The sequence below is a fragment of the Nicotiana tomentosiformis genome, chromosome 12 (genome assembly GCF_000390325.3).
Source record: "Nicotiana tomentosiformis chromosome 12, ASM39032v3, whole genome shotgun sequence".
Taxonomy (NCBI): Eukaryota; Viridiplantae; Streptophyta; class Magnoliopsida; order Solanales; family Solanaceae; genus Nicotiana; species Nicotiana tomentosiformis.
The window spans coordinates 55,379,611-55,451,699 of NC_090823.1; the positions used below are offsets into that span (position 1 = coordinate 55,379,611).

Consider the following 72,089-nt stretch of genomic DNA (forward strand, 5'->3'; position numbering starts at 1 on the left):
CACAAAAGCGACGCACCAGGTGCGGCTACTGTTCCGCAGGTGCGAAAATATCGCTTGGCAGAATCGTTTTAAGAGCGGGATTTGGCTCTTCTTTTCTCATTTTTCACTTGGTTGGGGCGACTTTGGAGAGCTTCAAGGAGGGATTTTCAACATCTATGTCAAGGTAAATGATTTCCGCGTATTGTGAGTTAAATACAATATTTATACATGGATTCAAGCATGAAAATTTGTAGAAATTTGGAATTTTGAAAAAATACCTAAAAATGGGTATTTTTTGATTTTGACCACGAATTTGGACATGGAATTGGAAATAAATTAAATATTTGAGTTCGTGAGGTCATGAGTAATAGTTATCTTCGAAAAGTTTTGGAATCCGGGCACGTGGTCCCGAGGGTTGCTTTATCGATTTTTCGAGCGGAGTTGAAAATTGTTATAAATTGATTAATTATGAGTATTAGAGTATATTTTGATTGGGTTGCATCTTATTTGACTAGTGTTGGATCGGCGGTCACCGGTTATTCGGTGTTAGGGCGGAGTTGGAGCCGGTTTTGGAACGTCGGAGTGAGGTCAGTCTCCTTTATAACCTTGTAAGAGGGAATTAACCCCATAGGTGAAATAATTCAATATGTGCTTCTAGTTGTGGGGGCTACGTACCCACGAGGTGACGAGAGTTGGTACGTAGCTACTAATATGTTTAAGTCCGGGTAGTCTAGGACCCAGATCATGTTATAATTGCAATGCTTGCATCCTACTTTTTAATTTAAATTGCTTAAATCATATCGAAACATGGTAAAGGATCTTTAAAAAGGTTGAACTTCATTTACTTGACCGTTCAATGAGAATTTGAAATTTTGGAATATTTGCCTTTTAATAAATCTTGAATTGGTTGTTTAATGAGTTTTCCCTTTTGTGGAGCGGGCCGAACGCCTCGGCAGGTTAAATAGATGCATCTATGGTTCGCGTTGTTCGACCTCGGCAGTGCACAGTTTAAATATTTATGTTGGATCGGGCCGTACGACCTCGACATGATTTGCGCATGATATATTTTATTTGGAATTGATAATAATTTATATTGCTTTCATTGGCCCGAGATATAAAAATGTAAATGACGAAAATAAATTTGAAAATTTCTTATGAACAAAAGAATTGTTTACTTATTGCATGATAATTGAGATTACAGCTATTCTATGTAATCCATGCTTAATTATATCATTTTTATTTTATTTATCGCCCACAGTAAGTGTCGGAGTCGACCCCCTGTCACTACTTCTTCGAGGTTAGGCGGGATACTTACTGGGTACGCGTTGATTTACGTATTCATACTACACTTGCTGCACATGTTTGTGCAGGTGCATATATGTCTAGTGGCCTTGTGGGCGCAGAGGAGCGGTTATTGCGAGGACTTAGGTGAGCTAAATTCCATGTTACGAGTCTGCAGCCAGCAGAGTCTCCTTCAGAATATTTATATTTCTCCTCTCCGAATTTGTATTCCGGACAGATGTTGTATTTTATTTTGCATTCCTAGTTGAGGCTCATGCACTTGTGACATCGGGTTTTGGGGTGATTTGGGTTGTCCTGTATTGAAATTGATAAAAAATATTACTATGTACTTTGTAAATTCCATCTTTTACGTTTTAATTGAAGGAAACGTGATTTTTAAAAATATTAAAATGAGAACAAAGGTAAGTATTTATTTTTGGCTTGCCTGACAGCGGTGTCCGGCGCCATCACGACCTTTAATGGATTTTGGGTTGTGACAAATTAAGATAGCAATATGAGTTCAAATAATTCAAATATTACATGATAAAGTCCTAAATCTACCTGGACATAAACATGTTTTTAGCTACGTACGAACGCTCGTTACCTCGTACGTACGTAGTACCCACAACTAGTAGCACATTACAATTTTAATAACTACGTGGGAGATTTCCCCTCACAAAAGGTGGACAGGAAACTTACCTCGCAGCGATGTTCCATAAACGGCTCCAACGCCTCTCTAACACTTCAAACCAATGCCCATCGATCTGAAACTAGCCAAACAACATTCAAACCAATAAAAATATACTCCCATACTCATAATCAATCAATTTATAATAATTTCATACTCCACTCAAAAAGTCAAACAAGTCAACCATCGGGTACACATGCCCGGTTTTTGAAAATGTTCGAAGATAAACATTACCCATAATACCACGAACTCAAATATATAATTTATTTCTAGTTCCATGTCCAATTTCGTGGTCAAAATCTAAAAATACTATTTCTAGGTTTTCTTCAAAACATTCCATAATTTGTATCAAATTTCCAAGTTAAAATCCATATATAACCTACGTATTTAACTCAAAACAAGTATAAATAACTTACCTTATGATATATGGCAAAAACGATCTTCAAGAATCACCCCAAATCACCCCACATGAGCTCCAATAACTTAAAAGTGATGAAATGAGCTCAAAATCCAAAAATTAGATGTTTAATACACCTGCCAGGCCTCCTTCTTTGCGATCGCGATTAACAAAAGTTCCAGCATCGTTTCCTTCATCGTGATCGCGGCCAAAACCTCTCGATCGCGATGTAAAATTTTTGTTTCCTCGCTATATTGGCCATAATATTTTGTAAAAAAATCCAAATGACTAACAGTTTGACTTTCTGAAACCTAGATTCAAAGGTCTACAACTTTTATTTTTGTATCAACCCCAATTTCCCTAGAGATTGCAAGATATAAGCTCCCGAAGTTAGACCACTGAAAGCAAAAATTCCTTCTACGCTATCGCGAATTTCTTTCCGCGATCGCGATTCATAAGGCCTAGAACAATACTTTGCTCTTCGCGATCGTGGCCCTTTCTTCTCGATCGCGAAGAAGGGTACACCAGATCTCAAAAACAACACCTCAAACATGGCGAAATGACCCAAAGCTCATCTGAAACACAACCGAGGCCCCCGGGACCCTGTCCAATCATACCAACCATTCCCAAAACATGATGCAAACTTGCTCGAGGCCTCAAATCACACAAAACAACATACAAACTACGAATCGATGATCAAACCCTTCTTTTAACTTTCAAACTTTAAAACTTCTCCGAACGCGTATGAATTACACTTAAACATTTCGAAATGACTCCAAATTTTCCATGCGAGTCACAAGTCATGATACGAACCTATTGCAAGGCTCGGAATCCCAAACGGACATCAATAAAATCAATGTTCACTTCAAATCAATCTTAGGAAATTCTAAAACCTTCAAAATGCCAACTTTTTACAATAAGTGCCGAAATGCTTCCTGACCACCTGATACTTAACCCGAAAATACGCCCAAGTCCTAAATAATCATACAAACCTATTGGAACCTTGAAATACCGATTTCGAGGTCGTGTACTCAAAATTCAAACCTTGGTCAAATCTTCCAACTTAAAGCTTCCGAATTGAGAATTTTATATTCGAATCAACTCCGAACTTCTCCAAATTCGATTCCAACTATGCGAACGACGTGATAGAGCTCAAAACAATCGGTTGGGTCATTACACTTTGTTAGTAATATAGGTGTTTTCTTGTTATAATTTTAACTTGTAGGTTTGGCTTACCTAGCTGGTTGTTTAGGTGCCATCACGACTTGGGGGGTTTTGGGTCATGACATCACCTTTGTTGTGGTGTGACAAATTTGTATCAGAGCAGGTCTATGTCCCAAGGAGTCTACAAAGTCGTGTTTAGTAGAGTCTAGTTTATAAGTGTGTTGTGCACCACATTTTATTAACGAGAAGCTACAAGGAATTTAGGATTCATTTCCTTTCATTCATTCCCAATTCCTGACATAGAGCCGAGTCAAAGGAAGTTGAACCTACCCTGCATTGATATATATATGGCACGGAGATGCCTAAGTCATAGAAATTTGATTCTCACAAGTGTTTTATTATGTTTTTATAGATATGCCAATAGGTGAGAAAAAGACGGAGGGTCATACCACTATAGATGACGGGCCTAGCAGTAGACCACCAGTAGATGGGAGTCAGAATGAGACCCAGCATGTGTTGACACATGACGACTTGATAGGTCATTTTGAGTACTAGCTCCTTTTATTGTGTTTCGAGATCTCTCGTAGCTTAATTGGATGATTTATGGCCCATATGCATGGCCCATGTCATTTTTCGAAAAGTTTACATGTGATGTTTTGAAGATAAAGTGATTTTTTGACTTAAAATAAGGTTTGGGTTGACCACGGTTAACGTTCATAGTAAACGACCTTGCATCGGAGTTTTGACGATTTTGGTAGGTTTGTATGATATTTTTGGCCTTTTACGCATATTTGGTTGGGGTCCCGGTTGACCCGAGCGCGTTTCGGCGCTTTATGTGAATATTAGAAAAAATGAGTTTCAAAGTTTAAATCATGGTCTTGATGATCGATTCTTGATATGTGATGTTATTTTAATGGTTTGAGTTAGCGAGAGAGATTGTATGATGTTAATACACTTGTGTGAATGTTCGATTGGAGCCGGAGGGGCTCAGATGAGTTTGGGAGGTGGCTCGAAAGGCTTTGAATTGCTGATGCATTTTCTGGTGCAGCTGGGTTGCAGGTCTAGCAAATGCGAAGACCTATTTGCAAAAGCTTTTGCGAAATCAGGCTCGCATTTGCGGAATTGGGCTGGGAACCAAAGTCTTCGCTTTTTCAAAGAAGGGTCGTATTTATGAAAAAGAGGAGACCGCATTTGTGATCCTGGTCTCGCAATTGCGACTTGAAGCTGGGTCGGGAAGTCTTCGCTTTTGCGAGTAATAAGCTTATCGCAAATGCAATTTTTTTTATCGCAAATGCGATATCTGATGGGCTGGGCAACTGTTCGCTTTTGCAAATAATGGTTTGCTTTTGCGAATATTGCAATTGCAAACTCGATACCTGCAGCTGGGTAAAAGTTGGGAAAATCAGAACTTAGCTCATGTTACACCATTTTTTAACCTAAACTCTCTAGAGGCGATTTTTAAACAGGATTTTCTTCCCAAATTCATTAGTAAGACTCTTTAGCTAGTTTCAATCAATTTCAATTACTTTTCATTGAATTTCTTCATCAAATCTATGAATTTCAAGGTAGAAATTAAGGGTTTTTGGGTAGAATTTATGAATTTTGTTAAGTTGAGATGTAGACCTTGAATTGATGTCGGATTTTGAAACAAAACACATAATCGGGTTCGGGGTTGAATGGGTATTTGGGATTTGGTCCGAATCTCGGATTTTGACCATATGGGCTGGGGGTTGACTTTTGTTGACTTTTTCAATTTAGTTAAAGATTGAACCATTTTAATTCGTGGGCAGTTTCTAAAGCTTATTTTGGATTGTTTGAATGATATTTGACTAGATTCGGTTGGTTTGGAGGCTTGTTCTAAAGGAAAAGCCATGGTTGATTGTTGATCTCTTTTCGGAAAGCGGTAAGTGTCGTGGTTAACCTTGGCTTGAGGGAATTAGGACTTGATTGTTCTATTTTGTGATTTATGTGTGAGGACGGCTATATGTAGAGTGACGAGTGTATATGCGTTGTCATGGGTTAGGCATGCGGGGCGGGCTTCTTAATTGCACATTTCCATTTATACTATGCTCTCCTTAATTCTATGTTATCATTCGTTTTGTGCCTTAATAATTGCCTTTACTTGTTAAATTCATGTTTTCGTTCGTTACATGCCTTAATTTGCTATATGTTTCCATACATCCATGTCTTCATTATTGACCACATTTTCTTTCATTATGTTTTATATGTTGTAAGATAGCCTCTTTTACTTATATCACGTCTTTAATTATTTAATTCACTTATTGCATTTCATTGTGAAATACGCTGTATTTGGATGTAGTATTTTACATACATTTTATACATATGTGATCGGGTTGCACGTCGCGACGAATATTGTTATAGATGTGGGAGCGTGTTGCACGCCCCAATGCATATTGATATGATGTTTGGGATCGGGTTGCATGCTGCAACGGTAATGATATGATATTTGGGATCGGGTTGCACACTCCAACGGATATTGATATTATATATATGTGGATCGGGTTGCGTGCCACAATACAGAAGTTATATTATGATTGTTTTTGGCTGTTGGTTTCGTATCTGTATTATGTAGTGAATTTGAGCATAGATGATTTTCTTTGGCCCTCTTTTACGTATTTCCTATTCCAATTTTCTTTTTAATCGTTGTTTCTCTATTCTGCTATTTTCTAACTTATACTCATACAGGTTTAGAGTGAGTGCCTTGTTATAGCCTCGTCACTACTTCATCGAGGTTAGGCTCGGCACTTACAGAGTACATGGGGTCGGTTATACTCATACTACACTTCTGCACTTCTTGTATAAATTATGGTAATGGTCCCAACGGTGCTTAGTGGATGTTTGCTCGGACTGTCACTATTCAGAGACTCGAGGTAGAGCTGCATGGCATTCTCAGACACTAAAATCTCCTTCTTATATTTATTATTATTTGTTTCATTCAGACAGTTGTATTTTCAGTTCAGACATTGTATGTAGTGCTTTTAGTAACTCATATACTTGTGACAACTATTTATAGGTTACACTAGACAGCATTGGTTTCAAATTTTGTTATAATGTAAGGATTTAAGACTTATATTCTTATCATTTGCTTTTAAATTGTTAAAGTTGAATAACTGACTAGCTAGTGTCGGTGTCACACCCCAAAACCAAGGAGCGCGACCGACGCTCAACCGAGTGAACCCGACCGAGCAAGCCTGTTAGATTTCATTCTACCCAAACTCATCCCTGAATTGAGATAATACATATTATCATTAATTAGACTAAAGTGTGTTCATTTCTACAATACCAATTCATTTGCAATAGTTTCATCATTTTAAAAGTCTCAAATGGACAAGTAATACGTCCACAACATAACATAGTTTGTCTTTCCCCAGCATCAATACACAACCCACATTATGTCTACGGAGCCTCTATATATAAAGAAGAGTACAATGATAATGCCGGCAACATGGCCCCAGCTATACCTCAAACAGAATACACACAGTACAAAAGATTCATGACCCCAGAATGAAGTGGGGCTCACCAAGTCAGCTGGGAAGAAGGTGCACTGCTATCACTGACCAATATCTCCTGCCGTGGAACCACCTGCATCCATTGAATGATGCAGCGCCCCCGGCAAAAGGGACGTTAGTACTGTTGAATAGCACTAGTATGTATAACTAAACACCCTCTCAATAGAATGACAAATAATACAAATAAGATTATCATAATGTCTATGAAAGCTTTAATCAACAATAAACCTCAATTTAGGATCAAGACAGTGTTCAAATTAATTTCCATATCTCACATTGGGAGATTTTGTATCAATATACCATTGTCCACAATACCATTATTCACAATACCGGTACCACCGTTTTCTTAGCACGGAGTCCGATCACGACCCGATCGGCTAGGCCATCTCATTAGAGACATCAACCACAATTTCTCTTAATATCAATACCACCGTCTTTAACACGGAGTCTGATCACGACCCGATCGACTAGGCTATCCATTAGGGACATCATCCACAATTACCATTTCAATTACAATTTCCAGCACAATCACCACCATGTGTGCGGCATGGTTCCGATCACGACCCGATCGGCTAGGCCGTCTTATTTGAGACATCAACCTTTTTATATCAATCATCGCATTTCATAATACCTTTACATCTTTTCATTTTATTTGCACTAGTGGCCATAATTATAAGATCATTCTTGGCACGTTGGCCATATTCAGTATTTCATGCTCACATTATCAATTTCAAATATCATCCTCATCATCAACAACAAACACAATTCAAATCAAAGTGTGTAGTACACATGTGAGCAATTTAGAGTCTAATGCACATAGAGATATTTCACAAAATTTGGCATAATAGCCTTCATTTGAACTTCACTTAAGGTCGAAACATTATTAATGCACAGCCCATATTTTAACACATCCTCAATTGGTAGCATAACATGAATAGAGCATTTGTAATTCTTGTTGAACATATATCGTTCAACCCAATCTTACTCGGAATACCCAATTTCATAATGAATCACTCGGGACTTACATAATTTACATGAATAGCGTGGGATTCAATTCTAAGAGAAGAGTTTAGCCAACATACATCACTTGAGCTTCCTTACACTCTAAAACGTTCTGGAATTTTTTAGCAACTTCAATCTATTTTAGAAATATAATAAATTGAATCAAAATTTGGAAGATGATCATGGTTCTAGCTCACTTAAGCATTTTATCAAACTCTAGGTGTGCATAGGGTTTCAATGTCCTTTTTATGAAGGATTCCATCATCCCACAACCCAATGTTTACCATTTTTAGCTCAACAACCTTCCTACACCCTTTGATATCACATGCATGTAAACTAATCAACTCTCATGCCCAAACATTATCTTGCTAATTACCCATTTTAAGATGATTTCGAAATTAGGGTTTAGGGTGTAGAATCTTACCTCTAGGATGAAGACCTAGTGAGTTTCCCTTCTTAATCTTCCAAAACTTGAGCAAGAATTGAAGAAAAATTATTGAAGAACACATTCTCTTTGTAGGGCACTCTCTCTCACTCTAAAATATCATATTATGTCTCAAAAATGGCCCAAAGAGTGTATTTAATGAAATAGGGTCAGTTTTTAAAAAACCAAAAATGGAGCTCCGGAACAGGTTTTGCGGTCATATATGCGACCGCATAATGGTTATGTGGACCACATATCGGTCGCATAATTAATTACAAAATAGCCAAAAGACCTGCCTGTGTATGTGGTTACTATGCGGTCCGTATAATTGTTATGCGGTCACATAATGCACCGCATAACAGTTATGTGGTCGCATAGTCGACCGCATAGCTACTTCCAAAATGGCCCTCACCTTCTCACTTATACGGCCATTATGCGGCCCGCAGAGTGATTATGTGGTCGCATAATGGACTGCATAAATGCACATTTCCGGCAAAATATTTTCCTTTACATTCCCGTGCATTGTTCAACCCAAAAAGTTCAAGCCGCGGCGAGCTTGCTCGCCGCGAAGAATTTCTATAATCCTCAAATACGTAAGCCTAGTCCGACACCATGAAACATTATTTTCTTTGCAAATTTTACCGGGCTTTACACTTAAGTACTTCAAAATTTTTCGGGGTGTTACAGTCAGCTTGCCTATCAAGCTAATGTTAGGCTCCATCACGGCCCCGTGGTTGGGATTTTGGGTCGTGAGACAACATCTCAGGTTCCCCCAACTTCATCAACCCCAGGGAGCTTCGAGAAGCTCCAGTACCTGCATTACCCCCATCACCCTCATCCGGTGCATTAGCAGGTAGGGGCAACTTCAGGTGCCGGACCTTCGAACAGTTATACTACTTCAAGGGTACAAGAGTTTCTTAGTATAAATCCCTCGAGTTCACAAGATCAGATCCACACAAGAACCCACATAATTTCATAGATGAGCTCCAAAGGACCTTTAGAGTTATGCATGTTACAGAGACTGAGGCGGTGAAGTTAGCAACATACAGGCTAAGGGATGTGGTTGTATTTTTGTGCGACACTTAGGAGTCATCTCTAGGCTAGAATGCACCTGCAGCGGTATGTGAGGAGCTTGCCAAGGCCTTCTAGATCATTACTTACCGATATAGATCCGAAACTCTAGAGGTTAGCAGTTTTAAGCCTATAGCCTTAGGTTTGACTCATTAGCGAGGTATGCTCCAACTATAGTGGCCTCCATGAGAGATATAGTTCACAATTTCGTGCAGGGTCTAGAGCCATACTTAGTGGGAGAATGTATAGTAGCAACCTTGAATCCGGAGATGGATATCTCTAGAATTTAGGCCTTTTCCTAGATTTTAGAGGAGCAAGAAGTAGCGCCAATGTGATCAGGATAAAGATATTAGTCAGAATAAGACGGTGAGGCCAAACAACGATTATAGGGGATCCCGGAGTGATAGGGTACCATAAACCTCCAGATGATTAGCCAGTCTGGCCCAGGGGACAATATATGACCAGAGATTGCTAATGGGACCGAGTCAGACTTCACGAGTGTTAGGACCCCAGCCATAGAGAGACTAGAGCTAGGTAGGGCCATCCAGAGCATACTATAGGAAATGTGGGAAAGAACACTCAGTAGTGTGTTATTAGGGTACCAATGTATGTTATTACTGCGGAATATCTGGCCAAAAGATGTGAGACTATTATTATACCGGTAATGAGTAATACTATGACATCGACATCATCAACAACCTTTCTTCGTATAGAGGATCAGTAGGGATTAGAATCACTGCATGACGAGTATATAAGTATATCATTGTTTCCTTTATTGAATATTGTAAAATTGCAACCAGTTATTGTTTTGTATATAGTAACGAAATGAGACCTTGGTTTAACGAATAAAAATTGTAAGGACCACTTAGGTCTAGTGTTAACTTAAGGAGAATCATTAAAAGTCAAACATAAGATTACGAGCGGATGATTAAGTCGAGTGTAGATTAATGTGCCCATATGTTACAAGTCATTCAAGTGAGGCAATTAAATTAGGAGTATTTTCCGTTCCTAGGTGATTATTCAAAAGTAATACCATTACATTAGCTTCGCATAGTAAGTATAAGATGAGTTATGGTCAAGAAACTTAGTGTTTCCATAATTATCTTATGGGACCGCGTAAGTATGCCTATGGTGATCGTAATATAGATGGAGTGTTAAGAAGATCTATGCACCAATAATTGAAAGTCTTAAGCTAAATTATGGTAGCATAACGGAGATTCTACATAGATAGTAGAAAGATGAAAAAAAGGAGGGAATAGGTGACGCGCCCCGTTTTTCTCGCGAAAGTGGGTTTCAACATGTGAAAACTCTTTTAATGGGTATGAAAAGCGAAGAGTCGCCATCTAAAGATTTTGAGGTTCCTTAGGACACCTATTTGCAAATAACTCTGTTTTAACTAATCTATATCACCAAAGCTCGGGTAAGGGCTCAAATTACTTCAAAGAGAAGGGGTTAGGCACTCTTCGAGGTCCACAAATGTGGTTCCTGGCCGAATCTTACACTATGTGGATTATTGAATTATAATTACCCTATGTGATCCAATAAATTAGAGCAAAGAGTCAAAATATCTAGTTACAAGATGAAACAAGCATTACAGGAGATTGCGCATATGAAAGAAGTGGGTTACATATTAATAAGTAATTGGTACAATCTTTTGAGAACTACAAGTTATCACCTAGTTTAATCTAAATTCAATAAATAAATGTGATTAGTAACCATATATGGGAGAGTCCTAAGTTTGTTAGCCTAAAGGATCACCCCGTGCAACATAAATAATACTTCGCAACCCCCATAAGTATAAGGGGTTGCACACATTATTTAGCGGGCACAAACTATCATCTCCTACTGCCCAATTACTATCTTAAAGTTGTTTACCTACAAGCGTTCTAGTTCAATTCTAAATCGCTTTCTATGCATGCTTTACCCATCCCATGCCTATGGTCCAAGAGGCTGTTGCACCTACTATTTTGGTGATTCTAGACTTCCCTTAGGATGCTTAAAATGAGAAAACTAGGCGTGTAATCAAAATAAATAGGACTGCGCATAATCAACACAAAAGGCATAAGTTCATCTCCTCATGTAGACTCAGATGCATGCAATTAATGAGGCGGACAGTTATGACTGGGTTCACAATTTGGTAGACAACAGCCATAATTGGCAGACTTAGAATTGTAACGTGCTAAGTAGTTCAAACCATATAGGCATGGTTTCTATGTGATTGAACAATTCAGCAGTTAACATAAAGTCTTATAGGCAGGATTTCTAGGCAACCCGTTTTGACGAAGTAACTGTTTTTAATATACAATTTCATTAAGGATCCTATAGTCATGCTTTCTAGGTGAGTAAAAGCATACTATAGACATGATCTGTAAATAATTCACATCTGGCAGTGAAGTCATTGAGAGCGCACATTTATTCATTTGTCCGTATAGGCATGCTTTCTAGGCGGTCTATGTAATAATAAGAGAATATTGGCAGTAACAACTTTGATCACTTGAGTTGAGATCATATAGACATGGTATCTAAATGAGTCACATAGTTAAGGAATACACCAAAGCATACTGTTTTAGTTATTGTGTTAGTATCCTATTAAATATGGTACCTAGGCGTTGTAACGAGCAATCAACAAGTGTCATTTTAATTCCTATAGGCATACTTTCTAACATTGCAGGATAAGATATTATATTAGCCTGAATCATGCTTTCTAAGTGAATAGGCAAGAAAATCAGTAAATGGTACAAATACTCCCCAAAGATGGGGCATGGCAAGCAAATAAGCAATTAGAGCCCTATAGGCAGGTTCTCTACCCCATTCATACAAAAGATAAGGTATCCAGTTCCCCCAATTTCCACTAATCCCCAATTGTTCGTGTCACACCTCGACCTTGGGGAACGCGACCGGCACTCAGCCAAGATATCCCGGTCAAGCAATCCTAGTGGATGCCTTCTACCCCATCTTACCCAATAACAATAAAAGAACCAATAAAAAGAGATAGACATGAGAAGAGTCAAGTGCTTCACATTCTATTCTAGTACTCAAAGGATATATGTTTACAATTTTTAGAATATCACAAATTCATATTTATGAGAGAAAACATAATTTCCACAGATACCAGCACTTCTGGTTCATTTCCCAACATTGAACACCACCCAAAACATTTCTACGGAGCCTCTAGGTACAACATAAGAGTAGTATGAAAGTACCGGCGACAAGGCCCCAGCTATACCTCAAAACATAAAGTACAATGTCAAGTGATATATGGCCCGGGATAGAGTAGGGCACACCAAAAACTGCTGAATAGAGAGTAACATCTAACGAAGACCAAAGATGCCGATTGACGAACCACCTGCATCCATCGAAGATGCAGCACTCCCGGCAAAAGGAACATTAGTACATATGGAATAGTACTAGTATGTGAAGGTAACTGTCCTCTTTCAAAATTTAATTGCTATATAAGAAGGGAATAATCATGAATGTAGCAACTAACGATTGATGATACCGAAATGCCACGTTAAAACATAACAATTTTCAAACCATGAAAGTAATATTATTTTTGGTTGGGAGGTCATTAGCACCGATATACCACCGTGTTTTTAGCATAGAGTCCGATCTCTGCCCGATCGGCTAAGCTGTCTCTCCAAGAACAATGTAGATTGACATGTGATGCGAAAGAAAGAAAGGTGTTACCTAGAGTAGGAACCACCATGCGAGCAATATGGCATCCGATCACCACCCGACCGGCTAGGTCATCTCCCCACATATATTGTGTGAGTCGACATCAAATCCAGGGCAACCAACAATCTCATCCCAATCAAGGGGAATAATCTCAACACATCAATCTCATCCTAAATAAGGGGAATAACCACAATGAACTCCTACACCGGCAGGTGTAGTTTCGGGTGTGGGCCTTACGACCCACCCTTCCTCGGTTCGCTAATGATACTCCCAAAAATATTTTCTTTGCACACAAGGAAAACAGAAATACAAATATATTCACCTCATAACCTTTCACACTATATAAAGCGTTATTAGTACTGTCAACCAATCACAACATCATTATTTCCTTGGCACTATTGGCCGTATGATTCTTCATTCATAGCACGTTGGCTGTATTTCATAATCCACACTTCCATTTCTTTACTTTCAAGGATCATCATCATAACATCAACGTATAGAATATTCCGGAAATCTCAACTTTAGGTTCATTAGCAATGAAAGTTTTAAATACAATAGATTCCTTCCCAAAGAATAGAGCAAAATGACTAGCAATTGAAGCACAAGTTAAAATCATAAACGACTGATACACCACTTATTCTTGAAATACTTTTTCCCAGAAGAACAATACACAATTTCAACTCATTAGTATGTAAGAAATCAAATCACATTGGAAATATTTATAAAGAAGAGCATGGCTATTTATGACTGAAACACGAATTCAACTCAAATGCACTAGTTACAACAACCTTGGCTACATTTTATATCTCGCTCTCACTTATTTCACTTCGAAATATTATCATAGGTTATCTACAATTAAGGGCATTTGGAATTATGACCTCAAACATGTATATGAGTAATATGAGTCTTAAGCAGAATGGGTTTTCTTTCAAAGTTAAGCATAATAGACTTTCATTTGAAACACTAGTTGAAGTGATAACGTTTTAATACATAACCCTTGCTTCAACTCATTTTTGAAAGAGATCATGATAAGATAGGAGCAATTGGAACATGTTTTGAGTACATATATCTTTCAACAGAACATTTGCTTAGAATAATCAAATTTATTAGGAACAACCCGTAACATGGGATTTAGGAACTTGGGTCAACCATACTTGAAACTTACAGGATCATCATGGAATTCGACTCTAGAGAGATGTTTAGCTAACATACCTTGATATGAAGATAGCGAATATCTGATAGTAATTAGAAGGATTCTCATGGTGTAACTCTCTTAGGAATTTGGTCAAACACCTATTATGCAAAAATCCTCTACAATGCTCTAATATGGTAATCCCTTCCTCCCTAAACTAATTTCTACAAGAAACTACCCAAAATAGTTCAACAACCCCACATACTACCACCTAATGTCACATGCGTGGCTTATTTCCATGTCCACAATCTACTTAGACACTAAACAAACTTGCATGGATGATGTAGGACAAGAACTTACCCAAATAGATGGTGCTCGTGTGAGTGGCTTCCATGATTCTTGAATATTCGTGCAAGAATGGGTTATTAGAATGCTTGGTCTTCTCCTTCTCTCTCTAAAAAACTCTTACTTCTCTCTAAAAACATAAGACATTGCTTCAAAATGAGCCCCAAAGGCTGTTTATAAAAATAGGGTCGGATTATAAAAATAGAAAAATGGACCCTCCGAACTCAAGTCTGCAGTCGCACAATGGACCACAGAACATATATGCGGCCCGCAAAATCGACAGCGAAAGTGATGCCAAAAACTGGCCTGGTCTGGACAGGTCTGTGGTCCGTAGACCACTTATGCGGTCGTGAAATGGACCGCAAAATCACCCTTCAAAATTCTTCACACTAAATCTGCGACGGAAGTGCGGAAACAGGCATGCGATCGAATAATGGACCGCAGAACAACCTTCAAAATTCAAACAAAATTCTGCTCAACTCTGTGATGGGTATGCGGCCCGCAGAACAGATCTGTGGTCGCTAATCTGACCGTATAATTGGCCCTTCAGCAAAACTTTTCCACCAATATCTCGATGCATTCTTCAAGCCAGAAAGTCCGTACGGCGAGCTTGCTCGCCGCATAGATTAACTACTACCTTTGTATACACTACCCTACCTTGGTGCCACAAAACTTCAAATCATTGGCAAAATTTTACGTGGCCTTACAGTTGGTTATTACAATAATATAAGCTCAAAGATGGAAAAATACACACTGAAATAAATACAAGCGCATTAAAGCAGTTACGAGCCCAATCCAAAAGTAACACAGGGATATCCCCATGCCTTCAGTAGTCTTACTCCTCGCACTACCTCCGTACACATTACCCTACCTCAGCGCCACAAAACATGAATTCCTTGGCAAAATTTTATGGGGCCTTACATCCTCCCCCACTTAGGATCATTCATCCTTGAATGAGGAGTAGAGCCCGCCCAAAATATACAAATTTGACTAACCCCCAAATATTTCAGAAATTTTGGCAGAGTCTCCCCTGTAATTGGGCTAATCCACCTACTAGATTAACACTAAAACCACCCTAACAACTCCTCAATAACTCAACGAGGCATTACATTATATATCAACAACACTAATCTCAACATTACGGGCATTACATTAACAAAAGTGGTACCTGGACATGAACTGTACTGATTTAAATCATAACACATAGAATGTACCGTTCGAACCCCAACTATTTTCTATACAAATAAGTGAAAATATTTTCTTTCCACAATACCCTCGGCCTTCGAGGTGACCTCCTTGACTCATAGACTTCGCCAAAGCACTTGATGCAGGCAATCTCAACTCCCGGACTTATCTAACAAGGATGGCAATTAGGTACCTCTCATGAGCCAATTATCCATTAACATCACCTCCAATAGCTTCCACCAGATCGACGGACAAAGGATTTCCAACTGCCTTCTTTGACATAGACACATGAAGCACCGGATGCATGGAGAACAACGATGGGGAAACATCATACTCATAGTTTGACATATTTCCTTCAAGACTACATAAGGCCCAATGTGAACTACACCTACTTTACTCTTATTAACAATTCACATAATAACTTCATGGAGAAATCTTGAGAATAACCCGTTCACTTTCTTCAACTCTAAATCTCTATGCCAAACACCCGAATTGGACCCTTGGTGACCTTTAACCCCCTCCGTCTCCTTATACTATGATGTGACTGAATGAATATGACCATGGAATTTCCTACCCGAATATGTTTGATCATCAAATGATGCTTCTTATTTGACATGTGTGAAACTACAACTCTCTAGAGATCTACTACAAATAGGAAAAACGAGGTTCGAGTTTGAGCTAGAGTTTTTCAAGAATCCATCCATGTGCTAAGCAGGGCATTTCTTGAGGTTATATCCTAAGAGATATGAAGATTACTACCTACAACGCTGACATGGTTAATCATTGTAATGACATCATTGATTTGACAAATAGGGCATAGAGTTAACTAGTACACATTGATATTGTAGGAAGCATGTACGTGATCCTATGATGTAAAAGAAGTGAGTCATTTTAGACAAGTGGTACATAGGAGGCATTATCGGGAGGATAAAGATGTTAGCATCATTTATTCTTGGAAGACAAACGAGTTATGAAAGGGATAGTAATAATTGTGTCATTCAACATGTGCCTTGTTCGAAAATAGTAAGCCTTGAGGTGAAATAGCCAAGTACGGGACACCAGTTGCCTCGTTGAGTGTAGGGAAAATCAGTTTAACTCAAAATGAGAAGATTCTTGCACCATGATTGTGATAGAGATTACAAAAATACATGAATCCGCGTTACGCTCTTGACAGTATTTGACACAAGGAAACTATACTCCAAGCCTACTGGGTTGGAAAAGAGGTTGAACACTTGTGAGATTATTATCATTGTAACAGCTTAACCCTTCCCGATAGTTGATCCTATATGAGAGGACTAGAGATACGAAAAACTTGTCTTTCAAATCAATATGCTTATGATATGTGCCAGAATCTGCAACATCCACCTGAAGTTGGGAGGGAAAGGTTGCGGTAAGGCTACCTAACTCCAACCATACATGAGTGAAACCATGTAGCTAGAACATCTTAATATTGGGATTAAATCATGTATTATTTAGAGAAGTTCTAATGGTTAATATGATTCTCCGGGGAGAAAGGCAAATAAAACCCCTATCCACCCAGGGATGTGTAATATTAAGGATAGTAACTCTCCACACATGACAATGGCATAGCAAATGATTCTAGAATTCGAGTGTTAAAGATAACGAAACCCAAGAAAGCACTATAAAATAATTATGGAAGGGTTGCGAATGTTCAAAATGAGTTCGCCATGGATTTTATGACTTAAAAAGTACCCATATGCTACCAAATTATGGGAAAAACATAAGAAGTAGACATGATGCTATGATAACCCGAAAGGCGCATTCGGTCTCGACGGAGGGCCTATCAAGGACCCTATGAGAAAGGAAGTGTTACAATGACATACAGAAGGATGTGATATCTCATGGTTATCGAATAAGCATCGGGAAACTAGCATAATTAATTTACTAACTAAGGAACGTAGACAGAACACATTGTAGAGGTGTAAAGAGAAAATGAACATTTGTTATGAGCAGGACATATTTCTGCTATAATAACTCCCAAACTGCAATACCAGGCCACGTCATGGGCAACTACAATATTAGGAACAAAGTGAGCTACTTACTGCGGAATATCCTAAGTGGACATGAAAGTTATACTAAGATAGGCAAACACAAGATCTTCTTATGATGGATGTGTGAGGACCTCAAATTTCAGAGAGACTTTATGCAGACAAGTAACCATTTCAATTGAAATGTACACATATGATAGGTGCTGAGACATGCTATTATGTTGCTAGACTGTAAAAAGGGTTTATGATAATGCTCACAAAGGGAGTAAAGTGACTGTTCAAACCATATGAGCTACATAAATCAGAGAGAGAGAGAGAGAGTGGCTCAAGAAAGATCTCGACACTAGGCTGCTTTGCATTAGATTCGATGACATGTAGGTAAATATTATGATGGTGCGTGCATAGGCACAAGTGAGTAGATGTTATCCTCTTGGATCAGAAGAATATATAAGAAATTCATCAGGTGTAGTCCTTTGTGGAGAATTTAGGGAAGCAAGTAGGAAGTATTAGCCTAGGGTTATAACTTATTTCAAGGAAATCATTATAGAACTCAATTCCTCAAGAGGTTGTAAGTAAGAGAATTGTAATTTAGAGGCTTCACGAATAATGCATCTCGTTCAAAGAGTAGATACATGCAATGTTTTGTGATTCAGATTCTTGTTAAGACCATATCTATGCATGCTCTCAATATAGATGTACATATACAATAAGGAAAATTATGCGGTGTTCATTATGATATACTAAGGAGTGACTTACTTGGTGACTTTAGGTTGACCGGGCAATGCCTTAACTGATTCCCCTCAACTCTACATCCATAACATACATTGGTACCATAGTGGCATACCCCTGAATGACATCTCCTACACTTCACGCCACGGGGACAAGGTCCACTAAATTGACTCACCCCACTGACCTGATAATTACCCTTTTTGCAAAAATTATAAAGCATTCCCCTTATCATTCCTCCAAGCCTTTATGGGGTGGGAGTAACAATCTATGCACTGGCTTCGTGTGTGGACCTTTGGAATTGCCCAAGCTTGCCACCCCTAACATGCTTCTGAACATACTTGCAACATGATGCCAAATGTTCCATCCCGTATATCGGGCAGACCGGGATAGGTGTACCCAACCTAGGGCATTTGTCCTTCTTGTGCCCCCTCTTTCCATAACCATAACATATTTCAAGAGTCAACCAACATAAACCCGAGTGGCACTTCTTACATATCAAACATTCTGGCTTGTTGGGGCCAACAATCGTCTTTCATCTCTTAGGTGCTCCCAACACATGGTCCGGTGGCGCTATAACATTAATAGGAACAAGGACACCTCCCCTAGAAACTAATTCTTCCAATCCCCCCATGGCTCGATCCGATCTCCCAAAGAACTCTTGTGCAATCTCCCCCAGATTCAATGGCGGGGTTATTCCCTCTTTGCTGCTTCGAACTAGTGGATTACCCATCATGAAAATGAGACATGACAAAGAAATTAGCTTCCTATCATGAGCTTGATAGCATGATCTGGAGTATCAAAGAAGTATGCGACATTTGTATTGCATGTAAAGAGACCAAGAGAAGAGTAACAATAACAGGAAGAGATGGAAGTAGCCAACCACAACAATAATGACAACGGTTGCACCAATGAGTCTCCTTATATCTCTTTTGTTCTTCCTGGATGGTTCTCTGAGATTAGCCTCTTTGGCCTGGGGAAACACACTCATTGAAGGTTGAGAAAATATTGTTTCAAGGTAAGTCTGATTACCAGAATGTCATGGTTTTTCAGTCATAAACTTATGGAAAGGTGATTGTTTTGGATGGTTTGATCCAACTCACAGAGAGGGATGAATGTGCTTACCAAGAGATAATTGCTCATCTTCCTCTTTGTTCAATTCCAAATCCCAAAAAGGTGTTAGTTATTGGAGGAGGAGATGGTGGTGTCATGTGTGAGGTGTCGTGTCATTCTTCTATCGAGCAGATTGACATATGTGAGATTGACAAGATGGTAGTTCAGGTTTCTAAACATATTTTCCCAGATGTAGCTATATGATACAAGGATCCATGTGTTAATATCCACACTGGTGATGGAGTTGCATTTTTGAAAAATGTTGATGCAAGAACTTATGATGTTGTCATAGTGGATTCATCTGACCCTATAGGTCCAGCACAAGAGTTGTTCAAAAAGCCTTTCTTAGAACCTATAGCAAGAACTCTATGTCTAGGAGGGGTTGTATCTACACAGGCTGAGAGTATATGTCTTCACATGCACATAATTGATGAAATCATTGCCAATTGTCGCCAAATCATCCAAGTGGTATGATTGGTTTTATGCACTGCTCTACTGAGGGACCTGCAGTTAATTTCAAGAACCCAATTAACCCCATCGATGATGACAATGACAACCATACCAAAACTCTTGGACCTTTGATGTTTTATAAATCTGAGCTTCACAAAGCATCATTCTGTTGCCATCATTTGCAAGAGGGTGATTGAATCCAATGGAAAATGATGGGGCGCATTTTGAAGTACTTTACTGGAGCAGGATTAGTTGTTGTACAATGCCTATAACTGTCGCAGGTTTTTTTGTTTAAGTCAATGTTTTTAGGTTATTTAGGCCAAAAGAGTTGGTAAGTGGGAAAATACTATATCAATGAACCATCTTTCTTAAAACATTAATACATGTGGGCCCTCAGGGCCTCTGACATACTGTACAAAATGAACCTCTGTCTACAAAGCCTCTAAGATTATTCGACATCAAATGGGATAGGGTATCGGCCTACCCATAAGTCTGTAGAAAAACTCTGACACGATGACTTATAGACTCGGCTGCACTCCGAATGAGATGGAGTCTTACCGATCCTTCATTCAATGCTGACCTCGTCTACTATGAGGGTTTGTCAAACTTATTATCTATACATGCAGGGATGAATGCAGCGTCCCAAACAAAAGGACGTTAGTATGAATAATGTACCGAGTATGTATGGCAGAACTGAAACATAATAATAAGTCAACATTAATTAAAAACATATAAGAATCTACCTGAATCTCTAAAGTGCCACCGTATATGCATACTTAGTATACTTATATATATGATACTTCTCTTTGAAACTATTATCCTTATCGTATGATGCATGACTACCCAACTGATAAGTGGTAACTGCCCGACCGGCCGTAGCGCGGTGGTAAATGCATGACTGCCCGACCGGCCGTAGCTTAGTGGTAAATGTATAACTGCCCAACCGACCATAGCTCGGTGGTAAATGCATGACTGCCTGACCGGCCGTAGCTCAGTGGTAAATGTGTAACAGCCCGACCGGCCGTAGCTCGATGGTAAATGCATGATGCATATAATACCATTTTGAACATTAATATCTTTATCATATACCGCAATAAAGACTTAGGAACGTACTTAGACATACTTGAATATAACTTTAAATGGATGAATAACATAGACATCCTTAACTGGTAAGAGTAGAACCACTTATGGAATAGCATTACGTTTACGTATCGTTACTTGGATCATGCCAAAAGAAAATACGGGATAGCCTTAACAGAACTTGACCGATTCCCTTGACAATCCTTCTAACACATGCCAATAGCGACGAAACACGTAATGGCGGATCGGAGTAGGGAAAAATTCCGTATGATATTCTTGAGAAAGATTATACAGGGCTCCCTTAGTATTGCAAATCCCGTTGCTATTGCGTAGTATAACTTCGTATGAAATTTTGTTGTAGAAAATCAAGTTGCTATTGTCTAATCTTGTATGAGTTTCGTGGCTTCTTATTGTTTGTGTTGGACATACTTTTGTATTAGTTTTCTGAAGAAAATCACGTTGCCATCTAAGCCAAGTAAAGGATTCGCATGAATTCCTTCTTTGATAAATCTCATACGTTAATTTGTAGTAGGCATCTCAATGTTTGTAGTTTAGAGAAGCTTTGTATATTAGTGGGTGTGGGCCCCACTTGTGGGGATTATTTTATCCAAAACTTCTCCTAACATGCCACCAATTTATAAAGACTAATGAGTCATTTGGTTGAATAGCCCATGCTTCCACATTAATGCACTTAAACTTATCCAAATTTTCACCCCTTTTCCTTAATTAATTTATTAATCCCCCACTAATTCTATAATTAACCAATTACCCACATAATTAAGAATTATCTCAAATTATTTAAAATACTACTTACTTTTAACACACTTTGTACACCTTACTATTATGGCCGTGTGATACCATATAAAATCAATGCATACACTATTATTTCATTAAAACATCCATGTAAAAATACATATATTTTCTCAACTTCTAAGTTTCTTAATCTCATATAAAGAGTACAAATTTTTGTACGCTTAATTCTTAAAATGGTAAAAGATAATTTTCTTTTCTTGTGAGAAAATAATTTCTATCTTTACAATAAAGAAAATCTCATAAACTTTCTCATATTATGCGTATAATTTAAAGCATATTCGAAAGTAGTAATATTAATAACTATATAAAATCATATTTTTCAAACTTTTTTTTACTAAAATGTTCCATTCAAAATACCATATCAAATGTATCTAACATCATCAGGGTTGTTAAACTTACGGGGTCTTACAATAACATAATCACAAATCCTTTATAGCCTTGTGAATGGTCTTAATCCCTTCAAGCTCATATGGATTACTACGACTCATCCTATTATTAAAGTACGTGATATAACATCCTTCCCCCCTTTAGAAACATTCGTCCTCGAATGTTAACTCTTAGAGATTTACAAAATTTTTGCTAGGGTCTCCTCTGTAAACTAATCTAAAACCCAACCTCTATCTGAAGTCTGGAGTATTCACAACCTTTCTTTTTACAAAATTGTTCCATTCAAAATACCATATCAAATGTATATAACGACATTAAGGTTGTTAAACTTACGGGATCTTACAATAACATAATCACAAATCCCTTATAACCTCGTGAATAGTCTTAATCCCTTCAAGCTCATATGGATTACTACGACTCATCCTAGTATTAAAGTATGTGATGTAACACGAATCACCTGCATCCATTGAAGATGCAGACCCCTTGTAAAGGGGACGTTAGTACATATAGAATAGTGCTAGTATGTAAAGCTAACTGTCCTCTTTCGAAATATAATGCTAATATAAGAAGGGAATAATAATGAAAGCAACAAGTAACGATTGATGCTACCCAAATGCCACGTTACAACATGACACTTTTCAAACCACAAAAGTAATATTATTTTTGGTTGAAAGATCATTAGCACCGATATACAACCGTGTTTTTAGCACGGAGTCCGATCTCGGCCCGATCGGCTAAGCCGTCTCTCCACAAAAAATGTGGATTGACATATGATGAAAAAGAAAGAAAGGTGTTACCAAGAGTAGGAACTACCATGTGCGCAACATGGCGTCCGATCACCATCCGACCGGCTAGGTCGTTTCCCCACTTATGTCGTGTGAGTCGACATCAAATCTAGGGCTACCAACAATCTCATCCCAATCAAGGGGAATAATCTCAACACATCAATCTCATCCCTAATAAGGGGAATAACCACAATGAGCTCCTACATCGGCAGGTGTAGTTTCGGGTGTGGGCCTTACGACCCACCCTTCCTCGGTTCGCTAATGATACTCCCAAAAACATTTTCTTTGCACACAAGGGAAACAGAAGTACAAATATATTCACCTCATAACCTTCCACACTATATAAAGCTTCATTAATACTTTCAACCATTCACAACATCATTGTTTCCTTGGCTCTATTGGCCATACGTATGATTCTTTATTCATGGCACGTTGGCCGTATTTCATATTCCACACTTTTATTTTTTTTACTTTCAAGGAACATCATCATATCATCAACGTATAGAATATTCCAGAAATCACAACTTTAGGTTCATTTGTAATGAAGGTTTTAAACACAATAGATTCCTTTCCAAAGAATGGAGCAATGTAATTGAAGCACAAGTTAAAATCATAAACGAGTGATACACAACTTATTCTTGAAATACTTTTACCCAAAAGGGCAATACACAATTTCAACTCATTAGTATGTAAGAACTCAAATAACATTGGAAATATTTATAAAGGAGAGCATGGTGATTTACGATTGAAACACGAATTCAACTCAAATGCACTAGTTACAACAACCATGGCTACATTTTATATCTTACTATCACTTCTTTCACTTCCAAATATTATCATAGGTTATCAAAAGTTAAGGGCATTTGGAATCATGACCTCAAACATATATATGAGCAATATGAGTCTTAAGCACAATGGGTTTTCTGTCCAAGTTAAGCATAATAGACTTTCATTTGAAACACTAGTTGAAGTGATAATGATTTAATACATCACCCTTACTTGAACTCATTTCTGAAAGATATCATGATAAGATAGGAGCAATTGGAACATGTTTTGAGTACATATATCTTTTAATACAACACTTGTTTAGAATAATCAAATTTATTAGGAACAACCCATAACATGGGATTTAGGATCATCATGGAATTCGACTCTAGACAGAAATTTAGCCAACTTACCTTGATTGAGCTTTTTTTTAAGTTACTACAATGTCCCAACACCTCTTGCAATATCAATCTATAGGGAGATAGTGAAAATCATATAGTAATTAGAAGGATTCTCATGGTGTAACTCTCTTAGGAATTTGGTCAAACACCTATTATGCAAACATCGACTCCAAGGCTCTACAATGATAATCCCATCCTCCCTCAACCAATTTCAACAAGAAACTACCTAAAATAGTTCAACAACCCCACATACTACACCTAATATCACATGCATGGCCTATCTCCAACTCTAGAATCTACTTAGACACTAAACAAACTTGCATGGATGATGTAAGACAAGAACTTACCCGGATAGATGGTGGTCTAGTGAGTGGCTTCCATGATTCTTGAAGATTGGTGCAAGAATTAGTGATTAAAATGCTAGGTCTTCCCCTTCTCTCTCTAAAATAATCTTACTTCTCTCTAAAAGCATCAGACATTCGCTTCAAAATGAGCCCCAAAGGTTATTTATCAAAATGGGGTCGGGTTATAAAAATAGAAAAATAGACACTCCGAACTCAAGTCTGTGGTCGCGCAATGGACAACAGAACAGATATGCGGCCCGCAAAATGGACCGTGAAAGTGATGCAAAATACTGGGCTGGTCTGGGCAGGTCTGCGGTCTGCAGTCCACTTATGCGGCTGCGAAATAGACCGCAGAATTACCCTTCGAAATTCGGCACACTAAATCTGCTACAGAAGTGCGGAAACAGGTATGTGATCGCATAATGGACTACAGAACAATCTTCAAAATGCGAAAAATTTTCTGCTCAACTCCACGATGGGTATGCGGCTCGCACAACGGATCTACAGTCGTTAATCTTACCGCATAATTGGCCCTTCAGCAAAACTTTTCCACCAATATCTCGATGCATTCTTCAACCCAGCTCACCGCAAAGATTAACTACTACCTCTGTACACATTACCCTACCACGGCGCCACAAAACTTGAATTCCTTGGCAAAATTTTACGGGGCCTTACAGTTCGTTATTACAAGTTATTACAAGCCCGTAATGAAATAATACAAGCTCAACGATGGAAAAATACAAACTGGAACAAATACAAGCCCACTAAAATAGTTACAGACCCAATCCAAAAGTAACATAGGGATATCCCCAGGCCTTCAATAGTCTTACTCCTCGCACAACAACAGACCCAAAATCCTCGCTGACCAAGGAATTAAAGTGTGTTAGTTACAATGTTCATATCCAACCACATATAAGGCCCTAACAAGTGACATACTTACCCAAATGATGCCAAACTTATCCATACAAGTGTCAGACTACTCGTTGAATTAATTAAACAACCTTTGAAGCCTATGTTCTTAGTTCTTAAGGCTGTGACTAACAGCAGTTCTAAACCAAAGGCACGTAGACAGGATTACATGAACTATTGGCAAGTTTCACAAGGCATACATAAGGCAGGTTCATGTTTGTATCTCCAAAAACAAAGTTTTAAGTGATAGGATTGAACATCATAAAATAGCAAACTACTCCAAGTAAAGTTTCAAAGCAAAGCATAGTCCAGAATTAGCCTAAAGAACTTTAAACATGAGATTTTTAAATATAAGAATCTAGTAGAGTTATAGACAAGAACAAGTGGGATACAGTCTTCACATGGAGTGTCTAACATAACATAACTGGTTCATGATCGAGAAATCACTTAACATGTTGAGTATCAGTCACAGTACCAGAAGAACTTATGGTAAACAAGAAACATGTCAATTTTCAGATCAACATGACAGGAACGCATCAAACCTTGTACTAGTTGGCCACATATAAGAGAAAAGGCTGGATATGAGATTCACCCTAAAGGTCTCAAGTAATACTAAAGGGCACAGGATTGAACAAGTCAAAAAAGCACACACTAGAGTTACAAATAGCATGGAAATAGGTCATAGCTAATAGTATAACCCCGGAAAGATAGCAGGTCAGGCATGAATGGCTCAACAGGAATTAGAACACATTTTGGGCATGAGTTGGTTATCATAATAATCCAGAAAAAAGTAGAGAGACAAACTCAGGACAAGCATCAGGTATGAGCATAGACACAGTAGGCTAAACAGGGTTAAGAGAGCCAGAACTCATTTATGCTAAACACATGTGATAGGCGTACATCATATTTAGAATCTAGGAAATTTCAGATGCTAAAAGTAAAGAGTCACAAGAATACTTCAGAGCAAGTAAGGCTACAAACAAGATGGCATAGTAGGACATTGATTCATAGAAGTTTCAGTGGCATGAGTACATAAATACAAACGAAAGAGAATGAAATTGCTAAGGCCAAAGAAAATTACCAGTTGCAAATTAACAAACAAGCAAATACGAAGAACAATCTCAGTGGTACTGCAATCGTCAATAGCAAAGAGAGCAGTAGAACCCCAAACCCAAAGTGCTAGAGTTCACAAAGGTTTCAGATGAATCCCGAGCAGTGCTCTCAGTAGAAAGGTTAATTAAAATGAATTCCGGTGGGCTTGGCTTTCAGCCGGCCAAGAACCAAGAGTTTCATAACAAAGTGAGTGAGTAAGTGAGGGAGTGCTAATGATGAAAAAATCCGTTTAAGGGGAATTAGGGAGGGGTATATATAGTGTTCAATTTACCAAAATCAAAAGGAAAACATCAATCGAATCACAGAAATAAGGAAAGAATCTCATGCAAAACTAATTTTGAATTAGATTAGCCAAAGATCTCAGTGAATCGGACCCATACGACCTTGTTGGGAGTGTATACAGACGGATTACTATCTGAATCTTGAAGACTGAGATCGATTTGACTTGATTCAGAGAAGTGGTACTTGCCAAAATCAGGCAAGTACTACGTAACACCACAGACGTGCATATAATAGCGAAGCCTCACGAATAAGGTAAGTAAATCAAGGAAAGGATCCATGATTTGATCGGATTCGGAGAAAATTAGGGGTGACGCGGCTGCTAGGGTTTCTCAGGAGAGCACGAGAGGATTAGAGAATTTAGGGGCGCCTAGGCGGAGAGAAATGGGGATTAGAGTTTGGGATTGGGTAATTAAAAGTGGAGGGGTGATCGTGGGTCGTTGATCTTGAGAGATCAACATCAATGATTTTAAAGAAAGTGGAGCAGGTAGTTTTATTGGTTCCCGACCGGGTTGGGCATAAGGGTTGTTTTGTTTGGGCCCAACTTTGGTTTGGTTTTGGCTCAATTTCAGCCTAGTTTTGGGCTGGGTTTAAAAATACACGAAATTTATAAAAAAAAATTATACAAGTGACCTAAAATAATAAAAATATTATTTAAGACATTAAATATTTTAAAATAATAACTCAGTTTAATAAAAATATAAAAAATAATATTTTGACATAAAAACTATAATAAATATAATTATTATGAGAATATAGGCTATTGTTGCAATTGTTGTAAATAATAATAAAAGTGAAATATAATTATGTAAAATGGAGTAAAATATTATAGAATGTGAATATGGGTATAAATAATCAATTTAATTCACTCAAAATAATTTTGAAGGAGTAATTAGTAAATATGCAACAATTACAAATACAAGAAATCAATTTTAAAAGCTTTAAAAATTATAAAAACTACTTATATGATACCTATAAATTGGGTAATAATGTAAAATAATATTTTAAAGTATATGGAATACTTTAAGAAATATGAGGGCAAATTTGACTATCAACAGCTGCCTCTCTTTACCTGAGAATGATGAAAGAATTGTCGGATAAAGAAAAATAATAATTAATTTTTTCTGAATAAAAGAGGATGGGGTATGAGGTGTTTTAAAAATGGGGGTCGAACCCTGGTTTGTGAGTTGCCTACATATCCCTGGTATTACGGGAATCAGGCCACGTGTAGTTCTGGATCCAACAGTGGACGAGATTGATGTAGTCGTTATATAAAAAGTCATGTGTTTCAAAAAAATGATTTTATTTGGGTTGAGCAGTGTCATAAGTAGTTTATAGTTTCAGACGGAGCTATGAATGCAGAATTGAATGTTATGGATGTACGAGACGAACGTTTGAGCGGCTATAGGGGAAAGAATAATCAATTGTTGGATATTGGTAATCTTTGGGACAATCGAAGGATGTGAACGTTGTGAATGGAAACTAAAGTGATAATTGCTCCTGTTTGTAGAACGATTACCTCCCCAGTTACCTGCAAAACTTAAAACACGATGCACATGAATATATATAGTCATTGCGGAAATTTAACATGATACAAATTCCCTTCGAACAATGAGAATTGTCTTTCGGACTATGAGGATGATGTCCTCAGACCATGACGTCCTGGGCCATGAGTCATATGATAAAGTATTCTTACGTCATGAAATGATGTCCTCGGGCCATGAGGATGGTGCCTTCGGACTATGACGCCCTTGGACAATATGGCGATATTTCAGCCGATTAAATGCAAAGATGCGGCAATATCAATCGTTTGATATAGGGAACATGTAATGCTTAGTCACATGCGAGAACGAGACAAGGCAGTACTTAGCCTTGTATGAGATGAGGGCAGTGCTTAGCCTTATGCAAAAATGAAGACAATGCTTAGCCTCACGCAATGTAATGAGGGCAGTGCTTAGCCCTATGCAGAGAAATGTAGATTTTAGATTTATGCAATGTCAGAGGCAGTTCTTTGCCTCGTGAAATGTTGTGAGGGCATTGCTTAGCCCTTGTGCAAATAAAGGCAGTGTTTAGCCTTATACAATGATGGAGGCAGTTCTTAGCCTCATGCAATGTAATGAGGGAAGTGTTTATCCCTATGCAAAGAAAGGCAGTGTTTTAGACTTATGCAATAATGGAGATAGTGCTTAGTCTCATACAGGATAATGAGGACAGTGTTTAGCCCTATGTAGATAAAGGCAGCGTTTTAGCCTTATGCAATAATAGAGACAGTGCCTAGTCTCGTGCAATAAAAAGAGGGTAGTGTTTAGCCCTATGTAGAGAAAGGTAGTGTTTATCCTTATGCAATGATGAAGGTTGTGCTTAGCCTCATACAATGTAATAAGGGCAGTGCTTATCCCTATGCAGCGGAAGGCATATTTTAGCCTTATGCAATATCGGAGGCAGTGCTTAGCTTCGTGCAATATAGTGAGAGAAGTGCTTAAAGAGAAAGGCAACATTTAGCCTTATGCAATAACAGAGGCAGTGCTTAGCCTCATGCAATATAATGAGTGCAGCGCTTAGCCCTATGCAGAGAAAGGCAATGTTTAGCCTTATGCAATAATGGAGATAGAGCTTAGTCTTATGCAATGTAATGAGGGAAGTGCTTAGCCATATGCAGAGAAAGGCAGCGTTTAGCTTTATCAAATAATGGAGACAATGCTTAGCCTCATGCGATGTAATGAGGACAATGCTTAGCCCTATGAAGCGAAAGTAATGATTAAATATGAGGAAGGAAAGTGATTCTTAGCTTGATGCATTTGGGCTTGGCAACATCTATTTGTGTGAAGATAGTGGTCTTATTGTATATACTTTGCAGATATGCTTGTCAATGTTATATTTGTTGTACTCTCATCCAAAGAAATATTGAAAATTTGGGGGAAGGTTGGTTCATGATTTCGATTCCTCATTGCGCCTTTGTCCCTGACTTGTCGCCTTGTGCTTGTGTTACTATGGGTTGCATTTGACTATTACAGAAAATGAAGTTTTCAAAAATATGTATTTGCGATAAAATATTTGTAAGAAATGCAGTTGTTTAAAAGATAATGCACAAAATTAATAATATGGCCGAATTATAGGTTGTGACATGCTTTGAGACATTGCGACATCCTTATCTTGGAATTTTGAGGACTCCCTCAAAATTTTGCTCGCGTTTGACATATTCTTCTGGCGATTCTCTTTTGGCGATCCTTGAGGTAATGAGATTGACGAAACTCAAAATATTGCTCCAGTTTCCTACCACAAGGGGGAAATAAAGATTATATTATAATGTGGCCGAACCCACAGGGCGTATCCCCTCTTAAACGGGAATCAGGTCAAGCGTAGTTCATGCTACATCAAAAGGAAGTGCAAATACAATCTTAAACGTAATATTTTTTTTCCGCATCCAAATTGATAGGTTTTGGACATATCTCTCCATCCATACCTGCAAGACCCGCTTCAGCACCAATTGCACCGGTACGAATTGCCTCGGTCTAACTTTGTTGTTTAAAGCCTTTGCTGTTCTATTATGATAGAGTTGATCGTGACATAACGCATTCATACTTTAACCGTCAATGACAGCCAATTGTTCATACCGGCTCTGTACCCATTCTGCGTCGCTGAGTTCGGCTTCCTGTATGATCCTCAAAGAAGGAATTTCTACCTTGGTGGGTATAACAGCCTCACTACTAGAGACTAGCAAGTAAGGAGTTTCCTTGGTTGACGTTCGGACCATGGTGCGGTATCCGAGAAGATAAAATGGTAGCTTCTCGTGCCATTGCTTGTAATTGTTAACCATCTTCCTCAATATCTTCTTAATGTTCTTGTTGGCAGATTCTACGGCTCCATTTATTTATGGCCTATATGTTGTAGAGTTTCGGTGCTCGATTTTGAATGTTTCACACATGGCTTTCATCAGATCAATGTTGAAATTGGCGGCATTGTTGGTGATGATTGATTCAGGCAACCTGAACCGGAAAACAATACGGTGCTGGACAAAATCTGCTACAACCTTCTTAGTCACAACTTTGTAAGAGGCGGCTTCGACCCATTTCATAAAATAGTCTATAGCCACCCAAATGAATCTATGTCCATTGGAAGCAGCAAGCTCGATCGGTCTGATGACATCCATGCCCCAAGTAGAGAAAGGCCAGGGCGAACTCGTCACATTGAGTTCATTGGGCGGTACTCGTATCATATCAGCATGTACGTGACACTGGTGACATTTCTACATGTACTTGATGCAGTCATGTCCTTAATATCTTCTTTGCTAGAACAAACCCATTCATGTGATGTCCGCAGGTTCCGGCATGTATCTCTTCGAGCAACGTAGATGCTTCCTTCGCATCGACACATCATAACAAACCCAAGTCGGGAGTTCTTCTATACAGAATTCCTCCACTTTGAAAGAAATGGTTAGCCAACCTTCGTAATGTGTGCTTTTGAGTATGTGTTGCACCTCCTGGGTACTCTTCTCTTTTTAGATATTCTTTGATGTCGTGAAACCATGGGTTCCCATCAGCATCCTCTTCAACATGAGCACAGTAGGCAGGCTGCTTTTGGATCTCTATTTGGATGGGGTTGACATAGTTCTTGTCTGGATATTGTATCATGGAAGATAGGGTGTCCAATGCATCTGCAAAATCATTCTAAATTCTTGGAACATGTTTGAACTCTATTTTTGTGAACCTCTTGATCAAATCCTACACACAGTGTAGGTATGGTAGTACTTTGGTATTCTTGGTGGTCCATTCTACGCGTACCTTATGTATCAGCAAGTCTGAATCTCCGATTACCAGTAATTACTTGATGTTCATGTCGACGGCCAATCTGAGTCCCAAAATGTAAGCCTCGTATTCAGCCATATTGTTGGTGCATGAGAATATGAGCTTTGCGGATACCGGATAGTGCTGGCCAGTTTCTGATACTAGGACAGCTCTGATGCCCACTACCTTGAAGTTTGTGGCTCCGTCGAAGAACATCATCCAACCGTCATATGCCTCGCCAATATCTTCTCCGATGAAAGATACCTCCTCGTTAGGAAATATGTCTTCAATTATTTGTATTCTCCGCCCACTGGGTTCTCTTCCAAGTAATCAGTCAACATTTTTCCCTATACAGCCTTCTGAGTAACACAGATGATGTCGAACTCACTTAGTAGTATTTGCCATTTTGCCAGTTTGTCCGTAGGAATAGGTTTCTGCAAAATGTATTTCATAGGATCCAATCTCGATATGAGGTATATAGTGTATGCATATGTATAATACCTCAACTTATGGTCTATCAATGTTAGGGATCAAGAGGTACGTTCCAACAAAGAATATCGAGCTTCATAAGCCGTGAACTTCTTACTCAAATAGTATATTGCTTGCTCTTTCCTTCAGGTCTCATCATGTTGTCCCAAGACACATCGAAACACTCCTTCTAACATGAACAGGTACAACATCAAAGGTCTCCTAGGTTCTGGTGGGACCAACACGGGCAGTTTGGACAAATACTTTTTGATCTTGTCGAAGGCATTTTGACACTCCTCAGTCCAACTTGTTACAACATCCTTCCTCAGCATCTTGAAGATCGGTTCACATATTACCGTCACCTGTGCTATAAAATGGCTGATGTAGTTGAGACGGCCCAAGAAACTCATTACATCCTTTTTGCTCCTTGGTGGTGGCAAATCCTGAATGGACTTGGTCTTTGATGGGTCTAACTCAATGTCGTGGCAACTAATGATGAAACCTAGTAGCTTCCCGGCAGGGACTCTGAAAGTACATTTTGCAGGATTCAACTTTAGATTGTACTTTCGTAGTCGGCCAAAAATTTTCTCAAGTCTGCTATATGATCCAAGCTCTTTTTAGACTTGATGATGAGATCATCCACGTACACCTCTACTTCCTTATGTATCATATCATGAAAAAGAGTATTCATGTCCCACATGTAGGTTGCCCCGACATTCTTTAAACCAAAAGGCATCATCTTGTAGCAGTATACTCCCCATGGCGTAATGACGTCTATCTTTTCCGCATCCTTTTCCTCTATTCAAATCTGGTGGTACCCCGCGAAGCAACCAATGAAGGATTGTACTTCATGCTTGGTGAAATTATCGATCAATATGTGTATGTTGGGCAGCGAGAAATCATCCTTAGGATTTGCTCTGTTCAGATCTCGATAGTCAATGCACACCTTGGATTTTCTGTATTTCTTTGGTACCGGTACAATGTTGGCTAGCCAGGATCGATACTCGACCACTCGAAGGACCTTGGCTTTGATTTTCTTGGTAACTTCCTCTTTTATCTTCAAACTCATGTCTGTCTTGAATTTTTTACGTTTCTGCTTCACCGGTAGACACATAGGGTTGGTAGGTAGCTTGTTGGATACTATGGATGTGCTCAACCCTGTCATGTCGTCATAGGACCATGAAAATATGTCCTTATATTCCTGCAAAAATCTAATGTACACTTCCTTGTCTGATGGTGATAGGTGAATGCTAATGCGAGTTTCTTTGACTGTTTCAGAATCCCCTAGGTTAACTGTCTCAGTTTCTTCCAAATTGGAAATTGGTTTGTTCTCAAAATCATCTACTTCCCTAAATATTTCCTCGGGTGTTGTATCATTTTCCCAATCTTTTGAATCACTTGAACTTTGTTGCATTGTCTCATTACATTTCACAGTCATAGATTCAATAGGATAGGTAATAATTACGCTAAAAAGAATGTACAAAGATAATAATATAAAAAACAAAAAGTAATGATGCATTAATTTAAACTTAAAACTGTCAGACAAATACGACTCGATGTCTCGAGTAATTATCTCAAAAAAAAATACTGAAATGTCCTAAATGCCAGAAAAACAGTTTAAAAGAAATCATGCTAGTTCTGCCTAAGCTACCCAGGTGATCAGCGAGCCCGGGATAGTGCAGCTGTCCAGTTCTTGAAAACAATTCCATCTCCAACTGTCTAGATGGTGAGGTCTTCCTCCGCCTCCTCCAAAATTGCCCTACAGTCCATATCTTCCTTGTTCAGAAATATTTTCCTCATGCCAGCTAAAATCTCATCCTCCTCAGAACCCTAAATCACATCGGCCTGGCGGAAGGTCTGGTGTAGCGGTGGTAAAGGTTAAGGAAATGGGTAAGGAAAATATTTCCATGGTGGTGACCAATCGTAATATCTTGCACAGTGTATTCATTCCCGAGACCAAAGGTTGTTCCCTGAGTGCGTGGTCGTATTGGCTATGTTATCCCTTGAAGCATAGGACCAAAACCGTTGTCTGGTTCATACCCTAACCACAGTAGCATTCTTAGCACCTTGTTGCTCCACCATCATCCTTTCTAGACCGTATTCACTCGATCAATGTTGTAGAGTGTTTCTCCTACCAATTTCCTTAAATTCTCAATTGCTGGTACGGCCTTGTTAGCGTAGATGGGATTTCTTCCATCCCCATGGATGACTACCTCCTGATGATTACACTCAAACTTTACAGCTTGATGCAGTATGGAGACTAGCAATCCTAGATTGTAAAGTGAAGTTTGACTACCTCATTGTGCCCTTGTCCCTGTCTTGACGCCTTGTGCTTGAGTTACCATGGGTTGCATTTGATTATTACAGAAAATGAAATTTTGAAAATATGTATTTGCAATAAAATATTTGTAAGAAATGAAGTTGTTTAAAAGATAATGTGCAAAATAAATAATATGGCCGAATTATAGGCTGTGACATGCTTTGAGACATTGCAACATCCTTATCTTGCCATTTTGCCAGTTTGCCCATAGGAATAGGTTTCTGCAAAATGTATTTCAGAGGATCCAATTTTGATATGAGGTATGTAGTGTATGCACAGAAATAATACCTCAACTTTTGGTCTATCAATGTTAGGGCGCAAGAGGTACGTACCAACAAAGAATATCGAGCTTCATAAGTCGTGAACTTCTTACTCAAATAGTATATTTCTTGCTCTTTCCTTCCGGTCTCATCATGTTGTCCCAAGATGCATCGAAACACTCCTTCTACCATGAAAAGGTACAACATTAAAGGTCTCCCAGGTTCTGGTGGGACCAACACGGGCAGTTTGGACAAATACTTTTTGATCTTGTCGAAGGCTTTTTGACACTCCTCAGTCCAACTTTTTGCAGCATCCTTCCTTAGCATCTTGAAGATCGGTTCACATATTACCGTCGACTGTGCTATGAAATGGCTGATGTAGTTGAGACGGCCCGAGAAACTCATTACATCCTTTTTGCTCCTTAGTGGTGGCAGATCCTAAACGAGCTTGATCTTTGATGGGTCTAACTCAATGTCGTGGCGACTAATGATGAAACCTAGCAGTTTCCCGGAAGGGACTTCGAAAGCACATTTTGCAGGATTCAACTTTAGATAGTACTTTCGTAGTCGGTTGAAAAATTTTCTCAGGTCTGCTATATGATCCAAGATCTTTTTAGACTTGATGATGACATCATCCACGTACACCTCTATTTCTTTCTGTATCATATCATGAAAAAGAGTAGTCATGTCCCTCATTTAGGTTGCCCCGACATTCTTTAAACCAAACGACATCATTTTGTAGCAGTATACTCCCCATGGCATAATGAAGTCTATCTTTTTCGCATCCTCTTCGTCCATCCAAATCTGGTGGTACCCAGCAAAGCAACCAATGAAGTATTGTACTTCATGCTTGGTGCAATTATCGATCAATATGTGTATGTTGGGCAGCGACAAATCATCCTTAGGATTTGCTCAGTTCAGATCTCGATAGTCAACGCACACCTTGTCTTTTCAGACTTTCATCGGTAACGGTACAATGTTGGCTAGCCAGGATCGATACTCGAGCACTCGAAGGACCTTGGCATTGATTTTCTTGGTAACTTCCTCTTTTATCTTCAAACTCATGTCTGGCTTAAATTTTCTAAGTTTCCGCTTCACCGGTAGACACATAGGGTTGGTAGGTAGCTTGTGGGATACTATGGATGTGCTCAACCCTGTCATATCGTCATAGGACCATGAAAATATGTCCTCATATTCCTGCAGAAATATGATGTACTCTTCCATGTCTGATGGTGATAGGTTAATGCTAATGCTAGTTTCTTTGACTGTTTCAGAATCGCCTAGGTTAACTGCCTTAGTTTCTTCCAAATTGGACATTCATTTGTTCTCAAAATCATCTACTTCCCTGAAAATTTCCTCGGGTATTGTATCATTTTCCCAATCTTCCAAATCACTTGCACTGTGTTGCATTGTCTCATTACATTTCATAGTCGTAGATTCAACAAGATAGGTAATAATTGCGATAAAAAGGATGTAGAAAGATAATAATATAAAAAACGAAAAGTAATGATACATTAATTTAAACTTAAAACTATTAGACAAATGCGACTCTATGTCTCGTGTAATTATTTCAAAACAAAATACTGAAATGTCCTAAATGCCAGGAAAACAATTTAAAGGAAATCATGCTAGTTCTGCCTAAGCTACCCAGGTGATCGGTGAGCCCTGGATAGTATAGCAGTCCAGTTCCTGAGAACAACTCTGTCTCCAACTGTCTAGATGGTGAGATCTCCCTCCCCCCCCAATCCAAAATTGCCGTACAGTCCATATCTTCCTTGTTCAAAAATATGTTCCTCATGCCAGCTAAAATCTCGTCCTCCTCAGAACCCTAAATCACATCGGCCTGGCGAAAGGTCTGGTGTAGCGGTGGTAAGGGTTGAGGTAATGGGTAACGAAAATATTTCTATGGTGGTGACCAATCGTAATATCTTGCACAATTATTCATTCTCGAGACTAAAGATTGTGCACTGAGTGCGTGTTAGTATTGGCTATGTTATCCATTGAAGCATAGGACCAAGACCGTTGTCTGGTTCACATCCTAACCACAGTAGCATTCTTAGCACCTTGTTGCTCCACCATCATCCTTTCTCGACCGTATTCACCCGATCAATGTTGTAGAGTGTTTTTCCTACCAATTTCCTTAAATTCTCAATTGCTGGTACGACCTTGTTGGTATAGATAGGATTGCTTCCATCCCCATGGATGACTACCTCCTGATGATTCCACTCAAACTTTACAGCTTGATGCCATATGTATCCATGGTCGTCCCAACAACAAATTATAGGGAGCAAAGATGTCCAGTACCTGGAACACGACATCGAACATGGTCGGGCCTATCTTCAAATCCAATTTAATTTCTCCAATGGTAGCTCTTTGGGATCCATCGAATGATTTTACATTCATGCTTCCCATCCGTATCTCTGGTACACCTATGCCCAATCTTTTTCAGAGTAGTGAAAGGGCATATGTTCAAACTTGAGCCCCCATCAATGAAAACTCGAGCAATGAACTTATCTTCATATTGCATGGTGATCTGCAATGCTTTGTTATGACTCAACCCTTCCGGCGGCAACTCATCTTCATGGAAAGTGATCTTGTGACTCTCCAGTACCTGTCCAGTGATGCCAACAGGTACATAGGCTACACTTAACACCTTCATGAATGCATTCTTGTGTGCGCCCAAATTTTGTAACAATGAAAAGATAGATATTTGAGTGGAATTTTGTTTAGGTGATAAAAAACAGAGTGCTCCCTTGCATGTACCTGATGGTATGCTATAATTATATGTTTTAGTCACTTATTGCACTCTAGATCACTGCACTTTATTCATGTTTGAGCTTTAATTGATAGTATTTTGCACGTATTATGTATTTTATGCCTTGTGGGAGTGATTCTGAGCTATGTAGATGTTATGGAATGAATTCAAGCTATTTGGAGCTTCGAAGTCTGAGTAAAAGCAGAAGAGATTAATCCGGGATCATGTTCGGGGGTCGAGGACCAAGTCTGGACGTCAAAAAGTAAGATTCAATCCGTACTCTGAGAAAAATAGCTTGCCGTAGCATGTGGGGCAGCCCATGGGGTGCCACGCTTGTGCAATCCTATGCTGCCTGACAGAAATTAGCTCTCTGGATTTCCCCACTAAAACCCTGCATGACGCGTCGCTCCATATGGCGTGCCTGTGTATTTTTTATAGAGTAAATTTCATATTTTGGCTAGGAAAAGGTGATTTCGTCTGGGCCCTACCTTACTTGGTATAAAAACATGGAAAACGTTATTTTCTGAACTTTTGACATACTTTAAACCTAAGGAAGCAAAGGAGGAGTTTGAGGAGCAAAAGCACAAGGATTTCATTATTCCTTCCTCACTCAAGACCCGAGATTGGATCGAATCTATATTTTACTTTACTTTAATTATATTTGTGATGAATTGCTCCATATCTATGGATTAGTTTTCTTTAGGGTTTGATGGATTTGGTGTAGTGATGATTGTTTGTAGATTATAACTCTAGTTTTATGTATTGAAGCATTTTTGGATGATTTAATTGTTGCATCTATATTCACTTATTCATGTAATAGAGAGATGCATAACTTGTGATATCTTTGCATTATATTGTTGGTTGATATCATTAATTCTTCTAAGTAATCTAAAGAGGTTAGTTGAATCATTGATTACACCTAGTTAGTAGGATCATCGAGAGAGGTTCTCCTAAAGACCAATCCACTACGCATTCTTGCTTATCTTTACATGCTTAAATTGGTTCATCTTGTGAGGTTAAGACTTAATTGATAGAGGAGTCTTTGCTGAACGTTTCAACTAATAATTGAGTTAATTCGAGAGACTCGCTTAAAAATTAGAAGTAAATTATCTAGAGTTAGATCCTAAACAATTATCTTGCACCTATCCTATCAAAACCCTATCTTCTCCCATTAATAACCTTCTTTGCTTGTTTCTTGCTTCGATTGCCATTAGTCAATAGCTTTAGACTCTTAGTTAATTTTAGTTAGAATTCATATAAATATCAATTTTTGATCATCTTGGATAGCAACCAAGCTATAAACTACGAGAATACTATTTAAATCCAATCCATGTGGATACGATATTATACTATACTATATTTGATTAGCGAGCATAATTTAAGTGTGTATTTCGAGCTCGTCAAATTTTGGCGCTATTTCCGGGGATTGGCAATCAATAGTGTTTGAAATAGTTTGTTGTAAGGCCTCGTAAATATTTCACCCAAACCCAGGGGTTTGGTGAGACAACGGTTGGCATTGTTTTAATGTTATATCGCGTCGTTAGTTCCTATATATGTTGTTAGGACTGGTTTAGGGATTCTCGGGTAGGTGAATAGGCCCAATTATAGGGGAGACTCTAGCGAATGTTTTGGAAATTTAGGGAGTTAGTAAAAAATAATGGAACTGCTGATGTATGATGTTGCAACTGAGTCATATTAGGCGCTAATGGTGAATTTTGACCCTCATTCGAGGAAGAATGATCCTAAGTGGGGGAGGGTGTAAGGCCCCATGAATATTTCACCTAAAACTCAGGGTTTCGTAATGCGGTTCGGACTTTTTGGGCTGAACAGTGCGTTGGGGAGTTAAAGAAATGTTTTAGAAATATAGGGCATTTATGTCACCCATTCTGCGGTCGCAGAACTGGTCTGCGGATCGCATATCGGTCGCAAGCTGAAGCAAAGAACTGGGTAAAAATTTCGGACCATTATGCGGCCGCATAATCGTTTTACGGGCCGCATAACCCATCGCAGACCCAACATGAAAATTTCTGAAGGGAAGTTCTGCGGCGTATTATACGACCGCAGACTGGTCGTAGAGTGGGGAAGACTTGCCCAGTTCCAGAGGGCCATTATGCGGCCAATTTTGCGGATCGCAGAATCATTTTGCGGTCGCATATGCAACCACATATCTATGACAGGGCTTCATTTTTCTAATTTTTTTTGCCCGACCCTATTTTAATTAAAAGCCCTTTGGGCTCAAAAGAAGAGAGAGTGTTCTAGAGAGAGAGAAGGAGATCCTAGGCTAATTCTTCAACAATTCTTTCTTAAGACTTGGAGAATTCACAAGGAAAACTCACAAGGTCTTCTTCCAAGAGGTAAGGTTCTAACCTTAGTCTTCAATTTCGAGTTTAGGTAGAAGATGGGTAATTGGGATTGTGATTCTTGAGTATGAGAGTTATTTGTTTTACATGCATGTACCACCAAGGGTAGAGGGATGAAAGAATGCACCATAGGAGGACCTTGAAGCCTTAATGCACACCTAGTGTTTGACTATAAACCCTCTCACATTTTGTGTTCAATTTTGCTATATTTCTAAATAGATTGACGAGGCTAAGAATTCCGGAATATTTTAGTAATTTTAAAAGCTCGAGGTGAGGTATGTTGGCTAAACTCTTCTCTTAGAATTGAACCCCACAATACCATTGCAAGTACCGTGATGCTTATTATAAATTGAATTATTCCTAATAAGTCTTATGTTAAAACAAATTTGCGTTCCATATGTATTCCAAAGACTCTTGTTATGTTGAGTTACCATTTGAGAATGTGGTTTAAGCATTGGTCGTGTGTTATTGTGTTATGATTTACAAGTGTGTTCCTAACGAAAGTTACCATGTCAAATTGTGTAAAAGAAATCACATGTGCCTAAGACCCTAAATTGCTCAAGTATGTGTTAAAGTCTTAATTTGAAGGGCCTTGTTGTTGATTACCTATGATGATGTTTGAAAGTGAAATAGTGAGCATGAATTATGAAGTACGGCCAACGTGCCAAGAATGATATTGCGTTATGGCCAATGGTGCTAACAAAATGAATGACATGTAAAAGAATGTGAAATAAGTGGTAAATTCATTTTATAATAAATGCTTTGGGAATATCGTTTATCCACCGATGAAGGGTAGGTCGGAACAACCTAGCCCCGAAACTACACATGCCAGTGTAGGAATGATTGAGGGGTAAATCCCCGTGTTAATATGATGAGACTATTTCCCCTTATATGGGATGAGATTGGTGTGTTGAGATGTTTCCCCTTAAATGGGATGAGATTATTGCTAGTGAGATGTGATGTGATGTCGACCCATACGACATTGTGGTGAGACGGCTTAGCCGATTGGGCTGAGATCGGATGCCATGTCATGCATATGGTGGAATTATGAGTGTATGTCTCTGGGCGAGGCGGCTTAGCCGGTCGGGCTGAGATCGGACTCCATGCTAAAACACGGTGGTGTATCGGTGCTAAAGATCTCCCAACTTAAATTAGCAAAACGTTCTTGAAATTTACCTTGTCCCTAACTTCACACCTTGTTACTAATTGATCCTCTTATTGATGCCATGTTTCCTTCTCTATTTACTGTCATTCATTCTATTGAGAGGGTGCTTAGTTTCACATACTAGTACTATTCCATATGTACTAACATCCATTTTGCCGGGGGCGCTGCATCTTTAATGGATGCAGGTGGTTCCATAGCAGGTAGAATTGATCAGTGATAGCACGCACCCTCTCCTCAGCTAACTTGGTGAGCCCCATTTCATTTTGGGGTTTTGTATTTCTTATCCTTTGTACATAACATTTTGAGGTATAGTCGGGGCCTTGTTGCCGACACTGTCGTAGCACTCTTTTGATCCCGTTAGAGGCTCCTTAGACATAGTGTGGGTTGTATCTATTTTTGGGAAGGTTAAACTAAAAATGATGTAATCGTATCATCTGTTCCACTTTAACTATGATTGTACAATGTACTGTTTTGAAGACTTGTTAAGGGCGTAACTAATGGAAATGAACTGGTGTTGTTCTCATGAATTCTTACTAACTAATTAATGAAATGTATTCTTTTCTTTATTTATGGGTGAGTTGGGTAGACGACACTGTGTAGGCTTGCTCGACCAGGGTAACTTTGTTGAGCACTGGTCGCGCTCCCTGAGGTCGAGGCGTGACATTTGTAGTGCTAATTCATGAATTTTTTTTTTCCCTTTTTATGTTTGGTGTTTTTTGGTTGTGCGTAGGCTATAGGTTAAGCTTGGTGCATGACTCGAGCTTCTGCGAAAGTAGTGCTGCCATATGAGCAAGAGTTAGAAACAAAATTGAGATAACTGAGGAAGGAAAAAGATCTCACCAAGAAGCTAGAAAAGGTTGGGCAATTCTCAAACCAAGAAACTATGGCCGGAAATGGTGATGACAATGTAGATTTGGCTGGAAGAGAGGCAGCCCAATAATGAGAAAATAATCAAGGATTATACAGCGTTAGACCACCTCCAATTGCAGCAAAACTTTTGAGTTGAAGCAAGGGTTTCTTCAAACCTTTTAGAATTGTTGTGTCTTCAGAGGGAAGCCAAACGAAAATCCAAACACACATCTAATGGACTTCGAGGTGATTATAAACACTTTTCAATACAGTGGGGTGTCACAAGATGCAGTATACTTACGGGCATTCCTCTTTTCAATTAAAGATTATTCTAATGAGTGGCTTCGCAGTTTGCTCAGTGAATCGATCAGAACTTGGGAGGAGATGACCAGAAAATTCCTTGATAATTATTTCTCCTCAGCTAAGACGGGCAAGATTAGAAGAGAAATCCATAACTTTTGCTAGAAAGAGACTGAAAGTATTTTTAAAGCAAGGGAGAGGTTTAAAGAGATTGTTAGAAAGTGTCAACATAGCGGAATAGAACTTTTGATACAACTCCAAGATTTATGGGAAGGATTGACACCGGCCTCGCGTAGAACATTGAGAAATATAGTTGGAGGCCCTTTAATGAAGAAGACTCCAGAGGAGATAGTTACAATTATTGATGAGTTATCTGAAGATGCTAATCAGTGGCCCTCTAAGAGTGCTGAATGAAGAAGATCAACTAGTGTTTACCAAGTTGATGCTACTACATATGTGCAGGTACATCTTGATGCTATGGATAAATAAATACGAAAGCTAACCTTAGCCTCGATACAAAATGTGCCTCACACTATTTGTGATATATGTTGAGGAGGACACCCTACTCATTAGTGTCAAGCCTCAACTGAGGACGTGAATGTTGTGGGAAATTATTATTTAATTGGTAAGAGGAACCCCGATTTTTCATGGACTTCACCTGGGGGTGCTGCGAATGCATGGAAACAAAATAACCCCAGACCCCAGGAACAAGGAGCTCCTGGCTTTATGAATCAGCAGAGGCAGCAATTGCAGCCTCAACAACCCATTCAGTCTGGCATAGAATATCTCATGAAGACCTTTATTCTGAAAGCTGATGAGAGGGTTGAAACTCATAGCACAGCTATACGGGAACATGGAGCAGCTATCAAAGTACTGGGCACTTATTTTCGAAACCTGGAAAGACAGGTTGGGCAGCTAGCCACTCTATTGTCTGAGAGGATTCCTGGAACTCTCCTCGCTGATACTGAAGGAAATCCCAAAGAAACAGTGAATGTTGTAACACTGGAAAGTGGTCAAGTGTTGAAAGATCTTACCCCAACCCAAAATGATGTGAGACTTGAAAAAGAAAGTGGGGAGCAGCTGGAAAAAATGAAGTTTATAAGAAGAAGAAAGGCCAAATGAAAGCTGAGAAGAAAAAGAAGGATGAAAACTCAATAAGGGACGAACCTGAGGAGAGCAAGTATATGCTTGCTCTCTATTTTCCTCAAAAGCAAAGTAGAGGAAAGCTGGACAAGTAGTTTGGGAGATTTCTGGATGTGCTGAAATAGGTTCACGTAAACTTAGCATTCACAGAAGTGCTCTCACAGATGCCTGCTTATTCCAAATTCTTGGAGATATACTTACAAAGAAGAGGAAGATAGAGGAAACCTTAGTGGTCAAGCTCATAGAGTATTGCAGCGCGATATTGCAAAACAAACTCCCACAAAAGTGTGGAGATCCAGGGAGTTTTACTATACTTTACTCATTAGGAACTATTAATTTTGATAAGTCTTTATGTGATTATGGTGCCTCAATTAATTTAATGCCTCTAACTATTTATAGAAAACTAGAGTAGGAGATCAGATAGATAAGGTCTGCACTAATATCATTGCAGCTGGAAGACCAAACGACTATAATACCCGAAGGGATAGTGGAAGATGTGTTAGTTTAGGTAGATAAGTTCGTATTTCCTGTGGATTTTATAGTGGTGAATATGTAGGAAAACAAGGACGTCCCCCTCGTCCTAAGAAGACCATTCATAGCGACGGGCAGAGCGATATTAGATATACATGACAGAAAACTCATGCTTAGAGTGGGTGAGGAGACTGTGACATTCAATATGGATATAGCAAAGGGGGCACAACAAGATAAACCAGCTACAAGTGTTGAGTGAAAAGTGAAGGGCTTAAAAGAAAAGGCTGCAGTGAGCGAGAAAGATAAGTGTGGGGTGTATCCCGAGAAGGCTGAGAAGAAGTTGTCTACATGGATGTGCGTATTAGTTCGAAGGCGAGGAATGGAGCTCGACTTTGACTCAGGCCCCGACTAGATGTTCAGGGAAGTTTCCTTTACCTTATGCTTTTTAATTATGTGTCATGGGGATATGCCAAGACCTAAAGTGTTGGGTGAGGGATATGTTGTATTTATGTATTTATATTAGTTTTAGTTTTTGTTGTTTTAGTAGTTAGAGATAGAAGAAAATTAAAAAAAAACATAAAAAGTGAAACAATTTCGATTTTTCCCGACGATGGATATCATGGACAGGTTTCTTGAGGGATTAAAGTCGGAAAGAAAAAGACAAAAAGATTTTGTTTTCTTAGGTAGTGTAACAATTTCCCTTGGTATTTTTTTGTGCCGCGGTTCTGTTCAAAGGGTTTCATTTGAACCGGGTGTAGTTAGTTTTTGTTTTGTAGAGTAGTAGGAAACCTTATGCTATGGTTTGAATAGGAGGCAATATCTCTTGACTTTATTATACCTTGAGAATAGTAAGTATTTTAGTTGTGACGCTTAGGCTCAGTTTTTGACTCTTATAGAAGTACCTTAAATTGTATGATCTTAACTTTGCTTAACTGCTTTGACTAGAGTGTCTTGATAGTCCGATCCTGAGTGAGTTATGTGCCATGTGCGTCTAATGTTTTGTGTTATTCTGTGCATTGCATTTGATGTCTAGAACTTGCACCGTATGTTTGCAAAGAGGAATAGTAGTTTTATTCAGTCTTGGATGTGATATAGGCGATTCTTTGTTAGGCCAGATATATGCTTTTACCCACCTAGTTGTTATGTATCTTAGTTAACCCCTTTGAGCATGTAATCTTGTTTCTTTGGCAACCACATTTCAAGACTTACCCATTTGTTTGAAGTGGCCGTCTATTTGAACCTTTTACCTTTGTTAAGCACTTGAATTCTTTATGATCTTTGTAAAAGTTAAAGTGTTTTGGTGTTGGGTTGGCTTTCGAGTGGAACTATTCAACTAAGGTTAAACGTGCACTGTTTTGAAAAAGTAAGAGCCACTTGAATTGAAAAATAAAGAAAAAACTAAATGTATGATTGTGAAAAATGTTCCTTGATAATGGTAACTTGATGTAATTTTGCTTAAAGAAGTAGGGAGTTAATGTATATTGATGTGAAGGTGGAGTTATGGTTTGACATAAGTGTGAGGTTTTGAACAATGAAATATATGTATTAAAGTGCTTAGGGAGGTGTAATTACTCTTTAATCCAAATGTAAAATGAAGTCCTACTTGATCCTTGACTGAATGAGCTTAATTAGTAGAGTATTACACTACGGGCAAGCCTATGGTATGTCTTTTATGGCATATGAATGTTACTTCTGAGATTGAGTAAATTCTTTCTATCTTGAAATCCTAATTGTTCTTAAATTTTATTGTGTGTGGAACTACTCTCTATTGTTGTGCGAGGGCACTTGATTCATAAAGGAAAGGTAATGTTGTTGACCTCTGTGTCTTAGTAAGTGAGTGGGTTATAAATAATGTGTGGTGCTTTTGAGTCAAATCTTGAGGCGAGGATGTTACGAAATTGTGTTTATTCTATTTTAAATATTCTTGGTGTGATGAGTTATGAGAGTTGTTGAAAAACGTCATGTCTATATAAAGTGTAGTTTGATTGCTCGAGGACGAAAGTGCTGATAGTAGGCTATAATTACGTGTTTTAGTCACTTATTGCACTCTAGTTCACTGCACTTTATTCATGTTTGAGCTTTAATTGATAGTTTTTTGCTCTTAGTGTATTTTATGTCTTATAGGAGTGATTCCAGGCTATGTAGATGTTATGGAATGAATTCGAGATATTTGGAGCTTTGAAGTCTGAGTAAAAGCCCAAGGGATTAAGCCGGTATCGTGTTCGGGGGTCGAGGACCAAGTCTGGATGTCAAAAAGCAAGATTCAATCCATACTTTAAGAAAAATGGCTAGTCGTTATGGTGCGGTGCCGCACATCTGTAATCCTCTACTGCCTGTCAGAAATTATCTCTCTGGATTTCCCAACTAATGCCCTGCATGGCGCGTCGCCCCAAGCGGCGCGCTTGTGTATTTTTTAACAGAGTACATATCTTATTTCGGCTAGGAAAAGGTGATTTCATCTGGGCCCGACCCTACTTGGTATAAATACATGTAAAAATGTTATTTTCTGAACATTTGACATACTTTAGACCTAAGGAAGCTAAGGAGTGTTTGGAGGAGCAAAAGCACAAGGATTTCATTAGTCATTCCTCACTCAAGACCCGAGTTTAGATTGAATTTATGTTTTCCTATACTTTAATTATATTTGTGATGAATTGCTCCATATCTATGGAGTAGTTCTCTTTAGGGTTTGATGGATTTGGTGTATTGATGATTATTTGTGGATTATAACTCTAGTTTTATGTATTAAAGCGTTTTTGGATGATTTAATTGTTGCATCGATATTCACTTGTTCATGTAATCAAGAGATGCGTAACTTGTGATATCTTTGCATGATATTGTTGGTTGAGTTCATTAATTCTTCTTAGTAATCAAAAGAGGCTAGTTGAATCAATGATTAAACCTAGTTAGGAGGCTAATCTAGAGAGGTTCTCCTAAAGACCAATCCACTATGCATTCTTGCATATCTTCACGTGCTTAAATTGGTTCATCTCGCGAGGTGGAGATTTAATCGAGAGATGAGTTTTTCCTGAACGTGTGAACTCATAATTGAGTGAATTTGAGAGACTCACTTAAACAATAGAAGTGAATTATCTCGAGTTAGATCCCAAACAAGTATCTTGCACCTATCCTATCAAAACCCTATCTTCTCCCATTGATAACCTTCCTTGCTTATTCCTTGCTTCGATTGTCATTTGTCAATAGCTTTAGACTCTTAGTTAATTTTAGTTAGAATTCATATAAATCTCAATTTTTTATCATCTTGGATAGCAACCAAGCTAGAAACTACGAGAATACTGTTTAAATCCAATCCATGTGGATACTATATAATACTATACTATAGTTAATTAGCGAGCATAATTTAAGTGTATGTTTCGAGTTCGTCAATACCTTCCTCCAAAGATTGTCAATACCTACTTCCTTGACAGGTGAATTTTATGTGGTCTCTTTACTTGTTTCCCCGAGATGTTTGGGTGAATAGACCCTGCCTGTTCTAGTCATTCCCTGGGCGGCGCCCATTTCTTACATCTTAGCTTTCCCTTTCCTTCTCGCCTCTGCCATATAATCCCAAGGAACATCTTCAGGTTTGTAGGATGGCTATGAAGCTACCATCACACTGAATGACAACCTGGGTGTAGCTACCTCTACCTCGAATGGCGCATTGGTTTGCACCACAATGGGCGAGAGTAGGACAGGAGATGTCTTGGAAGTGTTTCTCTCTCGGATAAGACCGATGGATCCTTCATGGTCCCATTATTCATCAATATCGATCATATTTAATCCCTCACCCCTGTGATCAAGATAGGGGTTGCTCCAGACGTTTGGTGCAGATTCTTTTGCCTATATAACTTTGGTGTCAATCAATGTCTGAATCTTGTCTTTCAACATGCGGCATTCCTCGATAGTGTGTCCCTTCATGCCTGGGTGATAGGCACGAGTCTTGTTGGGGTTGACCCACTGAGAAGGATTTTCAATAGCAGCTGCAGGAATGGGAGTGACATAACTGACGGCCTTCAGTCCTTTGTATAATTGGGCTATGGGTTTTAGATAGGGGTCATTGGCTATTAGTTCTATGGTCGAAGTTTGGTCGGGGTTTTGGATAGTTTTGACGGGCAGGTGGAGGTTAGTGGTAGTATGTTGGTTGGGTATTGTAGGTGTGGTAGGTGGTAGTTGGTTAATTGTATTTTGGAGGTGAGGGTTGATATTCTGGCGAAGGTGTTTGATAGGTGAGGGAAAACTTAGGACCTTGGGCTACCATCACAACACCCACTTCCTTCTTCTTCTAAATGCCTCCATACTGTAAGGTTTTGTTGGTAGCTTGCAGCACTTAAAAGTTGCTAATCATACAATTCTTGATGCCCTCCTCTATTCTTTCTCTCAACTTGATGATGCCGGAGAACTTGTGATTCTCTATAACCATCAATCTCTCATAGTACTGTGGATCCTGGGCTCTGGCGAAAAACTTATTCATTTGTTCTTCTTCTAGCGGTGGTCTCAACTTGGCGGCCTCAGGTCTCTAACGGGTGGCATACTCACGGAATGTCTCTGTTGGTTTCTTCTTGAGGTTCTGGATATAGAAAAAGTTTGGCACATTTTCTGTGTTGAACCTGAACCTGTCCATAAAGTCAGACGCCATACTTACCCAATTAGGCCACTTCTTTGGGTTCTAACTGATGTACTAGGATAAAGCATCCCCAGTGAGACTTCGCATGAATAGCTTCATGCGGATTTGCTGGTTTTTGCCTACTCCCACGATTTTATCACAGTAAGTCCTCAAATGCACCTTGGGATCACCGGTTCCATCAAACATCTCAAACTTTGGAGGTTTGTAACCCTCCGGTAGCTGCACGTCAAGCTAAATATACAAATCTTCATAATTCAAATCTTCGACACCTTCCCCCCCTCGATGCTCTAGACCCTTCCAGTCAACTTCTTTAACTCTTCAGCCATATTTCGGATGAGCAGGTCCTTCTCGGTTGGCTCGGATTGGAATAGCGTTTGCTAGGGGTGTGTGGTAAAGTTTCCACGTATATGGGGTTGCCTTGGTGTGTTCCTCGGACTTAAGTGTATGGATGATCACTAATTGAGCCCTACAAACAGGTTCACAACCCCATTCATGCAAAAGATAAGGTATCCCAGTTCCCCCAATTTCCACTAATCCACAATTGTTCGTTATTACAAGTTATTACAGTCCCATAATGAAATAATACAAGCTCAAAGATGGCAAAATACAGACTAAAATAATTACAATCCCACTAAAGCATTTACAGGCCCAATCCAAAAGTAAACCAGGGATATCCCTAGGCCTTCAATAGTCTTACTCCACGCACAACAGCATACCCAAAACCCCGGCTCAACAAGGCATTAGTGTGTGTTAGTTGCAATTTCAAATCAAACCACATATAAGGCCCAACACCAGGCTCAAACGAATGACTTACTTACCCAAATAATGCCATACTTATCCATACAAGTGTCCAACTACTCGTTGAATTAATTAAATAGCCTTTAAAGCCTATATTTTTAGTTCTTAAGGTTATGGCTAATAGCAGGCCTAAACCAAAGGCACGTAGATAGGATTACATGAAGTATTGGCAAGTTTCACAAGGCATACATAAGGCAGGTTCATGTTTGTATTTCCAGAAACAAAGTTTAAACTGACAAGATTGAATATCATAAACTAGCAAACTACTCAGTGTAAAGTTTTGAAGTAAAGCATAGTCCAGAACAAAATAGTGGGATATAACAAAACAGATTCATGATCGACCAATCACTTAACATGCTGAGTATCGGTCATAATACTAGAAGAACTTATGGTAAACAAGAAACGTGTCAATTTTCATATCAACAGGACAAGGACGCATCAAACCTTGTACTAATTGTCCACATATATGAGAAAAGGTTGGTTATGAGATTTATCCTAAAGGTCTCAAGTAATACTAAAGGACACAGGATTGAGCAAGTCAAAAAAAAGCACACACTAGAGTAACAAATAGCATGGAAACATGTCACAATATTACCCCGGAAATATAGCAGGTTAGGCATGAATGTCTTAATGGGAATTATAATACATTTTAAGCATGAATTGGTTATCATAATAATCCAGAACAAAGCATAGAGAAAAACTCAGGATAAGCATCAGGTATCATCATAGACACATGAGGCTAAATAGGTTTAATACAGCTAGAAATCGTTTATGCTAAACACATGTGATAGGCGTACATCATAATTAGAATCTAGGCAAGTTCAGATGCTAAAAGTATAGAGTCACAAGAATACTTCAGAGCAAGTAAGGCTACAAACAAGATGGCATAGTAGGACATTGATTCATAGAAGTTTTAGTGGCATGAGTACATAAATACAAACGAAAGAGAATAAAATTTCTAAGGCCAAAGAGACTTATCAGTTGCAAATTAACAAACAAGCAAATAAGAAGAACAATCCTAGTAGTACACCAATCGTCAATGGGAAAGAGAATAGTAGAACCCCAAAGCTAGTGCGTCAGAGTTCACAAGGATTTCAAATGAACCCTGAGCAATGATCGCACTGGAAAGGTCAATTAAAACGAATTTCGGTGGCCTTGGCTTTCATCCGGCCAAGAACCAAGAGTTTCAGAACAAAGTGAGTGAGTAAGTGGGGGAGTGATAATGATGAAAAAGTCCATTTTAGGGGAATTGGGGAAGGGGTTTATATAGTGTTGAATTAACAAAAATCATAAAAGGAAAACATTAATCAAATCACAAAAATAAGGAAAGAATCTCAAGCAAAACCGATTTTGAATTAGATTAGGAGAAAATCGAACAAACCCTAGTTCGACAAAAGTCAAAAATTAGCCAAAGATCTCGGTGATCCGGACCCATATGACCTTTCTGGGAGTGTATACAGACAGATTACCGTATGAATCGTTAAGATTGAGGTTGATTTCACTTGATTCAGAGAAGTGGTACTTACTAAAATCGGGCAAGTACTAAGTAACATCAGAGACGTGCATATAATAGTGAAGCCTCACGAATAAGGTAAGTAAATCATGAAATGATGCATGATTTGATCGGAATCGAAGAAGATTAGAGGTGAGGCAGCAGCTGTGGTTTCTCAGTGTGACCAGGAGAGGATTATAGAATTTAGGGGCGGCTGTAGAGAGAAATAGGGATTACGGTGTGGGATTGGGTGTTTAAAAGTAAATGGGTGATCATGGGCCGCTGATCTTGAGAGATCAACAATCAGGATTTTAAAGAAAGCAGAGCGGAGCATTTTATTGGGTCCTGACCTAGTTAGGCATAAGGGTTGTTTGGTTTGGGCTATGGGCATTGGGCCAATGGTTTATGGCAGCTTGGGTCTGGTTTTGTCTCAATTTCAGCCTAGTTTTGGGATGGGTTTAAAAATACACGAAATCTATAAAAAATAAATTATAAGAATGACCAATAAATATTAAAAATATTATTTAAGACATAAAATACTTAAAACAATAAATCAGAGTTATAAAAATATAAAAATACTATTTTGACATAAATAATATAATAAATATAATTATTATGAGAATATAGGCTATTATTGCAAGTGCTGTAAATAATAATAAAAGTGCAAATATAATTATGTAAAATCGAGTAAAATATTATAGAATGTACATATGGGTATAAATAATTAATTTAAATCACTCAAAATAATTTTGAAGGAGTAATTAGTAATTATGCAACAATTAAAAATGCAAGAAATCAATTTTAAAAGCTTTAGATATTGTAGAAACTACTTATATGACCCCTATAAATTGGGTAATAATGCAAAATATTATTTTGAAAGTATATGGAATACTTTAAGAAATATGATGACAAAATTGAGTATCAACAATAGGGAAGCGACGAGAGTAAATAGACATAGAGATTAAGCCAAAAATCAAGTTGATGGATTTTAGTAAATTAGATGAGTTCAAGGTTAGGATAATAAGGAGAAGATACATCATTGGAATAATAGTAGAATCAATGTAATGGGAATAAGAGGATAAGAGATGAGAGGATAGGGATTTCAAGTACCAGCAATTTTCGCGTAAGATGAATTATTAGTGGATGGTAAGAGCCTATAGTAAATTGGCTAGGTTGAGTAGAAAAAGACTATACATCCCCTAATTCAAGAGTACATGATAAGCCGATCGGAAGAATAGAGAACACAAGTAGAGTATGTAACAATTAAGACAGTGAAAGAGACAATATGAGAAAAACGGGAAAAAGAGGAAAAACAGATAAATTGGCGGCGCATAAGTACTCGTCTCCTCACATATACGCCGCTTACATGAATTTCACATAGCAAATAGTCCGAGGGTTCCTAATTCCCTCAAGTGAATGTTAGACATAATACTTACCTCTCTCCAAAGGCCAATCACTGCTCAATTACCGTTTTTCCTCTAGAATCCATCTCCAAACCACTCGTATCTATCCACAAACAACTCAATAATATCAAATATTGCTAAAAAAATTAATTACAATGCATAAATTTAGATTCCCCAAACTTTCTCCCAAAAAGTCAAAAATTAACCCTGGGCTCGCTTGGTCAAAACTCGAGGTTCAGACCAAAATCCATTCGCCCATTCACCCCCGAGCCCGATTATATAATTTATTTCAAAATCCGACCTTAATTCGAGGTCTAAATTCTAATTATGCAAAAATCCCTAATTATACCCAAACCCCCAATTTTCACCATGAAAACCCTAAATTTTAGGTTGAAAACTCATGAAATGTAATGGGTAATTGAAAGAAAGTAGGTTAGAATCACTTACCAACAAATTGGGGAAGAAAATCTCTTCGGAAAATCGCCTCTAAGTCTTTTAGTTTTGAAATTTTGAAAGAATGGCAAAAATCCCATTTTGGTTCTATTTTTAATAACTGGGCATCAGGTATTCATCGCGTTCGTGTGAATCCTGACGCATTTGCAAACAACAGTGCCTGTTAGGCTTACGCGATCGCGAGTCCCTCATAGCGTTCGCGAAGGCTGCTGCCCACTGGCCTTCGCATTCGTGAACCCGTGCTCGCGTTCGCAATGACCTGGACGCGTTCGCGAAGGGCAAGGCCCCCATCGCTCCGCATTAGCGACCCATCATTCGCATTCACGAAGAAGAAAACCTTCCCCAACCAAGTTCACTCTTCGCTATCATGAGAATGGCTTCGCGATCGCGAAGCACAATGCACCAGAACACCAGCTGCAACAAAACACCAGATTTTTCTCTAATTCACCCTGTAGCCTATCCGAAACTCACCTGAGTCCTCGGGGCTCCAAACGAAACATGCGCACAAGTCCTAAAACATCATACGAACTTGCTCGCGTTATCAAAACACCAAAATAACGGCTAGAACTACGAATCAGACACCAAATGAAAAGAAATTTTCAAGAAGACTTTAAAACTTTTATTTTCACAACCGAACGTCTGAATCACGTCAAATCAACTCCTTTTCTCACCAAATTCGACATACAAGTCATAAATATTATAGTGGACCTATACCGGGCTCTGGAGCCAAAATACGGATCCGGTATCAATAAAACCAAACATCAGTTAATTCTTAAAAATCATTAAACTTCCAGATTTTCAATATTCAACAAAAATTCATAACTAGAGTTAGGGACCTCCGAATTCGATTCTGGGTATATGCCCAGGTCCAATATTTCGATACGGACCCACCGGGACGGTCAAACTACAAATTCGGGTTCGTTTACTCAAAATGTTGACCGAAGTCAACTCAAATTAATTTATTCAGGCAAAAATTCTTATTTTTATCAGTTTTTAACATATAAGCCTTCCGAAAGAACACTCGGATTGTGCACGCAAATCGTAAAAGGCTAAAATAAGGTTTTGAAACCTCAAAATACAAAATTAGGTTCTAAAATATAAGATGACCTATTGGGTCATCACATTTATCCTTTAGAATAGTGTCCAATGCCTTATGGATTATAGGAAGGGACATGTAACTCAAATTAAGAAGCAATTTAGAGTCATCTAGTGTGCTTTAGGTAACAACTTGAAGATTGTAACGAGGGTAGTTGGAGATAATGCAAATATTGCCCGAATAGCCATTACACTTTAGCTATAAAAGTCTTAGTAGACTTTGCACGATAGTTGATCCATTAGTCTTAAAAACCTAGGTCCCACTATTAATATAATTAGGTAATACTTTATGTTATAATAATTTTGTTATAATTAATACTTATGTATTTGGGATATCTAGGTGACTATTTGTTTTAATTCATTTGCATACTTCACTACCTACAGTTAATTAAATTATTATTGATAATCCAATAATTCCACATAGTTTAGAATTCAGTCTGGACTGATAATTATAGACCTTGAAGAGTATCTAAACCCTTCTCTTCAAGGTAATTGGAATCCTTACCTAATATTTGATAACATAGACTAGTTAAACTAGAGTTATTTGCAAATCGTTGCCCTAACGCACCTTAAAATATTTAGGTGCCAACTCCTCTCTTTTAATACCCTTTAAAAGGTTGTCACATGTCGAAATCCGCTTTTGCGAGAAAATGGGGCATGACAGCCTGGCGACTTCTTTGGGATACATAGGTTCTTACCAAAATGAAGTTTTACTTATGTTGAGTTTCTACATTATTAGGTTGCTTTATTTATTTTTTTCATATACCTCTATTTGCCCGTCCACCTACTTATTTACTTTTAAGCTGTGATCACGGTGTATCTCCATTTTCTGTTCCTATTAATTGCTTCCATACATAATTATATTTTGGTATTGCGTATTTCATTTATGAACTATGAAAACTATCTTTCTTTTCCTTTCTCTTTTTCTTTCTTACTTATTTTTATTGCTTTGGTAAATTCTGTCCTTATTTACTTTCTTATCATGCAAAATTATTAGACTATGTGTTATCGCTTTCATAAACATGCTTTCAATATCATATTTCACTCGTGCCAATTATCAACATAGCGAAACTTGATAAGTGACCGCGCTTTTCAAAAGAATACCCTTTAAATTGGTATAGTCTTATTTGCGAAGACTATTTGCGAAAACTTTCTGGGGGAAAAGTCATTCACTTACTTATTTGAGAGTATCTGTTAGACCGTTAGAAAACTGCTTTGTTGGGACTATGCATGCATCATGTTTAACCTATGATGGATGAATACCTTTGATATATTAGTACAATCCCAAGTGACAACTTTCATACTTTATGGGCATTATTTCAAGAAATATGTGCCAATATGTCGTCTGTTATCACTTCATTAATAAAATTAGGAGGGGGGGGGGAGGTAAGGCTAACTCTTTTGTAATTCAGGAAAATATGGCACGATATTCCCAGATACGGTATAGTCCAAAACACTCCATCCAAATTGATTGATTGGTGGAATGACTTCCTAGAGTGTGTCGAAACCATATTAGGCATGTGTTGGGTAATTTTCCATCCTTAATGAGGGTCAAACCATATCAGAAATTTATTGAGGTTGCAACCATGTTTTGGGATGATAAAGGGTCGTGTTCCGATTCAGAAATCTAAAGATGACACCATTGTTAGAAGAAATTGAGGGTTTTGCCAAGCTTCCTTGTTCCTGGGCTATTGGTACCAGAAAATTTCACACCTCGTGGTTTCCTTAAAATTTTTGAAATCCAGAAGAACGATGAACTTACTCGTTTAGAGAATTCCTAGATCTCTTTTGCATTTTTGTACGAATGGTACCGGAATAGTAAATCACACCGAGAATTTAATGATGAGTTTATTATCACATCTGCGGGTTGGATTCATCGAAGGGTCTTCGCTTTTATTCTATTTTTTTCTGTGACTTGTAATTTTCCCAAAACACGAAGAGAGGATTCACACTCGGTTGGGCATGGTGGACAAAACTATGATGGAGGGGATTGAAGGGCAAGATTATACCACTATCCCTATGATGTTAGCAGAAATGTGTCAAGCTTTAGACTGTTGCAAGCATGGAGCAGGTTAATTCGAAGGGTGTGACCTCTTGCCACAAATATGGCCGATAGAACATCTTCAAAGGGGCGATTACCGCCAAGAGCTCTTCTCCAGACCAATGGGTGATCATATCGCTAGTCATCATTAGAAGCGAATGACTTTTTCCCAAGAAAGTTTTGCAAAGCCTACCGATGCTAGGGGTGGGCACATATTTTCAACAATATATAAATGAGGAAGTGCAATGGATGTTTGAGTGGTTTCCAAGCAAGGTCTTCGTAGTGCGATCCAAGAAGGCTACTTACCTAGTTTTGATAGGGTTGTGAGGCATTTACCCGTATGTTCCATTGAGGGTTATGAGGCAAGTTGAGAGGAAACAAGTCATAGAAAAAACAACCAATATGACACAACACAAAGAAAGCTTCAAAGGGGATGATATACCGTTGAAGAAACGATGGTGTCTACTATGAGATTACCGAGCCCTTGTGAGGGCGGGTATGATTGAGTCCTCTACAAGGCCGGGTACAAAGTGATGTGATATGAATTATTAATGAGTCCTTATGAGACCGGGTATACCGAGTTATGTGAAGCCGTGTACGACCGAATAAGGCCGGGTAAGACTGAGTCCCCTATGAGGCCGGGTACGAAATGATGTAATTGAAGTATGTCCCAAAGAGTGGCTGAAGATATGTATATATGAATATTATAATAATGCATGGCCCCAATGAGTAGCCCAGATTAACAAAAGCTTGCATACATTCTTATAGTTCTCATACATTACGCCCCCGATGGCTTGTTTTCGGTATTCATGTTGAAATCGCGTACTCATATCACTTTATATTATGACTCTAATTTAAATACTTTCTTAGTATTACATACTCAATACATTATCCATACAGACGTCCTTTTCTTGGGACACTGTGTTCATGCCTACAGGCACAGATAGACCCAGTAATGTCCCTCACACTAGGGTGTTGTTCCAGCTGATTGGCCATTGCGCTTCACTCCTTCGGAGTAGCTGTTAAAAGTCAATAATTACTGAAGCATATGTTCTAAACATTGTTTTTAGGTATGGTGGGGCCCTATCTCAACCAAGTTGTGTATATATATGTTTTTTTTTCACTCTTAGAGCCTCGCAGACTAGAGTTTAGTTGTATGTAAAAAGGTGGATTATGCCTCTGTTACAACATGAATATGTATAAAATGTCAATGTTTCTTTTTCAAATCAGTTGCACATATTTTAGACTTCCAGTATTACCACTTGGAGGTCTCGTTGGCCTAGTCTTTATGATTAAGGAAAGACAGGATGGACGTCGGTTCACATAGGCTTTCAGGCATCGTGTTTCCGTCGCACCTCTTAAGGTTGGGGTGTGACAAACTTGGTAACAGAGCATGGTAATATCCTAGGAAATCTGCAAGCCGTATCTAGTATAGTCTTGCTTAGAGGCATGTTGTGCACCATACTTATAAATAGGAGGCTACAGGATATCTAAGATGAATACCGTTCATTCTGAAATAGATCGTTCGATAGAGCTGAGTCGTAAGTATTCACTTCTAATTCTCATCTTGTTATATTTATAACAATGCCTACCACGAGACGTCAGGAAATTTTTCATGGATTGAATGAAGAAGTAGGAGAGGGCACCAGTCAGGTGCCACCTGCCCCTATGGGTCCACATAGACCACATGACGAGATTGGTACATAGCTTTCAAGGACAACACCTTCACTTTCGGAATAGCATAGAGAGACTAATGTACCCCCCATTCCTCCTACGGTAGTTTCTAAGTATGAATTATATAGGAGGAGTGCAGTACATTTGTTGACACAGTTAATGGCCTCTCAAGCCCAACGTCAGGCCCCTATCACCTCAGATCGACCAGGCAGTACGAGAATTTGGGATTTCATTAATATGGACCCTCCAATATTCACATGAACAGATCTAAATGAAGACCCCTAGAATTTCCTAGTTCAAATTTAGTGGACATTACGAGTAATGCATGCTGATAATACTGAGTCCGTAGAGCTTGCCTCTTACACTTTGATGGGTATAGCCATTTTATGGTATGAGGATTGGGAGCAGTCTAGGGGATCTCTTTCCCCATAGGCATTCTTGCAGCAGTATTTACCAATTGAGCTTCGCCAACCATTACAAGATAGATTCTTATGGTTTGAGCAAGGTAATATGAGCGTCTTGACGTATAGTATGCAGTTTAAATCCTTAGATAGGTATGCTCCTTCGGTGGTGGCCGAGATGAGTGACCGGGTACATTGATTTGTGAGCGGATTGGGACCACATCTGATAAATGAATGTATCACCGCTTCTTTGAATCTAATTATAGATATTGCTTGTATTCAAGCTTATGCTCAGAACTTGGAGGATCAAAAGAAGCGACAACGAGCCGCTAGAAAGCATGACCGGGGCCAACAAAAGAGAGCACGGTCTACAGGTGATGTGGGGAAGTCACAAGGTCAGTTAAATTTTAGCTTCCTTGACATCCATCTCATCCAGTGGCTAGTGCGACATCATAGTTCTAGGGGCAGCATCATGATCAGACCACCCACTCCGGTCAAGGTCAAAATCCCCAAGGACAAAGCTCACAGTATAGTGGAGACCCTAGTAAGATGAGGCCCCCAACGCCGCATTGTGGCCGATGTGGTAGAAATCATTTTGGGCATTGCCACCAGGGTTCAAACTTGTTATTATTGTGGGAAGCACGGTCACTCATGCACTTTTGCCCAATAAAAAATGCGGGCAACATGATACCGCCAATGGGATCAGCAGCAGTTTCGTCATCGACAACACATCCTCGCAAAGTATGGAACCGGCGATGGGAAGAGGTAGAGGTAGAGGTGGAGTCACTAGCTCAAGCAAATAACAAAATCGTATTTATGCATTGTCAGGCCGACAAATCCTAAAGTAGTCTTCAGATGTGGTCACAGGTACACTATTTGTATCTTCCATTAACGCGTATGCTTTGATAGATCCAGGATCTACCTTGTCATATAATACTTCATTTGTCGCGGGTAAATGTGATAAAGTTCATGAATTGTTACAATGATTGTTTGAAGTATCCACGCCCGTGTGTGAGTCTGTGGTAGTTAGGCGGGTATATCAAAGTTGTGACGTGATGATTCATAATCACCATAACTTTGCTGATGTGAATGAATTGGAAATTATGGAGTTTGATTTAATTATGGGAATGGATTGGCTGGCCTATTGTTATGCTACAGTGGATTGTCAGAAGAAATTTGTTCGTTTTAACTTTCCGGGAGAGCCCGTTATCGAATGGAAGGGCGATGTCCCAGCGTCAAAATGGAAGTTGTCTTACAATAAGGCTCCAAAGATGATCACAAAAGGATGGTTTTACCATTTTGTGCAAGTGCAAGATGCAATGGCGAAGCCTCCCACCCTTCAGTCGATTTCTGTTGTTAGAGAATTTCCCGGTGTGTTCCTTGATGAGCTCGCGGGTATCCCACCCGAGAGAGAGAGAATTGAGTTTGCCAGTGACATGCCACCCGATACACAACCGATATCTATTCCTCCATATAGGATGGCTCTAGTCGAGTTGAAGGAATTGAAAGTTCAATTGAAGGATCTTTTAGATAAGGGCTTCATTCGACCTAGTACTTCCCCGTGTGGAGTCCCAGTGCTATTTGTTTTATTGAGGATGTGTATTGATTATCGACAACTGAATAAGGTGACCATTAAGAATAATTACCAGCTCCCAGGGATCGACGATTTGTTTTATAATTGTAAGGCGCTTGGTGTTTTTTGAAGATCGGTCTCAGATACGGATACCACCAGTTGAGGATCAAGGAAGAAGATATTCCAAAGACAACTTTTCGGACAAGATATGGCCCATTATGGATTTCTCATTATGTGCTTTGTCTTGAACAACATGCCAATAGATTTTACGGATTTGATGAATCGAGTATTCAGGCCAACAACATCCCAAAGGATTACGATGTTGATATCCTATACCACCTCGGGAAGGTAAACGTTGTGGCCGATGCATTAAGTCGGAAATCTATGGGCAATTTACGACACATGGAAAAGCATAAATTGGAGATGGCCAAGGACTTGTACCAGTTAGCCAACTTATGCGTACAATTGATCATTACTGGTAGCAGAGGAGTCGTAGTCCAAAATGCTATCGAATGCCCATTAGTAGTTGGAGTGAAGGAACAAGAATTTGAAGATCCAACTTTGGTGAAAATAAGAAAAAGCATTCCCTCTCAAAAGAAGCAAGCGTTCGGGTTATCAGAGAATGGACTCCTCACACACAAGGACCATTTATGTGTACCCGATGTCGGGGGACTCCGATAGAATATCATGGAAGAGATTCATCGATCCCGGTATTTTGTTCATCAGGGGTCAACCAAGATGTATCACGATCTTCAACAACTATACTGGTGGAACGGCATAAAGAGGGATGTTGTTGAATACATCGCTCGATGTCCCAATTGTCAACAAGTTAAGTTTGAATATTAGAAACTAGGAGGATTGTTGAAAAATATGGAAATTCTAACCTGGAAATGGGATATGATCAATATGGATTTTGTTACCGGATTACCACGATCACGCTGAAGGTTCGATTCTATATGGGTTATTGCGGATCGACTAACCATGTCAGCTCACTTTCTACCAGTTAAGACCACATTCTCGGCTGAAGATTATGCTAAGTTATATATTAAGAAAATTGTTTGACTTCATGGGGTTCCGATTTCTATCATATTGAATAGAGGTGCCCAGTTTACTGTTAAATTTTGGAGGTCATTTCAAAAAGGATTGGGTACAAGGTTGAACCATAGCACAACTTTTCATCCCCAAACAGGCGGCTTGGCTGAACGCACTATTCAAACACTTGAAGATATGTTACGAGCCTGTGTTTTAGAATTCAAGGGAAATTGGGAGGATCATCTACCATTCATCGAATTTGCATACAACAATAGCTACCATGCAAGTATTCAAATGACACCATGTGAGGCCTTAATGGACTGAAATGCAGATCCCCTATCGGCTGGTTCGAAGTTGGTGAAACAAAGTTGTTAGATCCTCAATTTGTACTGCAGGCCGTAGAAAATGTGAAAATAATTCAAAGTTGACTGTTGGCCGCCCAAAGTAGACAAAAGTCCTGCTTAGATAACCGGTGATTAGACTTGGCTTCGCGATAGGAGATTGAGTATTCCTAAAGGTGTCACCCATGAAAGGCGTAATGAGATTTTTGGAAAAAGAGGCAAACTCAGTCCCCGGTATATCGGACCATGTCAAATAATTTAGAAAGTCGACCAAGGGGCTTATAAGCTTAAACTACCCGCGGAATTGGATTCAGTGCATCCGGTATTCCATGCCCATGCTTCGGAAGTACTTTAGCGATCCATCTCGCATTACCCCTATTGTAGACGTCCAAGTCACGAAGGATCTATCGTACGAAGAAATTCGGTGTCCATCTTAGATCATCAAGTTCGTAAGTTGCCAACTAAAGAGGTAGCTTCAGTTAAAGTACTGCGGAGGAACAATGGTAAAGAAGAAATGACCTGGGAAGCGGAAGAGGATATGAAATCAGAGTACCCCCATATATTCAACACTGCGGGCAGAACAATGGAACTACTGCGTCAGGCTCCACTCCAAATGACTACAAAGGTTTGCAAGGAGTGACTATGAATCAACATTCAAGGATGAATGTTTCGAGGGGAGGGGGGGTGATGTTACACCCCACATACGAAGGTTTGCAGTGAGGCCCTTTCTCTTTCATTCTTGGAGTATCAAGCACCATAACTCACCCAAAAATACTCTCATATCTCATTTTGAAGTTTCTAAGTAGATTAAACTGAATTAGAAGGCGAGTCTTGTATGATTTAGCATGAAAAAGCTTTGAAGAATCATTGTAACATCTATTATCAGGTTTTATTGATTCTAGAGACTCGTCAGAGGCGGGGGTTAACCATCCTAGAAGTATAGCTAATTCTTCAACAGGGTATGTAAGGAAACTTTCTTTCTTGACATGAGTTAGTGTAAGTCTAACCTTCCTTCTAAATGATTCATGCACAGTAAGGTTTGCTAGTTCTAAGAACCTCTCAATTACATTGTTATGTCCTTGTACATTCTTGCTGGTAGCATTTCTTTCAAAGTCTAAAATGTTCCCAGTTGGTATCCTAAGGTCAGGGTGCATGATTAATTCTGAGTTCCAACTTATTGTCCCTTGAAATTGACATTGCATTGCACTTATGTATATGTATCTATTTTACTTTACTGAGCCGCACTATAGTCGGCCGTGTATGGTACCTATGGTGCAACCAATGATCAGTTTGGTATGATAAAACGTGATATGAGATGCAACTGAGCCCTTGTGTGGCTGGGTACGATAGTGTATACTATGAGATTATCGAGCCCTTGTGCGGCCAGGTACCACTGAGTCCTTTATGAGGCCCGGTACAGAGTGATGGTATATGAATTATTACTGAGTCCTTCTGAGACTGGGTACGCCCAGTTCTGTGGGATCGGGTACGACCGAGATCTCCTAAGGTCGGGTATGGCAGAGTCCTCTATGAGGTCGAGTATGGAATGATGTAATTGAAGTATGCCCTAAAGTTTGGCTGAATATTTGTATATATGAACATTATAATTAATGCATGGCCATAGTGAGTGGCCTGGCTTTGCCGAAGCTTTCATACATTCATGATTCATGGTTAATAGTTCCCAAAGATTATGCCCCCGTGGCTTGTTTTCGGTATTTAGGTTGAAATCACGTACTCATATCCCTTTATGTTATGACTTTGGTTTACATGCTTTCTTAGACTTACATACTCAGTACATTATTCGTACTGACGCCCTTTTCTTGGGGTGTTGTATTCATGCCCACAGTCACAGATAGACCTGGTGACGTCCCCTCCCCAATAGGGCGTTGTTCCAGCTGATTAATCATTTCACTCCATTCCTTTGGAGTAGCTGTTCAAAGTCAATAGGTACTGAAGCATATGTTCTAAACCTTTTTTAGGTACGGTGGGGCCTGGTCTCAACCAAGTTGTGTATATGTATGTTCTTTTGGCACCCTTAGAGGCTCGCAGACTAGAGTTTGGTTGTATGTAAAATGGTGGATTATGACTCTGTTACAGTATGAATATGTATAAAATGTCAATCTTTCCTTTCAAAAATAAGTTACAGATATTTTAGATTTCCACTAGGGGGTCTTGTTGGCCCAGGCTTTATGATTAAGGAAAGACAGGATGGACGTCGGTTCGCACGGGCCTTCGGGGGTCGTGTGCCGGTCTCACCTTCAAGGTTAGGGTGTGACATATAAAAACTTAAAAATTAAATAGAAACTGAGAAATATCTTAACACAGTAAAATAGAGATACAGCAGTCATCATCCCAATACCCGATAATACTGTGTCATAAGCTCTACATGGAATACATAAGAAGTCTCAAAAATACATTATTGTTCGAGCTACATAAACAGTAGAAAATAAATTAATAGGGTGACTCTTAAGCTTGCGAATTGAACAACAGGGATACCTTGAAGTCTCCAAAAGCTCTGGCTCAACTCTCTAACGATCAGCTCAATCCGAAGTACCTGGATCAACATAATGAATGTTCAAAAGCGTAGTATGAGCACACAGCAGTCGCTACCCAATATGTATCAAGACTAATCTCGGTGGAGTAGTAACGAGGTTCAAGTCATTACACCCACTAGTCAATAACTTGAGCAAAATATCAACAGAAAACTGACAACGGAAGGCATAACATGACAATTATCAATAACTTCAAAGAACGTGTCACAACAACTCAACGTAGAATAATCCATTTTTACCAACAAAAATCAATGGGAATGGGGCATGTGATAATGTATAAAATTCAACCAACAACTCATAAAGCACAAGACGAAAACATATAAGACACACGTTCGTGATAAAAATATCAACCCCCGGTTCCAACACATGAACAATAACAAAGGAACATAATGATATATCTCATAACATCCTCAACAAAGCCACCCTTATTTCGCCATATGCACACTCAATGGAATGCCTCCCTTATGTCGCCTCATGCATATAAATAGCCACACTTATCTCGCCACATGCACATCACAATAAAATGCCTACCTTATATTGCCTCATTCACATCTCACCACCCTTATACTCCACACAACAACAATCAACCTGCACAACATATTCACATGTGCCACAATATCATAAAACAAGAATACCCTATGTCACATCAAGATATATCCCATGACTCAACAACAATGTCCACAAGAATCATAACAATAACATAAGAGAAGTATTCAACAACAAAGCATATTTCATATAACAAACAACACCAATTTCAAGGCATATTAACATCCTAAGGTCTTATCCGGTCATGTACCATACATACACCTGTGTATACACTCTTCACCTTGAATACACGTCGTTCCACATAACACAGATATGCAAATTGACCAAATCCTAAGAGGTAATTTTTCACACAATGTTAGGCAAGATACTTACATCAAATAGCCCCAATCAATACTCTAAAAATATTTTTCCTTAAAAATTTACCTCCGCTCAGCTCAAATCTAGCCAAAAATGACTTAATAGTATCAAACAATACAAAAGAAATCAATTTCGATCAATAAAGTTGAATTCTTTACCAATTTCTAAAAAGTCAATAAAAAGCCAACACTGGGCCCGCCATATCAAAACCCGAGTCAAGGGGTAGATCTCAAATCTCAAATTTTTATTTTTAAAAAAGTTCTGTCAAAAACCTCAAGTTTCATTCATGGATTCATCAATTAAATGCTAAATCAAAGTCGAGATTAATGAAAAAAATCAAATCCGAGTCAAAAACACTTATCGAATCCATGTAGGTAAAAATTACCTCAATAATCGCCTCAAACCGAGCACCCAATCCCAAAATATAAAATAATGAGGTTCACAAATGTGAAGTCTACCACCCCCAACACACATTTGTAATTGCGACATGTCCATCACAAATGCGGCTACCACAAAACACTCCGAAACATGTCTAAAACTCACCCGAGCCCCTGGGCCTCCACACCAAACATCCACACAAGTCTAGAGATATCATACGAACTCACTCATGAGCTCAAAATACCAAAAGAACATCCGGAACCATGAATCAAACACCAAAACGCATAGGAATCACAATGAAACTCAAGAACTTCTAAAATCACAACAAAGTATCTGATTCCTATTAAACCAACCCGGAATAACTCTAAACTTTGCACACAAGTTTCAAATGATAAAATAGACCTGTTCGAAGTATCAAAACCAATATCTGTTCCCGATCGCTACAAAATCAATCAATCATCCAATTTAGGAATTTTCTAACCCTTCAAATTGCCAACTTCCGGTAAAAAGAGCCAATTCATCTTAGGAACCTCCGAATTCAATTCCGGGCATGCGCCTAAGTCCAAAATCACCGTACGAACCTATTAGGACCATTAAAATACCGTTCCGGGATCACTTTTACAAAACTCAAATCTCGGTCTACTCTTCTAACCTAAGTTTTCAAGCTAAAAATCAAGCGTTCCAAATCAACCCAAAACCTTCCCGAAAAAAACCAATCATCCCCACAAGTCAAATAGCCACAAATACATATACGGGGATCTTCAAAATGGGAAACGGGCTCAAATACACAAAATAAATTGTCGGAACATTACACCATCATACCCAAATAAAACGACAATAGTCTAGACATAATCTCTAGCATGCATAATAATGCTCAAGTAGTCATATAAACAAGTAAAGTATGTCACAAGTAGAACATGTATCAAAGTAAGGTATAGAGAAGTCTAAGATCAACCCAAACATGGTTCAACCTTGGTATCACGTATTTACGTTTATCACCTTGCACATACATAACCCCCGAATATGTAGCATGTAGCACATAAGTCTACTTTAAAAAATAATTCCTCAAGTCGAGGTTAAGAAAGATACTTAGCTTATTTCCGGCTAGCTTTATTCTTCAAAATCCGCCTTTTCTAGATCCAAATCCCGATCTAGCTCAAAGAATTCTCAAACGAGACAAATAAAGCTATAAAAATTAATTTCAAATGATAAAGCTTCAATGTTCAATAAATCTTAAAAGTCAATGAAAAGTTAACCCATGGACAAAATTCGAATCTAAGGTCAAATTATGATGACCCATAACCTCCTGATTCCAAATATGTAATTTAATTTCCAAATTCGAGTCCAAATTGGTGTTCAAAGCCCTAAAATACACTTTCTTAATTTTCAAGTCAAAAATCCTCTTTTCCTCTTTTGAATCCTTGAATCTAAGACAAAAACTAATGATTAGATTTATGTTATATTCGTATATTTGAGTGAGAATCACTAACCCCATCGTCGTAGGTAAATATCTCCTTACAAATCACCTCAATCTGCGCTTCCTAGCTTCCAAAATAATAAAATGAGGTCCAATTATGTCACGACCCAATTCCTATCATAGGCCGTGATGGCGCCCGATGATGTCGTCATGCAAGCCAACAATAACTCAACACTACGATAAGTAGTTCATAACACCTTTTGAAAACAATTAGCAAGATAAATAAGCAAAAATATTTCCATAATCATGGTAAGATACTAGCATCATCATCAAGATTCTAAACATCATCAAAATATGAAGCTAAATATCATAACAATGATACAATCATGAATAACAGTCTAAAATCTCCAAAACCTGGTTTCACAAGTACATGAGCATCTACATGCTTCCCGAGTATATCAATATGTCATCAATGTATACAATCACAAAAGAGTCAAGATATGGCTGAACACACGATGTATTAAATCCTTAAATGCCGTCAGAGAAGTAGTCAGGCCAAAAGGCATCACTAGAAACTAGTAGTGCCCATATCTAGTTCGAAAAGACATTATTGGAACATCCAAAGCGTGAATACTCAACTAAAGATACCCAGATATCAAGTCGATCTTCGAGAATACCCTAGCATCCTAGAGCTGATCAAATAAGTCATCAATATGAAGCAAAGGATACTTGTTCTTAATGGTGACCTTATTCAGTTGGCGGTAGTCAATGTACATTTGCATACTCCCATCCTTATTCTTCACAAATAAACTGGTGTGCCTCTAGGCGACCCGCTCTGCCTGATGAACCCCTTCTCGATCAACTCATGAAGTTGCCTTTAGATCTCTCAACTCTACAAGAGCCATACGATAAGCCAGAATAGAGACATGCTAGGTTCGTATCACCAAATCAATGTCGAAGTCAATTTCACGATTTAATGGCGTGCATGGTAAGTCAGTAGGAAATACATTGGCAAACTCCCTCCTGACAAAGCGAGTTTTGACATTTGACAACTCTCTTAATGGACATTAAAAGAGAAGAGTCTCCACCTAAAGATTTTTAATGTGCGTTAGGGCACCTATTTGCAACTAACTCCGAATTGACTAGTTTACATCACTAAAGATCGGGTAAGGGTCCAAATTACCTCGAAGATAAACTTTTAGGTACTCTTCGAGGTCCACAACTGTAGTTCTCCGACCGAATTTTAAACTATTGTCATGACTTAACTCCCACCGGAACCGCGGTGGCACCTAATACTACTTGCAAGGGAAGCCAACAATCATATAATAGCTTAACATAATAAACATGTTTTAATGAACCTAACAGCGGAAATATCATAATTTTCTAATAAGGACAATAATAATACTTGCTACAACCATCCCTAAAATCTAGTGTCAACGAGTACATGAGAACTACTAAGTGTCAAAGTACAAGAAAAATCCTTCATACAACTGTCTGGATAATAGAACAGAATAAGGAAAAATAAAGGAAAGAGATTCAAGGTCTGCGGACGTCATAGCAGCTACCTCAAAGTCTCCAGGTACTGATACTAGCACGACTCTAGCAATCACCATGTCCATATGCACCTAGATATGCACACGAAGCAGAGTATAGTATGAGTACAACCGACCCCATGTACTTAACAAGTAACAAAACTAACCTTAGGCTGAAAGCAGTGACGAGCTCATAAGAAGACAGTCATAATCTAATATAATGACAACACATATATAATGATGGCAATAGCAATAAGTAACTCAAGGAATTATTATAATCGGCTCGTTCATATTACAGAAAGTTAGACATGCTTTCAAGTTTAAATATTAAAGTCCAACACTGATAAGAACATGTCAATTGCAGCTAGCATGATGAATGGTACATCTCTATGCCTACATGTCAAGTATTCATATCAAATGAATGATTTCACGTGAATATCCCCAAGTACTCTCACTCTCAACATAATTTGTCGTCCTCAATGCCCACTCATCACACACATACAATCACTTAACATTGTACGGGTGCCTGGCATTAATTCCCCTCACCAAAGCACGTGTATATATCACTATGCATGCGCTCACTGCTGGTATGTCAAACTCCAGAGTGGCGGATCCTGCCCAAGCACTAATAAAAAGCAAATAAGGCCTGATGTGGTTTGCAGCCCGATCCACAACAATACTCCCAACACGGCTCTAAGGCCCACCGCAGTCATCAACATCTCAAGTCTCAAGGGCTCACAATCTCATACAACTCAGCCCAACAATGATAACATATGATGTAACAATGAATGATTAACAGAGACTGAGATATGATATGCAAATGAAGAACCCTGACTGACTGTATAATTACAGTTAGAGCAGATAACTCAAAACAAAAGAAATAGCCTCATTAGTTCTCAACCGATTAAGCACATATCCTAAACATGATTTTTTACATGAATCCAACTCAATTACACTGACAAGTAGCAATTACACGGATAAAAAAACACCTGATAGCAACACAATATAAAAGTCAACCCAGATCATGATTATCACGGTGCACGCCCATACACCCATCACCTAGCATGTGCGTCACTCCAACACAACACAAATAACATGTTTTCCATGGATAATAACCCTCAATTACAAGCTTACTAATGTTACTTAGCTCAAAACACACAAAACAATACTCTAACAAGCCCTTGCCTCGTGAATCAGCCTCTGAACGACTCGAATCTAGTCATAGCAACTTCATACCATCAATAAGAACCATAGTAAAAAATCTCAAAAGATAAAGCTAAAGTCTTTAAACAAAATCAGAAAGTCAACCCAAAAAGTCAACCGCCGGCTCGCACCCCGAAACTTGACAAAATTTACAAATAACGAACATCCATTCAATTATGAGTCTAACCCTACTAATTTCATCCAATTCCATCCATAAGTCGACCCCCAGATCACCAAATCTCACTCTCCAACCACATGGTCTAAAATCCCTAAATTTAACTTCAAAAACACATAAACTAGGTGTAAAAATCAATGGGTAATGAATATCTAATATAAAAAATAATTAAACTTCACTTACCTCTTCGACTGTAGCCAAACCCCTCTCAAATATCGCCTTTAGCCAAGTCCCAAAACTCCCCAAATGAGAAAAACCACGAAACCCTACTATTTATGCCCAACTATACCGCATATGCGGTCAAAAAAGTCACATTTGCGATATCGCATCTATGGAAAATCATTGCAGATGAAAAAATTCATTATACGCACCTGTGGGACCGCTTCTGCAGTCACAACCTCACTTTTGCGAACGCACACATGCGGAGCCCTTCCGCTTCTGCGACTCCAGCCCATTTGGTCCATCTCCGCTTTAGCAGAACATTCCTCGCATCTGCAGGCTCGCATATGCAGAAAATACCTCGCATCTGCGACCATCTCCAACTCTTGCCAAATTGCGCTTCTGCGACCACAGGGCCGCTTCTGCAGCCTCGCACATGCGGCCTAAACCTCGTAGGTGCAGTGACAATAGACCTGAAGCCATCAGCCTTTACCCAAGTCCAAACATGAATCCAATTTCTATCTTAATCACACCCGAGGTCCTTAGGACCCCATCCAAATACACAAACCCATCCTAAAACACATTACGCACTTTCTCGAAATCTCAAATCACATCAAAATCACGCATCGCACCCTAATTCAAGCCTAATGAAACAAATGAACTTCTAACTCCGAAAACTAATGTCGAACTATATCATATCAACTTCGAATGACATCAAATTTAGCACACGAGTCCCAAATGAAACAACTGACCTATTCCAACTACCAGAATCAAAATCCGAACCCGCTATCAACAAAGTCAACTCCCGATCGAACCTCTTAACCTTCTAAACCTTTAACTTTCCAATTTTTTCCAAAAAGCAGCAAACCAACCTACAAACTTCCAAATCAATATCCGGACATACGCCTAAGTTCAAAATCACCATACAAAGATATTAAAATCATCAAAATACTATTCTGGAGTCATCTACACAAAAGTCAAACTCCGGTTAACTCTTTGAACTTATGCTTCCAACCTTGGGACTAAGTGTCCCAATTCACTCTGAAACTTTCCCAAAACCAATCCAAACCATCCCGGAAGGTCACATAACTATAAATGAACACAGAAGAAGCAATAAGTATTATAACCGGCCAGATCGTTACAACTATGTGGGGGAATAATGAGTTATTAACTAGATTATTTTAAGTGAACATATAAATTGATTATTAAGCTAAGTGAGTGAATGATTAAATAGGTCACTAATTATTCTAAATGGAACGAGTTGACTGGATATAAATCAATTACTAATAATATACTAGATTTGAAGAAAATATCATAAAGACAACACAACGATGAATTTTATTAACTAACATCAATTTACAAAGTCTTGTAATTACAATAATTCCAATCTTAGAGTCACTTTACAAATCCTAACTGCTAGAAGGGAACATACATGAATAATTTAGAGGAAAATTGCGGGGGAGGGGGGGGGGGTCCGATCTCCAGCTACTCGATTACTATATTAAGTTGTTTACCTATAGCGCACTTATTCATTTCTAAATCGCGCCATATGGGTGCCTACCCCCATTTTATTGTCCAGGAGGTGTTGGAAAGCTATAGGGGTGCTTCTGTATTTAACCTAAGGCTGCTCAAAAATTAAAACTAGGCGCCAAACAATTGAAACACATAGGACTCAAAGAAATACAATTAGCATGTTAAGGGATGACATTTACCTCCCACATAGGTGCAAAGGCTGTTACTGATGAAATTTGATTTTTTAAAAAGGTGGCAAAATTAAATTTGTTAACATGGTAGACTGGTTTAACAAATTGTCCTATGGACATGATTTTTAATCGTGAGCATGTCAGACAACTTCCTATATTATCAAATCATTTGATTTAGGCCAGATATGACAGCGAAGGGTGCAAACTATCTCAATGTTAATCTTATAGGCATGGTCTTTACGTGGATATTACCATGAAATAAAAAGACTTCATTATCAAGTTCTATGGGCATGATTTCTATGTGACATAGACCTTAGGTTATTTAAGTTATCAAATGGCCGAGTGACATGGGTCATTGTTTATAATCCTATATGCATAACTTATAGGTGTAACTCCCTAAGAACATGATCTCTAAGTGCAGTGGTACAAATAGTCAAGTAAATTAGCATAGCGTAGGTCATATAGATAGCATTTCTAAGTGTGAGAGTTTAAGAACATCTCAGACAGTACAATTGCAATTTGTCCTGCTTGATTCTCCATGTTTCGCAAACTAGTGCCAAGTTCTTTGATAGCTGAACTATGAGTATGTATTCTCTCATCTATCTTGACAATGAAGGACTTCATTAGATCTTCTAGCCCAGGCTGAGTGGAATGATGAGGCTGGAACTACGGCCTTGGCTGATTCGCAAAATCAGGAGTTCCTTGTCATTAAAATCTGGGATTATTTTGTTTCCATGCATTTGCAGTACCCCCAGGTGAATTCCATGAAATATCGGGGTGCTTCTGACCCATTGTATTGAAGTTATAATTCCCGATAGCATTAACTTCCTCGATTGAGGCTTGAAACTCATGAGTAGGGTGCCCCCTTCCACGTATATCACACGTTGCATGAGGCTCACTGTGTATCGAGGCTAAGGTCAGCTTCCTTATTTCCTTGGCCATGGCATCAAGTTGTGCCTACACAGATGTGTTAGCGTCAACTTGGTGAACACCAGTTGATCTTCTTCTTTCAGCAATTTCATAGGGCCACTAATTTGCATCCTCAGATAACTCATCTAGAATTGTGACTATCTCCTCTGAAGTCTTTTTCATCAACGAGCCTCCAACTACATTGCTCAACGTTCGTCGAACGGCGGGTGTTAATCCATCCCAAAAGTCCTGGAGTTGCATCCAGAATTCAATTCCGTTATGTTGACACTTTTGCACTATCTCCTAAAG

At 38.8% G+C, this 72,089-nt stretch overlaps 1 protein-coding gene and 1 pseudogene across 1 annotated transcript; one reads left to right on the forward strand and one right to left on the reverse strand.

The window, feature by feature from the left end:
* The first annotated feature begins 19,443 nt into the window (after positions 1-19,443).
* On the forward strand, positions 19,444-20,475 carry LOC104096515 (spermidine synthase-like; annotated as a pseudogene).
* Positions 20,476-35,317: 14,842 nt separating this feature from the next.
* LOC138902668 (uncharacterized) lies at positions 35,318-36,196 on the reverse strand. Its single transcript, XM_070190556.1, has 2 exons — positions 35,897-36,196; positions 35,318-35,536 (listed from the first exon to the last, which is right to left on the reverse strand). The coding sequence occupies exons 1-2, from the start codon at positions 36,194-36,196 to the stop codon at positions 35,318-35,320; spliced, it is 519 nt and encodes a 172-aa protein (XP_070046657.1).
* Positions 36,197-72,089: the final 35,893 nt, after the last annotated feature.

Coding starts and splice junctions, on each gene's coding strand:
- LOC138902668 (XM_070190556.1), bottom strand. CDS start 36,196: ATGTCCAATTTGGAAGAAACTAAGGCAGTTAACCTAGGCGATTCTGAA. Junction 35,537..35,896: donor CCAAGAAAATCAATGCCAAG/GTCCTTCGAGTG, acceptor GATATGATACAG/AAAGAAATAGAGGTGTACGT.